Consider the following 72,089-nt stretch of genomic DNA (forward strand, 5'->3'; position numbering starts at 1 on the left):
ACACTTGGGAGTGGTGATCGACACTTCGTCATGTCTTATGTCCCTGTCTCCAGATTGGATTCGCAGTCTCCAAGAACTGGTACAGCAGGTTCAATGGTCTCCCACCATTCCCGTGGTCCTGCTGTCGCAATTGCTGGGCAAGATGATTTCTTGTCTGGCAATTGTTCCCTGGGAAAGGCTGCATGCAAGAGAGTTGCAATGTTTCTCCTTCCATTGCAAAGTGCCAATGCCATCAACTCCAGGGCCCGTGTTTGCCCATCGGCGAAAGTACTCTGTTTCCTCAGTTGGTGGTGAATACCAGCAATGATGAAGTGCTCATTGTTCTGAGAACCCAAGTGCATGGTCCTCACGTCGGATGCCAGCCTCTTTGGGTGGGGAGCTCACCTCCGTAACAAGATAGTGCAGGGCAGGTGGTCCACCAGCGAGTTTGCCCACAACATCAACTGGCTGGAGTTGAGGGTGGTCCGCCTTGCTCTGCGCAAGTTCCAATCAGATCTGCAAGGGCACCATGTGCTTGTCCAGACGGACAATGTGGCGGTGAAAGCGCACATCAATCGCCAAGGTAACACCAGATCCAGCGCGTTGATGGCAGAGGTGGATGTACTCGGACAGTGGGCAGAGCATCATGTAAATTCCATAAGAGCAGAACACATATCGGGGATAAACAACGTTCGGGCGGATTGGTTAAGCAGGGCCACTCTGGACCAGTCGGAGTGACGCCTGCATCCGAACCTGTTCTGTCACCTGTGTCTCAGGTTCGGCACTCCTCTAGTCGATCTTTTCACCACCCTGGAGAATGCCCAACTTTCCCACTTTTACGCCAGGTATAGTTCACCTCAAGCGGAAGGGGTAGATGCGCTCAACTGCCCTTGGCCCAAGGGCCTGCTTCACGCATTCTCGCCCTTGCCTCTACTTCCTTGAGTCACCAGGAAGATTCTGCTGGAACAAGTGGAAGTGCTTCTGGTGGCCCCTTACTGGCCACGAAGAACTTAGTTTGCCGACTTCACCAACCTCTCAGTTAGTCAGCCTTGGAGAATTCCCCAGGAATTGGCCTCCCTCAGCCAGACAACACCTCAGCCATACAACACCTAAAGTGCCAGTGGCTCAATCTGACCGCCTAGCACTTGAGGAGGATTTCCTAGCTCAAGCCAACTTCTCGAGGCAGGTCATTCATACCATTCAGGCAGCCTGGCGGCCTTCCACCACGAGCATCTATGGGGCCACGTGGTCTGCCTTCTCCATCTGGTGCGGCTCACATCATCTAGAGCCACTTTCTGCGTCTTTCCCTCAAATATTGGATTTCCTCCAAGAGGGATTCGATAAAGGACTAGCTCCAAATACTTTACAATGCCAAGTCGCTGCACTGGCCACTGTGATATCTGTAGACTCTTCCCAACCGCTCAGGTGTCACCCCCAGTGTACGGGCCTTCCTTAAGGGTGCATTGAACCTGTGGTTGCAAGTGATCCATTGATACCCATCATGGGACCTCGCTGTTGTTCTCAGGGCTCTAACAGAACCACTCTTTGAACCTCTCCGCTCTTCTTCCATTAGGCACCTTTTCTTCAAGACGGCCTTCCTTGTCGCCATTACTTTGGCGAAGAGGGTGTCTGAACTGGCAGCCCTGTCAGTCAGGGAGGATTTGTGCCTCATCCATAGGGACAGGGTCGTTCTCTGGTTGGACCCTTCGTTTATCCCGAAGATCAATTCCAGTTTCACAGGGCCCAGGAGCTCGTTCTCCCAAACTTTTGCCCGAGGCCCTCACACTCTAGAGAACGCTGTTGGCATACCGTTGACATACGGAGAGCATTGAAGTGGTACATCAAGCATACATCCTCCTTACGACGCTCAGAGGCCTTATTTGTATCATTTCAACCAGTAACCATGGGCCGGAAGGTTTCATCTTCCACAATCAGTCGCTGGCTCAAGGTTTGTATCTCCCTGGCCTATGAACACCAGGGTAGGTCTACACCTCCCAGATTGACAGCACACTCAACCCGAAGCATAGTGACTACCGTGGCCTGAGCTACCCAGGCCTCGATTGAGGAGATCTGCAAAGCCTCGACCTGGGCAACGCCATCCTTATTTGTTAGGCACTACAAGCTGGACAAATACGCCTCTGCTGATGCTGCCTCCGGAAAACGTGTCTTGCAGAGCGTGGTTTCTGATGTGGATTGTGGACCTCATTGGAGGCACCTGCCCTAGTGATCTTTTGCTTGGGCATATCCCTTGCTTGGACACTCCAAGCAGTGCACCGGAGAATGACCATTGGCTTACCTGAAGGGTCGTTCTCGGTGCACTGCAGGAGTGTCCAACCTCACTTTGGGGTATTATTTTCAGGATGTCCTGCTTTTCCATGTTAGGATACTTTACTAGTCGGACATCCGTCTCAGATGGACCATGCCTTCATTGAAAAACAGGATGGAAGGAGCCAGAGGACGTGGCCAAAGATTTTCAAACCAGTCCTTGGGCAGTGGGACAGACTTTAACCCTTGCTTGGACACTCCTGCAGTGCACCGAGAAGCCAATGGTCATTCTGCTATATGGTGAGAATGAAAGTGGAATCTGACGTGAAGTCTTTCCCAAGGATTGAACTACATAAAACCAGCATGCACAACAATGGGATCAAAGCATAGAAATGGATGCAGTTTTCATCACACCATTCTCCCTATCATCTTGATTTTTTTTTAACCATACCGTGAAAATAGCCCTGATGAAAGCATTATAAATAATATTCAAACTCCAGGGAGGGTCTTAGGAAGCATGCTAATTGTTTTTAATCAAGATTTCTATTAAAATATTATTTGAATGATTTAGATTATTATATGTACTCTTTGCCCCTTATTCATCAGCAGAATAAATGGAGAACTTTCGAGAGGCCTGTTATATATCAACTGATATTTACTATTGTTGCTAGAGATGTAATTCATTTCTTCCAGACTGAGAACAAACTGATATATTATAAAGGCTAAATGCAGTGAACTGACTTCATCCCATCCATGGAGGAAGAAAATCTAGGCTCAGCTCTCCTGAATTCGGACCCCAATTCTGATTCAGTATACAACCTCAGACCTATCATACAACAGCAGGACAAACAGATGAGGAAATTGTTCAACTGGGACCAAGAAAGAATAGCCTGGGACAGTAGCAGACAGAGTGCCTAGAAATGCATCCCATGCTGTGCTTGTTACCAGAGGTCATTGTCCAGATCTTAAATCATGGTGGCACCTCCTAGGTTGCAGCCATTGATAGCCAGGTCGAAGTCCAGATGCTGGGCCATTTGGGAGACAGGGAAGAAGAAGAGGATATGCCTTTCTCCCCAGGACTACTTAAATATTAGCATAGGCTGCTTCCTTGTCAAGGGGTTTAACTCTCACTGCATGGCTTTTTGCTGAAGAGAAAAAGCAGGGACAAAGAATCCTAGTAAAAAATATACCCATATGCTCAAATACAATGCCCTGGGTAGGGAAACTCCTCCATCCTATCACAATTTGTGCTTTTTCTGTTATTTTCCATAACAGAATGGAGGGGACACTATTCCCTGATTTCAATAATTATTGACAGAAAGGGAAAACAAAATAGGGTCTGAGAGTAATGAGTATCCATGGATTAGTATTATGGTTGGGTTTGAAATAGGATTTAGAAATGTTTGTGGACATTATGTACATAAAAATTAAAAGCAATGTTCTGTCCTTTTAAATGAATTGTATGGAATTGTTAGTGATTTCAAATTATAACCCATATTTCTGGATGGACTTTCAACAGCTGACAACAGCCAGAATAACTGTTTTTGATATTTGATTGTCTTCAATTCTCTGTTTTTGGGTTGTGTCTATCACACATATCATCTTCTAGCCTGCCTTTCATTTTAATTACAGAAATTACTCCTATCTCTATTTTTTTGTATGCTTGAACTCTGTAGAGTGTTAGGATTTTGGAGATTTTCTTTTTAAACTTACTTTTGACTGGCTGAATGTCTTTTTTTTTTCTAAAGTGGGACCATAAGCTCACAAATTTTTATATTCCATTCCCTTCTGCCTCCTCATATGACCCCCCCCCCCGCCCCCAAAACCAGGAAAGCCATAGAGTTGTGTCCTGTCCCTGGTAGGGAGGGTAAGGAGGGGAAAACGTTTCCAGATACTTTTGAGGTCTACTAATACCATGGTACCTACAATAGATGACAGTATGATACAGCTCTATGTATGTGATATCCAAGAATTAGCAGATTTTTCTTATAAGTGGATAAGATGTAATTCTGGACTTTTTTTACCTCAAGAAACTGATAGCTATTGTCTGTTTGACCCCACATCAACAAATAGGTAGTGCTATATATGTAGATTTTTCTGCCATTCTTTTTAATTTTTTTCTGCATCAGCTTCAAATTAGAAGTTTTCAAAGAGTTCTTTTCATTTTTCTTTGTCCTGTGATTTTCCCCTATGATTTTTGCTATGCTGCAGTTATCCATGTTTGAGTGAATTACAACTTGACTAAAATAATTGAATTAAAGCCAAGAGCATTACTAACTAAATAAGTCATACATCTATATAAAAATGTATATACTATAGAGAAATGTGAATATGCTGCAGCTTTCCACATTAATAGCTTGTTTTCAATTACTATTAATTTGTATTAATTGTGGTCAAGAATGAAAAAATTAAGGCATGTATATATTGCTTCTATGCTTAAGTTATTATTTACTTCAAACTTTTCATTTGATTATTTTTGCTTCTGAGCTTTTCTCTCACCAGGATATTTGCCTATTGCTTATTTTATTCTACAATACTATTCTCAATCAGAGTCTGAAAATGTTTAATATTAATTGTAGTGGTGAAATTCAATTTTTTTACTACTGGTTCTGTGGGCGTGGCTTGGTGGGCATGGTGTAGCTTGGTGGGTGTGGCAGGGGAAGGATACTGCAAAATCTCCATTTGCATCCCATTCCAGGGGAGTGATATTGCAAAATCTCCATTCCCACCCCACTCTGGGGCCAGCCAGAGATGGCATTTGCCAGTTCTCCGAACTACTCATAATTTCTGCTACCGGTTCTCCAGAACTTGTCAGAATCTACTGGATTTTACCCCTGATAAATTGTATTAACTGATACTTGAATATACGTATGTGGGAGGTTAAAGAATCAAGAAGGCTGCTTCATCTATATGATGAAATCCCCTCTATTTTTAAACTTACATTGCATGTAACACATGCCAAAAAGGGCCGGGTTTTCAATCATGTATGTGCAGCCACCCCGTTGCATGTTTGATACTTTTACTCCCAATGTCTTTGGATAGAAGGATTTCAGTTTAATTCCTTGGATTCTTGGAACATTCCATATCACAGCATCTGAGCTGATTAATAACCAACATTTTTAAGTCTTTACAATCACAACAATATAAATAATAGCCAAGTTGGAGCAGTTGTGCAATCTTCATATCTTTCCTGTTTTCCTAGAATGCCATTAAAATCTTTTCCTGGGACGTCTGGACTTCATTTCATCTTCCTTGGTTTTCAAAAATAACAGTATCAGGTGACAGAAGAAAAGCTGTTAAGATTTATTAAAATTGCATTGCTCAACATTCACTGAACAAATGGTTAGCTAATGATTAATTCCTGTATAGCTACTTCCTGAACATTTGGGATAGAATGACAGCAGTTTATATATTGAAAATGGGATTCCATGTATATAAATTGATGAAATATAGTGGCTGATATATAGTGTTTTAAATCTGAATTAGCAATTTCAAAAGGCTGGAGATTGAGGTTAAAATGACCAGTTTTTCTTTCATTGTCATATCTAAATGCAGTCTAAATGCATTGGAAGGCCTATGTTTTATTAATGTTTTCCAAGGTCTAGAACAGGGGTGTCAAACTCGCGGCCAATGAACTGGATGCGTCACGTGCTGGCCACGCCCACCTCCAGTTTAGCAAAGGGGAGAAAAGTTGCGATATGACACGTGACGACAATGTGACATCGTGAATTTGACACCCATGGTCTACAGTCATTCAGAGTACCATTATAAACTGTGACAGGAGGGAAATGCCCTAAAATATCCAGGGGAGCACAGCTGTAAAGGAAAAAGTGCAAACACTTATTCTACCCCCAGCTGGACCATCTTAGCAGCTTTTCCTGTAGCCAGTGGTATAAAACTTAGGCGAAATCAAGAGCCATCCTGGAGTTTTGCATGGCATCCCAGGTCTATCCTCCATAAGATGGGGAAGGAGAAAACTAAGACCAGCCCAAATTCCAAGTTTGATTTAATATTTACTTTGAAAAAAAAGGAAGAAAAGGAAAAAAAGCAATAAAGTAATAAAAATGCTGTATGTATATAGGGTTCTGATATATTCTTTTATACTATACTTTCATGTCTGTATTTCATTGTCATTACTCATACATAATGTATGTCTGTAAGGAATTCATTCATAAGTCATGGGGAACTTCAGTTTTTCAATAAATGAAATAATAAAATTCAATAGTGAGTCAAACTGGATTGAATTTAGATTTGATTTAAACTAAATTTAAATAAATTAACATGACTGTTTATGTTTTTAATCAATAGGAGCTAGTTCTCACACTATCACTAAAACCCCACAAGAATAAATTGAACCATTGTAAAAACAAAGGACAGGCAGAAATGACCTAATTTAATGGAGATGAAATGCAATAGTCTGTCAGGTATTGACAAGAACATTTGAATCTTGTCTTGTAAATAGGTTTGGCTCTTGATTAATTACAGTTGCTAATATTTCGTGGTTGTCATTGTTGCTATACCTGCCTCATTTTCTTCAATAAATATTACTTAGATTCTTGGATTACTTAGTTCTTAGATTTTTTTTAATGTTTTGCATTATAAAACACAAATAATAGCCAAGTATAGTGTTATTTATACAACGGGAACTGGAAACTATTAACAATTAAAATAAATTAAATTAAATAAATTAAAAATAGAAAATGTATATTACTGCTAAATATGATTAATGAGCTGTAAATGGATAGAGTTGCTTTAACTCATAGAGTTGATGCTGAATATAACATGGATAAGAAGTTGCAGAGTACATTGAATTATTTTGTAATATGAAAAAATAGTTTAGAACTTTGAACTTAACGCTGAAGTCTTCACTCTATTGTTATTTATGAATATAAAAATGTGAGGTTTGGTAGGAAAAGAGAGCTGCTTGGAAAAACATGTATTTAATCCCTGACTTCACCATTCTCTATATTCTGACCGATTTGCAATGTTTTTTAACATGTATCCCCCCTTAAAAACATTATTGGATTTTCTTGTGAGTTTGTCTAAGTAGTTTCAAATCATATTCTGTCTGACAACTTCCTCCATGGATGCAAGCATTGAAGTGAATTGCCACACAAATTCTTGAATACAGCTCATCTGCCTGGAATCTTCACTGTACATCAGACTTGAATACGATTGAGTGGGCCCAGAGGTACTTCACGGGAATATTACTCCCTTCCTCTGCTCACAATAGAGTTCCCTATGCCACCAGGCTTGAAATTTTGGGCTTGGACAATCTAGAACTGAACAGCCTGTGATATGATCTAAGCACAGTACCCAAAATTGTCTGCTACAACGTCTTACCTGGCAACGACTTCTTCAGCTTCAACTTAAATAATACACCGGCAAACAATCGATACAAACTCAAGATAAACCGCTCCAAACTCGCAGAAAATATGACTTCAGCAACAGAATGGTCAATGCCTGGAATTCTCTACTTGACTCCATTGTTACATTCTCTAACCCTCACAGCTTCGACATTAAGCTGTCTACCATGGACCTCACCCCATTTCTAAGACGTCGGTAAAGGGGATGTGGATAAGCACACCAGCGTGCCTAATGTCCCCGTTCTACTGTTCCCATCTATTTGAATTCAGTTATTTCATTTATATTCATATTTATATTTATACCTGCAATCTTGTACATGTTTAACAAACTAATAAATACAAATACAAGTGGCTCTGGAGCCACACCCAAGTTTTCAGAAGGAGCCTGCAATGTATTGATAGTTGTGGCTACTGGCATGCTTTGTAGAGTGTGTGGCCATGTCACCATCATCAATGCTATATATCAGGATGATTGACAATGTGCCTCATGCTACATCACCTTTTTTTACTTGTCTGAAGTACTTGTAGGCACAATAGGCACAGCAACTGCTCCCTGCTTCCTCTTTCCTTCTTGTCTCTCTCTTGCAGTTAAAACAAACCCAGTTATTCTGGGTACTTTTTCATGTAATTGTGTGAAGCATGAATTCTGCCTGGAAGGTTGAAGCATATTCTTTGCCACAAAAAGGTGGATCATTCGGTAAATCAGCAATAAGATGCCAGGGTTTAACATTTACTCTTTCAATGATTGCCATCCTTTTCTATATCCGTAGTCACAATGATAAAGGAGACGCTAAGCTAGCTCTATCTAGGGATGGAAGCAGTTGTCTGAGATTTCTTTGAAAGTGGTATATTAACCTCATGAATTTTCCTAACAGGACTGTGATTTATCTTCAGCTATTTGACTCAACTAATTGAGTTCATACCATCCGGTGATTCATGCCACAGAAAGGGTTCCAGAGAGAATGGGCTCTCCAAAAGCAGCCTTTCCTTCCCTTTTCATGAATGGCCCCAACATTTTTCTTTCTTTCTTTATTAGTTGGAGAGCCATAATACTTTTAAAGCCAAGAAGCCTTTGAAAATGAACATTTAACCCGGAATCAAATCAATCACTGTCAAGGTTTGAATTTCAGTCCTGATGAGAGGACAGCAGCCCAGATTCTGTGGAGAATAATGCTTTTTCCCAGATGCTTCCCCCCCTGGGAGTGATCAAGATTTCTGTGAAATTCAAAAACTTTCATGAAATATCTCATTTTACCCTTTGGTATCTAAAAAAAGGATTCCATATGGTAGAAAGGTGATAGGAAGAGATGTACTCCATTTAGTCACATCTCATACCACCATGCAAATGTTCAGCTAAAACCTCTATTTTGTTTCCAGAGCTAGAGCTGTGAACACTCCTAAGATTAGGAGCATCTTCTTTGTCTATTAGATGGATTTATTTTCTTCTGTTCAATCATGGCTAATTCTTGGAGACTTCCTACAGAAGTCCCTGCAGTTTTCTTGGCAAGGTTTTTCAGATTTAGGCATGGGGCAAGTGATCGTATTCTTTGAAACCACCAGGAGTATATTAAAATGACATAAGACTAGATCCAGACTAACATATCCTCTTAGAATTCATTGAGATCAATACAACTTTAATAAGTCATATTTAACATTTCACATAGTTGAGAGATAAATGCAGTGGTCATATATCATGTTTGACAACAGTTTTGTAAAACATAATAATGTAAAACAGCACTTGCTTCTTTTGGTTTTTGGCAAAACTGTGCCCATAAAAAATATTAGTTTGCTTAACAACCATTTCAAAAACATAAAATACGACCTTTATGATCATAATGGGCATAATGACTCCATTATGGTCATATGTTAAGGACAACTTATATTCCTATGCATTTTATAAATGCTTTACAAATTTCAAAGTATGGCCATGAGGATACAACTGGTATTACGATCATAATATGTGACATGGATTTTGCATCAATTGCATTTTTTGTTCATGTGTTTCTAAACCTAATTCAAAATAATAGTTTTACCCTTTAAAATTCTACATTGGGAGTACAAACATGCAGCCTAGAACAAAAGGCATCAATTGGCGATGATGATGATGATGATATCCATTCAGTCTTGTCCAACTGGGCCAGGTCTCTCCAAATCTTCTGAACTTGCACTGCTTCTTTAAGTTTTTCTATGTTCTGGCTAGTTTCAGCTTTGATGATGTCCAGCTACTGTGTTCTTTTATGGCCTGGTTTCCTTTTACTTGGCATCAATAGAGGCCTTTAAGAATGAATCAGGTCAGAAATAGAGGATGGCCAGAATTTTGCATTTGGGGGATATTGTTTTAAAGAAAAGAAAATGATCTTAAACTTTTTTATTGCTTAATGCATACATTTCAATTATTTCAACTTGCGTGTACATTACCATCAGCTTGAGAAACACTGCTTTTATAACAGATAGTAAAATAAACTAGGCTGGTGGGTAAGGATGCTCTCTTGGTAACGGCTCCTTAGTTATGGACTTCAGTTTCAATTGAACCAGATGTGGCCCATCTCATAAGGCCTTTGAATTATGGAAGAGCCTTGCAAAATAATGTTTGTGTAATTGTTATGCTAAATGAATAGAAAAGCAAGAGGCAACTGCTGCTATGCTATAATTTCTCTCTTAGCTGGGCATGTCAAAAATAAATTCCTTCACAATATGATATTTCACTTCATAATAAAACATCACTATGGGAATTTAAGTGCAACACATCTGAAGTAGTTGATTTAAATTGCTTTTATCAGATTTGGGCTGGTCTGCGGTTCTCTTTATGCCAAAAGGCAGGAACAAATCAAAATAACAGCAGCAGCAAATGGAGGAGGGCAACAGCTGGAAAAGTGAGGGATGGTGATAGTCCTTCTTTCCCTGTATCTTTACAAAAGCATTCCCTCTATTAGTTGTGATGGAGAGAGCTGATTTCTAACTATATATCATAAGATTCAATTTTCTGCTTTAGATTCTATTTGCAAAGATGGGGATTGTGGTCCTTGTCTTTCACTTCAGGCAGTAGAAAATGTCTGGAGTTAGCCATGACTGCCTCTTTTGTTCTACTTCCTTTAGTTATACTGTCTCCTGCTCAATAGCATACTTCCTTTGGGAGCTGGGAAACGTGGATTGAATAGACATGGATAAGATTGTTTTGTGTGTTTATGAATTGTGGAGGGATGGTTGGTGTTACAGTGAGAAAGTCTGCACAAACCTATGTTCCCGCAAGAGGTTTATAGAGAGACAGTAATATTTGCCTGAGTCTGAATGATCACAGGGGATATTTGGCTGCAGACACTTGCAATAATCACTTAGCTTTCACAATAGTTTGTGTATCCCTATGGAGTTAGAAGGAAGAGGCCCCCTTGTCATTTGTGCAGCTCTCTGCTAGCCAAAGACTTATTACTGTCTCAAGCTGAACAATCAGTAGCACACTCCTGCCTATTGCCTATTACCTACTACCTACCACAATGCATATTCCTCCCAGGAAGGAATGAGACCCTCCTATTAATTTCAGTGAAATGTGGAAAGGGATGACACATAAGAAAATGAATTATAGAAGTGAATGTGCCAAATGACGCTTCTTTTTATGCTGGCCAAAACGCTTGCCCTATTTTTTTTAATATTGTTCTAATAAAACAGTTACATGGGGATAGATCCAACCAATCAACACTACTAAGTTTATTTTCCAGATTGCCTCTGGTCCCTGTTCTATAGAAAAAACAAATGTTGGAGGCTACTGCAAAGACTTGAAAATTGTTTACTTATTATAGGATTTTTACAATTGATTTATAATTTTCAGATTCCCTGCTTTCATAAAAAAAGCTCATAGACTTAATGGAAGCTAGAGAAAAAAACAAATTGTCACTGTTGTCTTCATTTTGACAGGCTTCCTCCTGTTTTTCAAAATCTTTACTAATGAATAAATAATGCTAGCAAAGATTGACATTTACACTGTCTGGAGAAGATCCTTTTTTTAAAAAAAAATCAAACCAAACTGGAAGTGATTGACCAATCCACATCACAGCCATGTATTTCTTAAAATCTTCAGACAGCCAAGTTTAGAAGACCACCTGATTCAAAAAGACCCAAAAATAATCTGTATGCATTAGGTAGCCTGAGTTCCTTATTGGGTAAAAGGTAAAGGTTCCCCTTGCATATATATGCTAGTCATTCCCGACTCTAGGGGGTAGTGCTCATCTCCGTTTCAAAACCGAAGAGCCAGCATTGTCCGAAGATGTCTCCGTGATCATGTGGCTGGCATGACTAAACACTGAAGGCACACGGAATACTGCTACCTTCCACCAAAGATGGTTCCTATTTTTCTACTTAGCTTTTTATATGCTTTCAAACTGCTAGAGCCGAGGTGGCGCAGTGGTTAAATACAGCACCTCAGGCTACTTCAGCTGACTGCAGTTCCGCAGTTCGGCTGTTCAAATCTCACCGGCTCAGGGTTGACTCAGCCCTCCATCCTTCCGAGGTGGGTAAAATGAGGACCCAGATTGTTGGGGGCAATATGCTGACTCTGTAAACCGCTTAGAGAGGGCTGAAAGCCCTATGAAGCCGTATATAAGTCTAACTGCTATTGCTATTGCTAGGTTGGCAGAAGCTGGGGCAAGTAACGGGAGCTCACACTGTTACGCGGCACTAGGGATTCAAACCACCAAACTGCCATCCTTTCTGATCGACAAGGTCAGCATTTTAGCCACTGAGCCATCTATGAGTGGATAAGGATAGCAAGGAACCCTATGAGTTCCTTATTAGTGAAATGTAAATATCAGAAATCAACAGTTACTTGTATTAGTTCAACTATACCTTTTTAAAAACTACTCTGCCTTTGTAAGGGTGTGGATCTGAAACCTGGAATCTTATTAATCAGACAAAATGGGGAGTTTCTCCCCATTTTACTATTTTTCTTGCCATGTTGTTTAGTGAATCACTATAAGTTGCTAAATTAGTAAAATGGTTGTTAAGTGAATTTAGCTTTCCCATTGACTTGGCTTGTCAGAAGACTGCAAAAGGGGATCACATGAGCCTTGGACATTGCCACCATCATAAATACATGCCAATTGCCAAGCATCCAAATTTCGATCATGTGACCATGGGGATGTTGCAATGGTTGTTAAATATAAAAAACGATCATAACTCACTTTTTTCAGTGCCGTTGTAACTTTGAATGATCACTAAATGAATGGTTGTAAGTCAATGACACCTGTAACGTGTAAAGACAAACACCAGTTAAAAAACTGGCAGCTGCATTTCACATGTTGTATAAACAAAGCTTATAGTAACAGGTGCCTTAGGTGCAATTCAAAAACAACTGGAGCATCACTTGAATATCACCTGTATTGATAAAATCACAATCAGTGAAGTGCAAAAGGAGTTTTACTTGGAACAGATTACATTCTGTGATAACACCAACAAAGAATAACACCCGCCTATCCCAGGCTCCTGCCTATCGCAGATTCAATATCTATACAAAAATGCCAAATCCTTCTAACACATTTGGCTCACTATATGATCAACAAGAACAACAACAATAATAGATAACTTTGTATATCTAGAAAACAAGGACTTGCTGCCTGTAGAACAGAAAGGGTGCTGCAAAAATTCAAGAGGAACCAAAGTCCAACTGATGATTGGTAAACTGATTTTGAAGAATTCAAAGAAAAGACTTAACATATTTGTTCATGGACTGGGTTGATTGTAAGAAAGCATTTAATTCTGTTCCACGCATCTGGGTTGAGAAATGCTTAGACAATTTTTGGAATTAGCAGCAATATCCTGAAATCCCTAAAGACATCCATGAAGCTATAGCAAACTAAGCTGATAGCCTGATGAGAAATCTTACACTGTCACTTCTATTTGTACTTTTGATGGCACAACTAACAAGCATTTTGAACAAAACAAACTGTGGCTGTGAACCATCTTAAAAAGGGTTGAACATTTCCTGTTTGTTCTACACGGATGGTTTAAAACGGTTTGGGAAAACAAAAGCTGAATTGAGCTCACTGCTGAGGAGTTTAGCAGAGACATTGAAATGCAATTTGGCATTGACAAATGTGCAACAATTGCTTTTCAGACAGGAAAAATTGTTGAAGATGATGGATTCGAATGTGATAATGAAGAGCTGATAAAAGCAGTAACACCAGAAGAGGAGTACAAGTACTTAGAAATTTTGGAAGCTTCTGACATGTTGTACAACCAAATCAAGGAAGGTACTTCAACAAAATACGTAAAGCGAGTCCGGAAAATCTTGAGATCAAAGCTGAATAGGAAATATCATAAAGGCAATTAACACTTGGGCAGTGCCTGTAACACAATACTCATCTGGAATAATTGATTGGACTCAGCCAGAATTTGATAACTTGGATCGAAACAAGACAAGAAAACTAATGACAATGCTCCATGCTCTGGACCCAAAAAGTGATGTTGATTGAGTTCAGAATTTGCAAACATTCTTGGTCTGATGCATTCAAAATCTTAGTCAAAAAATAATAGCTTCCTTTTTTTCTCCCTCCTGAATTTAAAATTTTTTAAAATTCTGTTCATGAAGAAATTAGTTAAGAGTTGATAGATTCTAGTGAAAACCTGAACAAAATAAAATGTTCATTCTTCACTAACCATGTTGTTTCTTGGAATCTTCACATTTCCTTCTATCACTTAAGTGCTAAATCTCAGGAGAAAAATGGTTGATGATCAGTGTTTTCTAATTGATGCATTTTAGATAGATAAAACATCTAGAAGGCTCCAAGATTCAGGGAGATAGGATGTGTGTCTAAATGCATTATGTGGTAGCAAACTGTCATCTCATTCACTGAAGCTACCAATCTACAATGAAAACACAGAAAAATTGGGACTTTTCAGTGTCCATATTTTTCACCAATGGTTTACCATTCATTCTATTTTCAAATAACTATCTTTCACAAGAAGTTTGATTCCTGAGTTTTATTGAATCAATAGGTGAAATGGGCTCAGTAGACTCCTTTCAGAACACCACAATTAGGAGAAGGCAATATTATTTGGTCTTTACATCCTTATAAATAGATGAATAGAGAGATATATAAAGGACAAGCAGGAAAGCTGGAGCTTTTCAAATGACCCCTTCTGTTGATTGAAGACCTCAGCAGGTATTCAGGGCTACTGACCAGTAATGCTAGATTATTACAGGCTTACCGATTTCATACAGATTAAGCAACATAGGAATAAAGGAACAGGCAAACATGAAGAAGAAACTTCCATCTGCAATTCATTTTTTAAAAGCCTCACTAGAAACTTTGAATGAAACATCAAAGTGACAAACGTAAATGATCAGACATTGTTGGTTCTGAGAGCTTCAAAGGAGCTCTGTGAGGCTTTTGCCATTTTCAGCATCTTTCACTAGAAAAGAGCTGATGCACTGTGAAAATTGATGTCTTTGTCCGGGAATCTTAACAAATATATGCACAACTGACCCCCCCACCCCAGCCCTGTTACTGCATTTGTTCTTTGACCTTGAAGAACACTTCCGAGTGTTAATCAGAAGGTCTTTTCAGCTGCAAGGAGATAGATTGAAATTGCATTTACCAGAACCACATATTATAATGCATCTCAGAGTAAAATGGACTTGCAGCCACTCTGAGGCTTTGACCACTATCTCTGTAAAAGAATTGGTAAAGGATCCTGTTGGTTTTCTGGAAATCCAACAAGGAAATAATATTCTGATAATAGAGAAACACTGAGAAAAGAGAAAAAAGGGTAATGAGTACAACTCTTCCAGGAAAAAAACAAACCAAAATTATAGCTCTATCCACACTTAACCTGGAAAAAAAGCCCTAGACATAGAGTTTGCTTTGTTTTCAAAAAGACTGTCCTCAGATTTGCATTGTACAGATATCCATGGTGGAATTCAAATAATTTAACAACCGGTTCTGCCCTAGTGACCATATGGGTAGGCATGGCTTGATGGTCATGTGACTGGGTGGGTGTGGCCAATTCAATGTCGCTCACGTCAATCGGCGCTTTTCCTTAGCTGTTACAATGTAATAAGGGTTAACCAGAGAGGCAGTTTCTGTTAACAGGGCAATAAAGATTAGGCTAGAAACAACACCAGAATGTTCCCTTCCTGCCTTCCTTACCTGTAAAGTGGGGAAAAAAACAGAATGAAACAGAATGAGATTTCTTGCATCAACCGGTTCTCTGAACTGCTTAGAAAGTTGACAACCAGTTCTGAATAGGTGCGAACTGGCTGAATCCCACCACTGACAGATATGTTGTAAGCTAACAAACTGTTCAGAGCAACTTCCAGGTTCATATTCACAGTACAGGTAGTCCTTGACTTACAACAGTTCATTTAGTAACCATTCAAAGTTACAATAGCACTGAAAAAAGTGATTTATGATTGTTTTTCACACTTATGAGCATTGTAGCATCCCAATGGTCAGATGCTTGGCAACTGACTTATATTTATGATGGTTGCAATGTCCTGAGTTCATCTGATCATCTTTTGTGACCTTCTGACAAGTAAAGTCAATGGGGAAGCCAGATTCACTTAACAATCATATCACTAACTTAACAACTTCAGTGAGTCACTTAACAACTCTGGCAAGAAAAGTTGTAAAATGGGGCAAAATTCACTTAACAAATGTCTCACTTAGCAACAGCCTTTTGGGGCTCAATTGTGGTCGTAAATCTATTACCTGTAGTTGATTCTATCCTCCTCTTTGCTGAGTATAGGGAAGAAATTCTTTTGGCTCATATCTGAATGTGAACCTATCCCATTTTCTATTTTTCAACCAATATTCAACTAAAGTGTAATTAATGTTTAAAACTTGCTGTTTTCTGAACACTGCAAAGCAATTGAGTAGTCTGACACAATTGGTAGGTTTGAGATGCGGGTAGGGTTCTTAAAAGCTGTGGCAAAATATTTGTCAGTGACAGTACTATTGTAAATTATTAATTGGGTAATGTCTAACTCTCAACAACTCTGAGTGACTCACAAATAAAAACAATAAAGACACACACACACACACACATTCAAGATATAAAAAGACAAAAATAAAAAAAAATGTGGCAAGGGAAATAATGAGATAAAAGTAAACACACCCAATCCCAAACTAGAATGGCTGGCTAGAGAGTTCTGGGAATTGAAGACCACACATCTTAAAGTTGGGAAGGTTGAGAACCACAGAGCTAGTGGATAATTACAAATCATCTTCAATTCTTCATTTGGAAACCATTAATCAGGTCAGGTCATTTCAGAATCTAAAAAATCAAATTCTGCACAATATCTGCAATTACCAGCCCCACAGCCATAAGAGCTCTTACCTAGCAACAAGTTATAGTCCAACTGAAAATGTTGTTAATACCCCTCCTACTCCTTGAAATTCCTTCCCTAGTTCCGGTTTCTTGTTACAACTGTTGGGAGAAACTGCTGCCATCTGGACTGGCCCTTATTCATCAGTCTGGACTCTGTATCATAAATGTTACATCTTCTAGAGAAAAGGAGGAAAGATGCCAGAGGTTAATGTTTTTGTAAAGAGTGAATTAGTAGATATGTTGTTAAATCTAACCACATACAATTAAGCTAACATTCAGTTATATTCACCCCTGCATGCCCAAGCAGCATGTTTGCCTTAGTGCAGGATACAAAATAATGCCTCCATTAATCTTCTCCAAAGAGGCAAAGACAGGAATTGTCTCTTTCCCAGTATCTCAGCAGAGTGAAAACTAATCTTCCCCATTAATAAGCCAACAGAGTGTAAACCAACCGACAAAACAAATGAGGAGCAATTGTGCAAAACAAAGTCAGATATGCCTGTAAGGAGGATGGGGAACAGGCAGCCAATTTTAATGCCTCTTTGGAGTCACTTTCTGCTATTAGTGATGTCTTGAAATGAAATTAAAAAGTTCCTCTAAATATAGTTTTGTCTTTCTTTTTGCTTGTATGTGCAGCATTCCAGACTGAAGTTGCTTTACTAGCAGGCTGTGTTTTTGTGACAAAAACAGGTGTCAAACTCGTGGCGTCATGTTACCATCACATGACATTTCGTGATGGTTTTCCCTTAGCTGATCTGGGGTGGGTGTGGCCTGTGCATGAGCCACAGGCCACTAGTTTGAGACCCCTGAATAGAGGAGGAAAACGATAGGTTGAATTGTGGACCAATATAATTGAAATTATCTGGATGGGTAGAATGTCTGTATAGATAATTTGGTTGCCAATAGTAAAGTATTCGGCATTCTTAGCATTGTCTTTTAATTATCTTTCTTTAGCCCACCCAGCTTGTCATAGTCACTAATATAGGCCTTCATGATCAACTTTAATATAATTCTGATCATAATATTGGGAATATTGGGAAACAAATGGGATGAATTTTATACTTAGCTTTCTTAAAAATATTTGACTATTCATTGTTGGAAGTAAGGTACTGATTGTTAACAACTTTTGGACTGATCTATCAGATCTTTTGATAAACTAACCACTAATCATAAATAAACCTGCCTGCCTTTTTAGATAATAGGCATTTTTTTAAATTAATTTGGCTGGCTACACCAGAAACTTTGGTGACTAAATTATAGAGTGTAAATGTCTCTAAAATAATAAATTTAAAAATACATTGCCAAGAGGAAGAAAAAGGATTCCAAGAAATTGCTAACATTTCTACTAATCTTTTAAGGAGACTCGGATAAACCTTCCAGTAAGCCTGTGCCTTCTGGAAATTAGAATATATTACTTTTTCCAACTGTATTTTTCTCCCCCCCCCAAAAAAAAAATCTTTATATATTACCAGTATTATCTGGTTTGAGGCCTGAATCTCACAGCATGAAAAGCTCACATTTTAAGGCATTCTCTCTTCACAAATTATTATTTTTTTAATATAGAAACTCGTTCAAGATAACCTAATATGTTCATTCTGAGGATGCTGGGGTTGACAGTCCAACCTTTCAAGGCAGGAAGAATGCAGAGAAAACGAAGGGCAGCATATGAGAAGATGGACAATGGTCCTGAGGCTGAGCGGAGTGGTTTCCATGGAGACCATATTTCTGAATGGCAGCTCGGGTTGTTTGGCTGTCTCACTTCATTTCCTTTTACCTCCTTGACATCTTTTGGGGACTATATTTTTCATCAGTGCCAACAAACAGAGCCTGGAGGCTCCTGTAACTGAATCTGCAAAATACAGCGTGTCAGAAGCAGTGCCTTTTCAAAGGCCAGACTGGGACTGATGGGAAAGAACAAGGTGTTCTGCTTAGGGGCATTGGTGTTCCAATGGGGGACATCAATCTATTATATTGATTAGAGCTTTAGTGCTGCCAAGCTGATGAAAGAGGAAGCATGAAGAAGAGAAGGGGAAATGCAGCTGGACAGATGGGCAAGGAGAAGGCTGTCTGATGGAGGAAAAGGAAAAAGGAGCTAAGGTTACAAATCATCATGTTTCTATGAAAATGGCAAAAGTCCCCAGTGCACGCAACACAAAATCAATTCTGTTTTGCTGATATAATCCAGTTTCAAGGTAATTTCTCCAGAAAATGATATAAGTTAGGGCTGGATAGATGGTGGGGGAAGCAACATTTTCTAAATGATAGATTATTATTCATAATAATCATCTTTGGACAGATGATTTATATAGTCTCAAATCTTGGAACAAAAGATTTACCCTCAGTCTTAAATGGAATTGCATTCAGATAACCAGTAGCAATCTTAACTTCTCTGGGGAATAAAATGTTGAGAAAGGCCTGAGTGAAAAATGTTTATGTTCTTAAAATCTAAATGGATTTAGCCTATTGGTCTAACAGATTATGTGTTGGATAAGAGCAGGAAAAGACAGATTATATCCATCTTTGGTTTTTGCATCCTGAGTAATCTGAGGCTGATTATCCTCTTTTAATCATAGGTAATATAAATTACCTTTATTGTATGGAAATTTTTTGCTGCTCTACTGAAAAATGATTTCAAGAGAGCATCTTAATCAAGCTTCTTAATTTAGAACTGGGGTACTAAATTAAATATACTTAATTTATACTTTGATGAACCAAGGGATTTTTTCCTCATTCCAAACTGGCTTTCATCAGACGTGTGAAAAAGTTGGATGGACTCTATAGTAACTTATTTCTACTCATGTTGAAAATGAACTTGAAACTCTGGGAATTTTTTGTTGGGAATCAGAAGGAATTGAAAGAATAGCAAAGGAATATTGAAATACTGCTGGCTGATGCCTTCTAGTTTTCCTGTTCAATTTCAGCATTTCTCCACTAAGATAGATAGATAGATAGATAGATAGATAGATAGATAGATAGATAGATGATAGGTAGAGATGGATGGATGGATGGATGGATGGATGACATCTTGCTACCTAGTATTGTGTCAACTTGCATGGGCCCCAAAAACAAATGTAGAAATTAAATACAAGGGAAAACTCCAAGAATAATCAACTGAGAAAAAAATAAAAGCTAATAGAAAATCTGGGTCTAATCTATTTATGAAAAAAATAAAATGTGATTTAGAGAATTTCCTCTTCTTCCAAACGCAATCTTAATCTCCTAAAAAAAAAGAATGAAAAGTGAGTGCCAGTTTGTTTTATGAACGTGAGGAAATCCCACTTCAAGAGGTTCAGACATTGCATGAATTAAAGGAAAGTGACTGTGATTTGTCCCTCCAGGTAATGCAAAGACAAATGAAGCCTGAAAAAGTCAATGTCAGAGGAGGACATTTATCTCAGGTATAGGCTTTTCAGAGATACTCCATTTTGTTTTTATCTTGAGGGAACTGTGTCTTTTCCTCCGAGTCTGCCTGGAAGGGAATAAAGGAAAATCAGGAACAGGGGTGGCTCTGCTCAATTGGATCAGCCAAGCTAACTACAGTGCAATTTCTTATTTATTTTATGGATTGAAAATTGGCTTACATGAACTTAGTCTGGAGGGTGGGCTGGGTTTGTGAATGATCCTGTTGCTGAGGGAGTACCTAAATCAATGATCATAATTGATATTAATCTCTAATGAAAATAGTTGTTTATTCCCTTTTATTCTGGTGGCTCTTGTGACATATGATAAAGATTTAAACATCTTAATAAACCAAGGTTTATCAATTTGGGAAGATATCTACATTTTAGCACATGCCTTCCCACTAGTTCGGGTAGTGATACAAAATAATTTCAATTTTTCTCCTCCCGGGTGAGTCAGTGACAAAGAGGATTTATCTGGTGCTGATGGAGTAAACCTAGTTGACTTTCCCTAGCTTTGGAGAAAATATAGTAGAACTCAAAAAGGAGAGTTTGAAGACCTCTCATAGGAAGTAATGGGACCCAGGTGTGACCATATGTGTTGGCATTCCATTATATTTTCTCTAGCTTTGGGCAAACTTCCATTCATTTTATCTGCTTTCATCAAATGATTTTTTTAAATAAAATTGTTTACTGCCTAGTGATTTCTTTAGAATTATACCCAACTGTCTAGATTTTTTTTAAAAGAAAAAGTAAGTTAACTGGCATAGGGCAATAGAAATGCTTTGCAATCTGAAAGGGGACTAGTTGGAGGATAAAGACCATCATTATCAATTTACCTTCTGATTAACATTTTTCTGCAACCTACTAGACTCCCCACAGCAATCCTTTTGTGGCTGGGCAGCTTTCTTATGACAACTATGTTGTGAGACTACATAACGTATTCTCAACATTCCAAATGTGCTGGCAACTAGATCAAAACATTTGGAGATTGATGCTCTCCTCCACAGTTCTGAAAAACTCAAGATTGTTCTGAAATGGATACTTTTCTGTCCACCCCAGTGAAACATTCAGTGAAATATTTCTCTGGTTTGTTCAGAATGGTCTAAATACTACTTCTCCGAAGAAGAGAAAACAATGACAAGTTAAAAAAAAAACACAACCTGCATCATTCAATCACAAATTTGCTAGTGATAAAGGGCAAAAAGATTGGTGCTAGGTAAGAGCACGGTAATTATTTTTGTAAAATCATATCCATTATTCTGTGTTTGTAGCTGAAGTCTGCAAGACTCTCTAGACTCCTTAGTGATAAATAGAAGAAAGATGAGGAGCTACAGGCAAGATTAGATTAAATTATCAACAGTAGAATAAGATGCTGTTGAGCCTGTAAAAGCTCATCTGAGTCACAAACAAGGTGAGGGCTTTTGAATGTCCTTATTACTAAGGAAGAGACCTTATGTTCCTGTCCCTATTATATAAGGAATATAACGTTTTATAGAGAATTGAAGATACAGTGGTTTTTTTTCATATAACTTTTTGTAATCTACATGCATGGGATTGCACATGTTTCTTTTCTAGCCTGTTAAAATGACCTGTCTATATTGTTATTCCAAATGCCATTGCTGCAGATGACTTGCAAGATTAGGCACTAAAGTTGTTAAGCTTTAGAAAACTGAATGTGTTTTAGTTTGTTTATGGACAGAAATGGGTAGCAAAGAGATTTTCAGGTGTACTCAGAGTAGCTGCAAAGCAATCAGGCCTGGGTGGAAGTCAAATTTGCCCTTACCAGAAATTGCCTAAAAGATGCAATGCAGGCTACACATGGTGGTTAGTTGGCTAGCTGCTTCTTCAACAGCTGATTTCTATCCCAGCAACTTGCTTATGAAAGTTATTGGCTCTCCACATGCTGCTCCAGTCTCACCTTTTGACACTTGATTTCTCACCTGTTTTTGAAGACAGGGCTATGGAAACTTGCTGAGTATATAAAATCAAACCCATGAAAGGGAGTAATGATTAACCTGACCCTGAGATTTCAGACTATGCAAACCCATGCTTCCCATCTTGGACAATTATTTCCCTTCCTTTAAACAGCTGTACTATAACATTTCTTTAGTTGTGAAGCACACTATTCCCATTTCCCTTCTTTCTCCCTCTTTTCCATCTATTGCTGTTTCAAATTAAGGATGGATAACATGAACTTCTATAGTTCTTTGTGACCTCTAGAGCAGGGGTCTCCAACTCCCAGTTTGTGGACCAGTATTGGGCTGCAGCCAGCCAAAAACTAAATCATGCAAACAAGCAAAGCCCATCCACAGGATGCAGGCAGTATGCAAAGACATACCCTTCTCTGGTTTGTAGGAAAACCTTTCTCCACGGAACCAGTCCCTAGTGCCCAAAAGGATGGGGGCCACTCTCTAGAGCCCTCTTCAATTATGATGCTCAAAACTCAGCAGCACAATTTCTGCCCTTTCTGAAATGGAAAATATGAAAAGGTACCGTAGGTCCTAGAATAAGCTTAACATATAAATCTTGGAAACTATCCAAATCACTAAGCAATAATCTAAAATCAAAAAAGAAAAAAAAATCAAAAAATTGGTCTGACCCATACGTATGTACTGGTATGTATGTATGTATGTATGTATGTATGTATGTATGTATGTATGTATGTATGTATTGCCAATTTATAACATTGTTTGAATGGTATAAATTGAGAATATATACCATTGTTTGAACATGCAAACCTCAGTTTATGAATCCTAATCAGGAAGGAAGCAATGCCTAGTTTTACATTTTCATCACTTAAATTACAACTAGAAGAATACAATGGAGTCTACCTCTGTAGTTCTATTGCTTGGATCCATTTCTTAGGTACAGGTTCTGCTTATATATAGACATGAATTATTAGGTTTTAAAATGGGGAAAACATACCACACTGATTTGTTGTAGCCATGTGCATCTGACAAGATTCTAAATAGCCATGCTGTTTGAAGTATTTTCTAACTGTCGGCTTGCACTTGCTTTTATAATTTGGGTATTCTTTGGCTGTCAAGGCCATGTTTTTAGTCCTGAGTTGCACCATTGGTTTGGGACATGAAGTTAGGGCAAGTTGGGCTCTGCAGCTTAATTATCAAATGGCCCTCACTTTCCTATGACACCGTCTAAAGTCTAACGGATATTGGGAAAATAAATATTCAGATCCATCCTGCCAGTGACAGCCACCCTTTATCAAGTGGACTCACTGGACTGGAAATGATATCTGAGAATTCACTAGCACCTATAGTAGCTGGAACTGGTTGTTGAGGTTTTGCAGGAACTGAGATGGTAGTCAGCAAGATAATTAAATATTTAGCATTTGAGTTAATTTGAAAATGGCTGCAAAGCACTCAGCCATCAGATGAAGGATATTAAGGTCCTCTGCTCCATCATTAGAAATGTCATAGAATTGTAATAAGGCAGTAAGATGATAAACTCTTATTATGAATACTTAATTGGGGGGGGGAGCGAATTGCAAGCTTATGTGCGTGCTAAAGGATGGTTTCCAAAGCCACCAGCACAAGAGTGGGAAGGACAAAATGCAGATTAAAGTAGCATAGCTTTCTTTTAAATAGCATTTTTGCTTTTTGAGAGGAATCTTTCTCTCTACTAAGTTCCACCGGGCCAAAATCATTCACACTTCTGTAACACCTAGATCAGGAGTGTCAAACCCTCATTGTCACGGCATCATCACATGACGTATCACAACTTTTCCCCCCTTCTCAAAACCGGGAGTGGCCAGTGCATGACGAATCTGGTCCATGGGCCATGAGTTTGACAACCCTGACTTAGACTGCATGGTACAAAATATATTTCAAAGGTTGCTTTTGAAAAGTATCCAGAGGATACAGTAGAGCAACATTTCTGAGGGCTAAATCGTTGGTCTTTCATCTTAAAGAGCAGCATTAGTTTTTTACCCACGGGCCCATTTGTGGTTGCCACCCTATTTGACAAGCAGGTGCAACCCATCTTACTTCAGCCATAAAGTATTGTAGAAAAGAATGGTTAAAAACACAGACTATATCTCAGCAGTGAAGTTTTGCTAGAAAATCTGTATACCTGAGAGTCAGGTAGAGACCATCCTGAGTTCTTCTTAATACTAGTGTATCTACTCTCAGCATTTAAGGAATACTTGTCCTTTTTAACTTACTTAATAAGTAATGGGTCTCTACAAAACAGAGGTAAGTAAATTATTTGTGGCCAGCAACTGTACTTCAAAGCCCTTCCAATAACATAGAACAGTGATGGATGTGATGCCAACCGGAAGTTCGGAAACTTTCCGAACTTCTGGTTGACCTGTTGAGCCTGTTTTTTGCCCTCTCTAGGCTTCGGAGGCTTTCTTGAAGCCTGGGAAAGGCAAAAATGGCCTTCCCCAGCCCCCCGGCACATGCATGCGCACTGGAGCTGAGGGCTGCCATGCTGGCAAATATGGCTCCATGTGCCACCTGTGGCAGGTGGGCCATAGGTTTGCCATCACTTACATAGAACATCTTGGTTCAAATTACAGCTTTCTGACACAATATACTAAAGAATTCTGCTTACTTTTGGAGGTAGGATTTTAGGATATTTTATATAAGAGAGCCTTTCTGAAGATTTAACCCTACTTTCATTCTCCAGAAATCAGCATATTCATCAGCATTACCCATTTACCCAATAGTTATTAGAAAAAAAGAAAAAATGGGTGATATTGGAGGCTATAAAAAAGGTCTTAGTTAAAACAATTCAAAGACAAGACATTGAAACTCTGACTCTCCAAAGTGCAATACCATCATCCCTAATTTGATTATGCTAGGTGGAATTGATGAAAGTAGCAATCAAGAAACACCTGGCAGATCAGGACTGAATTTTACATCTGTATGTCTATGTCATGCTATGCTCTGAAGAAATTTAAATGGATTTTAGTGATGACTCTAATTTAAAAAGAGGATGCAATAGCATGAAACACTGCAGCTGTAGTGAGTCAAGAGTTCCCCTTCCTAGTCCTTCAAAGCATATTCCCCTGTCAAAACAGAAGAAAGTGCTTGCTTTATGACTTCAATCTGAATAGTCCTTACTGAACTCCAAACTTAGAGAGCACCTGGAATCTGGATGATCAACAGACATCATAGGACTCAACTACATGTTTGCCTTGACCTTTTAACATTTCCCCAAATTTTCACAGTTCCTGCCCATGTCAGAAATGCCATTTTATGTTTTTCATAAAGGAAATTAAACTTGATTTAAGGACCAAGGACCAAAGGCCACTGACCCCAAATTCAAGATGATGGATGAACAACATTGTGTCTATCTCAATGAATCTTGTGGACTAGACACACTAGTAGTTGCTGGAGGTATTCCAGCAACAGAAGGTAAGCATGTGGATTGACACAGCTGCCCTAAGAAGGGAAAGTCACCTATGATTTAACAAAGCTTAGAATTAAGGTTCCAGGAAAAGGATTCCCATTCACAAATAGGAACCTGAACAATTTCCTATGTGCTCAAGAACTCAGAATAAGCCTGATCTTAACTATTTTGCAATGGCTTTATAGTAACACCTGGAAAATCAATTGACTCCAACCAAAACTCTTGTTTGTTCAGAACACAGGAAAAGTAAGCAGGACACAGTTGATATAAAATCACTGGTTTTAGAGCAGGTTTGTGGGTGGGTTAGGCTCTGCATTAATGGAACAGGAAAAAAATGGAAGGAGTTTTTCTAAGTAGGCCTGCATCTTGTATTTTTGTTAGCTCTTCTCCTTCATGTTTGCTCAAAATACATCTTTGATGGCTCCTTTGTTTCCTCTATTGAGACACAAAACAGATTTGCATTGTGCCATTTAATTCTTAGGTAGATCATTGATTCTGTATTTGGCAGGGCAGATGACTGGATAAGATTTACATATTTCCCAATTCTAGGATTTCCAGTGGCCTGGACTATACTACTTGAAAGTAGATTGTATGAGAACAGTTTTTTATTTAGTTTAGCTTCTTTTAGTAAATGAACTGGCAGAATTGCAGTAAGACATAGAATAACTACAGGCATTGGAGATTGAAGCTGAGTATATCTGGTCAATCTTGGTTGATCTCAGAAAAGCTAAGCAGGATCAGATTTGGCTACATTTTAGATGGGAAACTACTGAGAAATATGAGGGCTGACTGAGAGAAAATGAGCTGGAAGAAGGCAATAGCAAACTATTTCATCATTACAGCCAAGAAAAGAGCACAGGCATATTCCTGTAGGTAATTACCGGCTGCTGAATGACATTTGATCAAGGCTTTATTTGCATTACTTTGTGAAAAAGCTGCTGAATTAAAATATGAAGGATTGCCAAATATATGTTTGGTTTGGAGTTGAATCTTAACTTTACTCCAACAATATTCATCTTTTTAATTTTAAAGATCTTTTTATTATCTTAGGAAGTGGATGAGTTGTTTTATTCTTTTCCAAAGTTCAGCAAAGTCAGGAGCAAACCCTTCCTGGAATTCCTTTAAAAAAGAAAAAAAAATCATGGAAAGCTACAGTAAGTATCTCCTTTTTCCTTCATTCTTGTCTTATAAACTCTAAAGCAAGGTTGTCTGCATACCCCTCCATTTCTCTCTTCCCTTCCCTTCATAGTGTTTGAAGTTCATTTGCTTTGAACAATAGAAATCCTATTCTCTCAACAGCATAAGCAGATCAATCAGCTCGTAAAATCCTGGCTTGTGAGAAGAAATTCAGCCAGGCCTTTGCATGTGGAATTCATCAATATTTTAAAGACAAAAATATTGATAACGCAATCCACAAGCAGTTTGAGACCTATTTAGGCGCTTTCTTATTTTGAACCCAAGAAGCTTCATTTGTTCAAAACCTCTTCCTCAATGGATTAGATGCATCACTAAGCCTAGTTTGAATTTTTCCACAATATCTCCTATATGCAAAGATGCTTGCGTAGTACATTTTTCTCTAATTCAGTGTACTTTTGCTGTCTTTCTATCCTTTTGATGGATCACGTTTTATAAGCATTGTTGCTTTGGATTGTGTTGGCTCCTTGTAAAAAATGAAAGTTATGGCACGTTTGTTGCTCCTTTGGTCTGTCATTCTTCAGACTGAGTTATCCTGTTGAAAGGACACTGTGTATAAAAATAAAAAAAAAGCAAGGGAGGAAACCTTTAACCAAAAAAGGATTAACAAGTGAAATGGGAGGTGGCAGGGGGACATTAGCAGAAATTATAGGGTTGAGAATCAAGGGCTGTAATAGAAACCAGAGTGGATTCTTTGACATTAATAGAAGTCAGACATTCTGCAAGGTTTGGGGGTGGGGAGAGAAATGTTCTGCCCCATTTACCTCATTCAGAATTAAGAGGATCAGGATGACAATTGCTAACGCATTTTTTAAAAAATCTGCTTGTGCTGGAATGAAAGACTATACAGTTTCTGAACATGGGCGCAAGATAGAATTACTCACATCTTGCAAAATTGCATTAAAAGCATAAAATTCTCTCCCCCCCTCCCCCAAAGCAAGGTCTAGAGGAAATAGTGTTAAGCTGTTAAGGGGAAATCAGTAAAAAAAGAGAAATATTGATGTATTCCAACTTGCAAACCTGCTTCCAAAATGTATGGTTTGTCATCATAACATCAATAGTTGAAGTCCCTTCCTTCCTTCCTTCCTTCCTTCCTTCCTTCCTTCCTTCCTTCCTTCCTTCCTTTGAGCCTTGTAACTCTTCTCATAAGGTCAGTTCATGAAATAGGAAAAACAGATAACCTGGCAATGTCAAGCTGAATTATGGAGTAAAATGCACTTGGGTTTGTTACAGAATCTCCATGCTTTTGCTATTAATGTTTTAAATTGGTTTATGGCTGCACATATTGTCAGAATTCAGGGCAGGAAGGGCAATAAATCTCTTTTCTTCCAGAAACTCAATCCCATGGTTAGATAACAGCAGAAACCTCAAGGCCTTGATATTACCCAATAAATTGTTTTATTGCAGAGTAGAAGGCAGATCTTTCAGATATAGAATCCAGAAATCAAATTGTGTGATGTTGTCTGTGTGAGGTGGGGCTGGGGTGTTTGAAGTTCAGGATTTCATTCCTGTCTTTTTAGGTCAATACATTTCTCTCCAGTCTGTGGTCTAGAATGCACTTGATCAAATGTTTGGCCTAAGCACTACCGATTCCCACCTCACCAACATCAGTCCTTATACATTTAAAACAAAACAAAACCTGAACCACTTATTTACCATTAAAGCTCTCTACTGCATGCATCAATTCTGTTTCAGATCCAGCTAATTTCCAAAAATGGACTTGAATTAGGAATCAATGGATATGGATAAAAATAATTCAATAACCCAAAGCAGGACTGATGATGTTCAATTCCTTCTTTTGCATACTTATTTCATTTATGCTAATAGGATAGATATTTTGTAACCTGCAAACAAAACATGGAGCTTTCTTCAATAGTTAACTTTAGCAGAAGCCAGCCCTTTAGTAAAGCGAGTAACATCCTCCTCCAACGTTGGTGGAGACAGCGGTCATGCATGGGTTAACTCACTCAGTAACCAATAGAACTGAGTCTGCCAAAGTCATGTCATCACGCAGCCATAGCAGCTCCTGAGGAGGCTCTTCACCCTGAGGACAAGAGAAAAGAGCAAACGCTAGTCAAGAGTCACCAGGCCTCGGCTTGGGCCATTAGGGTGGGTACCTCTGCCTCCTTCTTTAGTCGCTCTGCCCTCTTATGGCTGAGGCAACTCCAGGCTAGGCTTCCGGCCAGGGATTCCAGGGCTCGCAGGGACATTAGCAAAATAAAAGCGGCCCTAGAATACACAGCAGATGTTTCCTTGGACGCAGCCAGGTTTGCAAGGCCATAGCATCCTCCATTTCCACCCGTCGTCTGCTTTGGCTGAACAGTGGCAGGCGGACGCCCAGGCCAAGTGGAGGCTTGCCTCCTCTCCCTATTCTTCATCTCTTCTCTTTGGAGCCCCATTGGACCCCCTATCGGTGGAGTCCAAGGATAAGCGGATGGTCTTGCAGCCGGCCACTAAGAAGCAGGCGGGCTGCAGTCAATCGTTTTATCGCAGACAGCCCTTTTAGGGTCAAGACGGGGGTCCCTCCAACTCCCATCCACAGCATCAGGCTCCTCCCAGACAGGGCCCATCTTTTACCAACAGATCAGGCAGAAACAGCCAGAGATTCCAGCCCAGAAAGTCATTCAGGGACAATACCAACCGATTCTACAAGAGGCAGAAGTGACTGCCTGGAGGATCTCCCCATAAGGGGTCGGCTGTCAACCTTCGCAGATCGTTGGGACGACATCACCAATGATGCGTGGGTCAAGTCCATGATTAGATTCGGCCTTCTCTTGGATTTGCGCTCCAGCCCTCTGAACCACTTTGTCCCTTGCCCCATTTCCAGGGATCCTCAAAAGAGGCTCCTAGTGGAACAGACCATTCATCACCTGCTCCTCATACGGGCCATTCAACCTGTGCCTCAAGGCCAGGTGGGATGGGGGTTCTACTCTTGTCTCTTTATCGTGCCCAAGTCTTAGGGGGGCTGGAGAGCGATCCTCGATCTCAAATTCTTGAATTGGTTCATCAGGTACAGGAAGTTCAAAATGCACACTCTTGTCAATTCTAGAGAGTGTGCGCAGACACGATCTCCTAACTTCAGTGAACCTCATGGAGGCTTACCTCCTTGTACCCATTCACAAGCAACACTGACAATTTCTCCGATTCATCTATGCGGGCCATCACTTCCAGTATCAAGCCATTCCCTTTGGGTTATCATCAGCCCCAAGGGTCTTCACCAAGATCCTATCAGTTGTAGCAGCTCACCTCCTTGCCAGACCCTTTCGGATCTTTTGTTACCTGGACGACATCCTCCTTTTGTCCAGGTCACACACCCTGCGGAATCTGCAAGACATCTTGCAGGTACTTCAGGAGGTGTGGTTCTCCATCAATCAGAAGAAAAGCCACCTGACCTCCACCTCTCATCTAGTTCATCGTCTCCGCCCAGGGGAAAGTCTTCCTGTCTCAGGAGAGACAGATCAGCCTCAGGGAATTAGCCTTAGAGGTACGAAGGAAGTGGCAGGCACCTCTTCTCCAGCTGTCTCAACAGGTTGTCAACAGGTTGACTCCAGAGGTCCTTCTCTCTCTGGATTGGTGGATCTCCCCAGCCATCTCTCAGGGGTCCCTTTTCAGGGAACCTCCTCGCCTCGTAGTCATGACGGACACGAGCTTGACGGGTTGGGGCACTCATCTGGAGGATCAGATAGCTCAGGCTCTCTGGTCGGACTCCGACCTTTTCCACAGTGTGAATTAGCTAGAGTTGAGGGCCATCAATCTAGCTCTCCTTCAGTTCCATTCTTCGGTTCACAGTACACGTGTTCATTCAGACGGACAACACAACAGCCAAGGCACATGGAGTCCGCCTTTTACCTAGGGATCTGGGCGAAAGCCAATCTTTTCTCTCTCCACGCCAAACACATCTCGGGCTCCAAAACTCCATACAACAATCGACCCTGCGGAGTGGACTCTCAACGATTGCATCTTCTGATAGCTGTTGACCAGGTATGGGACCCCAGTCCTAGATCTCTTCGCAACGGCATCCAACAAACAGCTGCCCAGGTACCTGTCTCGCTACACAACACCAGGCGCGGAAGGGATGGATGCCTTGAGGTGCAGGTGGCCCCGCAGTCTCCTGTATGCCTTCCCTCCCTTCCCCCGATTCAGAGGATCATTTGGAAAATGATAGAGGAGGAGGCCGAGCTCATTCTGCTCGACCCCCATTGGCCGTGCCTTCCGTGGTTCACGGATCTCATCAACCTCTGAGTGGGGCCAAAGTGGCATCTTCCCCTGATACCGTCCCTTCTTCATCAGGGTTCCATCCATCACCCCAACCAACTTGGCTGCGCCTAACCGCATGGAGGCTGAGCGGGAGGTCTTGAGGGAGGTTAACCTTTCTGAGACTAATCCAAACCATTCAGGCTTCCCGACGCCCAGCCACTAATAGAATCTACGAATCAATGTGGCAGACTTTCAGCACGTGGTGCCTCTCTAAAGTTATCTCCCCCTGGAGGCTTTGGTCCCTCAGGTTTTGGAGTTCCTGCAACAGGGACTAAACAAAGGACCTAACACTTGCGGAGGCAGGTTTCGGCTCTGTCCTCGGTTCTCTCACTTCACTGAAATGAGCCTCTCTCCTTGCACCCTCATGTATGATGCTTCATTAAGGGCATGTCTAACCTCTGCCCTCCTGTCATCCACTGCTTCCCCTCATGGGATCTCAACAGGGTCCTTGACTCTCTCACTGGACCACCCTTCTAGCCTCTCAGGTCAGCCTCCCTGCATCACCACATGGTGGCTATCACATCAGCACGACACGTCTCAGAATTGGCAGCTTCCATTCCTTCCGACCTATGTACCTTTCACTCAGATCATGTGGTCCTTCGGCTTGATCCCACCTTTGTCCCAAAGGCCAATTCAGCCTTTCATCAGTCCCTGGACCTCACCCTACCAAACTTTTGCCCAAATCCCTCTCACAGTCTCAAGCGCAAATGGCAGAAGTTAGACATCAGAAGGGCTCTTAAGATCCATATTGCCAAGACGCTTATCTTCAGACACACTGAGGCCCTCTTTGTCTCTTTCCATCCCACAAATAAGGGTCTAAAGGCTTCACCATCTATGGTTGGGCACTGGATCTGGTCTACAATAACTAGGGCTTATGTGGCAAACCACCTCTCCTCCATCCAACATCACGGCGCATTCCACACGCAGTGTGGCTACATCAACAGCGTGGACAAGGCAGGCCTCAGTGGAAGAGATCTGCAAGGCGGCCACCTGGGCGACCATTTTTTGGATTGGATTTACTTTATTTGTATGCCGCCCTTTTCCCTGCAAGGGACTCAGGGCGGCTCACAATTCAAAGGGGGGGGGGAGAAAAAACAAACAAGATTACAAAACGTAAGACCATACATAATTTTAAAAAACACAACAATCATACCATCGGAGTGGGGCTGCAAGTCTTTAGCCCCAGGCCTGTCAGAATAGCCAGGTTTTAAGGGCTATGCGGAAGGCCTGGAGGGTGGTGAGGGTACGAATCTCCACGGGGAGTTCGTTCCATAGGGTCGGAGCAGCCACAGAGAAGGCCCTCCTCCGGGTAGTCGCCAGTCGACACTGGGCGGCTGATGGAATTTGGAGGAGGCCTAGTCTGTGGGATCTTATTGGTCTAGTGGAGGTAATTGGCAGTAGGCGGTCTCTCAAGTGGAATATATTGCTTGGACCAATGCCCTATTCTAGCATAATAGGGTGAAGACTGGGTGAACAAACCCATGAAAGTAATAGATAAGAGTTAGTACACCCTGCGGCAACATAGTGGATGAGACAGGAGGCTCAAAAGAGACCCTCCATAGTTTCTTGGGCTGTAAAGTAGAAGTGGGAGGAGGTGGGGGTGGAAAAATTGTATTAAGATATTTACAGTATTAATATTGGTTGCAAGTGTAAACTAGATAGGAAACACAATCGGATGAGCTAATTCTACTTTATTGTAAAACTAACTGGCAGAATCTTGCAAGTATAGAATACTTTTCTCCTCTCCTCCATCTCCTTTACAGGCTGAGAAGGTAGGGATGGTCTCTGAATTTTTTGCCTTATCCATTCACTATCCAGCTGTAGCAGGAGTGGCTTCATGCCGCCATTACTACCGGTTCAGCTCCCCCACAAAAGGGGGGGGATTATATTTTTTCAATGAAGATTGTTCTGCACATGTGCAGAACAGAAAATCAAGATGGCGCCGCCAAGAATAGAACCAGTACCGTCACGTGTCCGCTGGAGTTACTACCTATTCGGCCGAACCGTATCGTACCAGTAGTAACTCACCTCTGAGTTGTAGATATGCTGTCTCTTATCTAATCATTCCCTTTATTGTGTCTCTTCACGCAGTCTCCCAAGGTCTTTCCCAAATACCATCAGATCAAAGCATAACCTGGGGATGAAACAAATCAACATTATGGAGATGGGAGCAAAACTGGAGCTGTCAAGACATTCCAGTGACACTATAAATAATTTTAAAAAGTATCTTAGACTTCAAGAAGATAAAACTATCTTTGGTAAAGAAGGATACATGGCTTGGCCACTGCAGAAGAAGGTGAAGAAACTCTATGAAAAATATCTTTGTCAGGCCAAAGCCTGCTGACATCAATATGTAGAAGGGCTAAGAATGATGGTTTATATTGCCATTTTGTTCAATGAAGTTCTGCTGAGGTAATATATCCATCATTTTCATTAGCTAGGGTAATTGTGAAGTTGAATGCCTAAATCAGGAAATCCTCCTTCACAAGACTTGTTGAAAGGAGATTGATTAACAAGCAATTTATTTCAGGGTTAAGTCAAATTCAGGATTTGTTTGTATTTATGTATATGCAATAGGGCAAGATTACAAAAAATAGATTGTAAATACACAAACAATTTAAAATGGATTTGCAGAAATCAATAGGAATCTTATCTAAATATACTAAAGTCAAATTATTTTGAAAAGAAATTGTAAATAATGTTTAAATTTGAATTACTGAACAATTCAAATTTTATGGATTAAATTGTCTCTGTTTTTAACATATCAATCAGAAATTGATCAATGAAATGTAAAACTGTTGGATATAAATTCTTAGATTTCTTTTTCTATAACCCTTGTGTCTAATTCCTACCTATTGATTTATTTCATGTTTACATTTTAACCATTTTAGCAGCAAATAAATGGTATAGCTCCAATCTGTTACAAATTTCTGAGGAAGTAAGCACCTCCAAAACCATTACATTTTACATTCCAAAAAACATGCACAAGCTTGTTCAATTACTACCAATATACTGAGAAGCAAGTCCTATGTTTTGGGGGTGGGAAGTGAGGGGTTGGGGTATTAGCAGCACAATTGCAATCCCAGTGGAATATGCATTAGCCAAAACAACTGATTGTCATTCCATCTTCATTTCAAATACAAATAAACGTTAAATATTGTCCAGTATACATATGGTGGGGGGAAAGCTTTTTGACCCAGGCAGGCATGTAAGTCTGATTGTTTCCTGAAAAACAGAGGCCTTGCCTGGCCTTTCAATGTGGGACAGGACTCAAGGGTATATTTTTCCTCCCCAGTACAAGATAAAAGTCATAGCCCTTTACTACAGTTTTCTCTTGCTGCTTCTAAAAACTTCCTCCCAGGAGAAGCACATCTGGCCTGCTCTGTTGCAAGCTTTACAAGATTTGCCAAGTCTTTCCTTTTCAAAAAGCCTTTGATTTGCTGGAATGAAATAAGGTCATTATTTGAAAGCTTTCGTGGACAAACTCTTCCTGATTGTCAGTTTCTTGGTTAAATAGATTGCATCCTTTTAATTGTGCAAGCTACCTTAATTGGTTTTCTTTTAATGAGAGGTGGAGCATAGGAGAGCTAGCTATACTTAAAAAAATAGTCATATTAGTCTATAAGGAAAAAAGTCCACACACAACTAGATAATGCTTTATAATAAAGGTAAATTTATTTAATAAAGTTCAATTTACAGGGTTATAACCATGTGTTTTTCTTTCTTACAATATTGTAGGAGCAGAGCGCAAACATTTTAAATAAAATTTCCTAATCAGAAAAGAGGCAACCAGACTGGTCAGTTACAGTACTAAAGTTTTTTTCATTGTATTCTACCAGATAGTTTTTTCAACATCTCAGTTTTGCATATAATTTTAGGATTGTAGAATTTTTAATCAGGATAGAGTTGCGATGCATCAGCATTGTAATTGTTGTTATTTAAATGTGTATTATATGTATATGCTCTCCAAGTTATCTGGTATTAACTTTCCTGACTTTCAATTTTATCACTGGAGGTATTCAAATTCAACTGCTCTGTTGAATACATTATCACGTTGGGGTGGGGGGAGTCTGTGGGCAGAATTAGAAACCTATAATATGAGCCTAAATTTAAAAAAAAGTTTTTGCACTCTGCAGGCCTCCCAAACCCTCTGTATGCCTCGTTTTTTGAAAAAAAAGAGTGGGGGCATGCGGAGCTTTGGGAGGCTTGTAGAGTGCTCCTGGAGGCTGGGGGAGGGGGGCAAAAACAAGCAAAAATGGCACATTTTTCAAGAAAACAGGCCATTGGGTGGGGGAAGGACATGCAGAGCTTTGGGAGGTTTCTAGAGTGTTCCTGGGGGCTGGGAGTGGGCGGCACAAGCAAGCAAAAACCGGCCCGTTTTTCGCAAAAATAGCCTGTTTTTTGCAAAAAAAGGGGGGGGGCATGCAGAACTTTTGGGAGGTTTGTAGAGTGTTCCTGGGGGCTGGGGGGGAGGCAAAAATGTTGTTTGCTCGTTTTTGTTTGCCCAGCCCCCAGGAGCACTTTGCAAGCCTCCCAAACCCTCTGCACGTCCATTTTTGCAAAGGGGATGGGGTTTCGGTAGGCCAAAAAAGCTGTATTCAATGTATAAGATGCACCCAGATTTTTACCCTCTTTTTGGGGCAAAAAAGGTGTGTCTTATACTCTGAAAAATAAGTAATTGTTCTTATCAGTTAAAGTTTTAGAAACAATATTTCGAAAAGAATTTGGAATGTATAAAGTTGACAGCACACTCAATTAAATATTTATTGATTCAATAATTTGGCCCAGATCCATTTGTAGTCTTCAGAACTCCTGAATTACTATAGGTTTTGAAGGCATTTTAGAAGATTCTAGGAAATCTATGGTATTTTGTATCAAAATTGCACTATGGTTGATGTTGATTACTTGTAAAACTTAGAATATGGTTGGAATATCCCACATTAACAAATAAAGGGCTAAGGATGTTAAAGAATTTTAAGAATATTTCTTCTGGCCTTAAGGAGAGAATAATTCAGGAATAAAAGAATTACCTCTCAAAGAATACATTTCTCAAGTGTGTTTGTTAGAAGATTGAATAAAGAATATGGGGCTTCGCTATGCTAGATCTAATCTTTCCTAACAGGAAATAATTAACGAAATGGTAACAGGAGGAAGTGAAAGTCATTTTGGAAAAAGTGACTGTGTTATCCTTCCATTCAGGATATCAAGGGGGGGAGGAATAGGGGAGATTCAGATTGCATACTGGATTTCATAAAACCAGATTTGATGAACTCAGATGGGAAATAAATTAGATCCAATGATGTGAAATCATAAAGGAGAAAAAAATAGAATTATGGGAAATGCAATTAAATGAAATAAGGTGATGTAGATTATTCTTATAACAAATAAGGTGGTATAGATTATTCTTAAAAGACCAGTATAACTATACAAAGAGGTTTCTAAAATGCTACATACAGAAAATGGGCAGGAATAGAAATGTATAGAAAAACCAAAACAGTGCAAGCAATAGTATTCCCTGTATATATGATAGAAGAAAATTTAGGCTTTGAAGATGCAGTATGGAAAGAATATTGATATTTTGAATGTTGGTGTTGAAGCTCCTGAAAATACAATGGATACCCAAGAAAACAAATGGATCATTGAATAAGTCAATCAAGAGTCCAGGTTTGAGCACAGATGTCCAGGCTCAAATTATCCTATTTTGTACATATTATGTGAAGACCTAGCTCCCTGGAGATGGGTTTAATGCTGAGGAAGGTGGAAGAAAAAGGACAGCCAATAGCAAAATAGATAAACTCAGTTGCAGATAGGTGTACTGAAAGAGACTTGAAAGTCCAGGTTAGAAATAAGTAATCATAGAAAAGGTCTTGGTTTGTGATTGCTAAGAGTTAATAATGACATGATGGCTCACAGTCAATTGATGTATTGCAAATGGAAAGAGTGTAAAAGAAGATACAAGATAATTTCCAGAGATTGCAGAGATTATTTCAGAAAGAGTGCAGCTCACAATAATCTCACAAAATGACCATAACAACAGCAGTAGCAACAAAGACTTCAAAAAGTGGGGAGACTATGTCAGAAACAAAGAGATCTGATTTTTTTCATAAGCTTTAGCTAGCCATCATCATGCCAAGATTGGAAGAAGGTGGCTGTAACAGACAAAGGTAAAAGTAAAAGTACAAACATAAATGAATCCAGGGCCAAATGAATTATGTCCTAGAATATTGAAAGGATTAGTGTAGTAATCACAGAATATTTAAGAACTCCTGGAGAACTGATGATGTCCTAGAAGACTATAAAGCAACAAATTAAGTTCCTATCTTCGCTCGACTAAACCGCGCTCGACGAAACTGCGTAGCTGACGTCATCAACAGGGCGACAACAGCGCGGAGACAGAAGCACGCTGTAAACGCTAAACCTAAAATTAACACCTAAACCTAAACCTAACCCCCCTAAACCTAACCCTAAACCTAACCGTAAACCTAACCCTTAACCTAACCCTAACCCTAACCCTTAACCTAACCCTAAACCTAACCCTAATCCATAACCTAACCCTAAACCTAACCCTAAAGCTAACCCTAAACCTAACCCTTACCTTAAGTTGAATTGGCTTGCTTTCAAAGTGCTATTTAAAGCGTCCTTCTTTCTCCGCACTGGCTGTCGCCCTGTTGATGACGTCAGCGACGCGGTTTAATCGGGCGTGGCTTAGTCGAGCGCGGTTTTGACGGGTCACGCCTATCTTCAAGCAAGAGAAAAAGGACCTGCGAAATTACATGCAGTCCATACTGGGCAAGCTGTTTGTGCAGATTATTAAACAGCATGTTTATCAGCATTTGAATAGGAATAAAAATCAACAAAAGCCAGCATGAATTTGTTACAAAGAAGCCATGCTAGGCTACCTTTATTCCAGTGGTGGGTTTCCATTTTTTTGCTCGTGCATGCACGCTCGCTTGAACAGAAGTGTCCAGGTGAATGGAGCCTCCCGCTGCCGCCACTACTGGTACGCTTGATCTGGGCTGAACTGGAAGCAACCCACCTGTGCTTTATTCACTCCAAATATTATTTTGGTTTGAACAAATATATTAGTACAAACGTACTAATATTAATAGGTTGGGGAAGTGCTTTGGACATAATGTCTGCTTAGACAGTAATATGATGCAATAGGGGTCTATTTTGGGCCCTATTCTTTTCAATATTTTCTTAATTATCTTGATGAAGGGGGTTGAGAGGATGATTAATAAATATGCAGAAGGTACAAAACCAAGATGCATGGCTAACACTAAACAGTCTTGAATAGTGTGCTGAAACAAATAGTGAACTTTGACAGGTATTGCAAAGTCTGAGAGAGAGAAAAAATGAAAGGCACTAATATAGGATTGGGGAGACAAGTAATGGAGTAATGCTGTATTATTAATTTCAGTAGTATCTGTGAAAAGATTTAAATATTCAAGCAGATCACAAGTTGAAAATAAACTAGCAAAATGATGCTGAAAAGACAAATGCTCTTTGAGAATGTGTTAACAGGAGCATGGAATCCAGAGATTGGAAAATAATTATCCCATCCTATCTTCTTTAGGCCCCACTTAGGACGGTTTGGACACTACAATTCCAAAAGAACATCAATAAACTGGAGGAAATCCAAAGGAAGGCTACCAGGATGTGAAGGACCTGAAAAGTAAGTCCGATGAGGAAACAATTGAAACAACTGGTATGTTTAATCCACACCACAGTAGACTGAGAAAACATAACAACTCCTTTCAAGTTATCTAAAATGGCTATTACACAAAAGAAAAAGTAGATTTCTCATTTATCAAGGTTATGGTTGTACCAAAGGTGCTTTTCCAAAAGACAACTTGACTTTGTTTTTCCAAGTTCAGTTTCCTTTCGAAAAAGTACCTTTGGGACAAAGAGTGGACTTGTTCTCTATTGCCCCAGAGGAGAAACCAGAACCAATGGGATGATACTATAAGAAAGTAGATTCAGGTAGCTATTATGAGGAATGACCAGATACTAAGAGCTTTCAACCACAGAAATAGGTTGTTTCATGAAGTCATATATTTCTCCTCACTGGTGGTCTTCTGAGAGAGATTGAATAGCTATCTGTTCAAAATTCTGTAGATTCTGCAATGAGCATGTAGTTTTCCTTCCTCCTCCCCTACTAGGGCATAAGAAAGCAAAGGTACATGGGAAGGACTCAGATGGACAAAAATGCTAAATCTAGGCTAAACATCTGATTGATTGTGTGACCAACCATAATGATGGCATAACCTGCTACAATTGAAGCACACAGCTTATACTTTCTAAATACTAAATATTATAATTGTGAGGATTGTACAGTATCATGCACATACTCTCCAACATCTGTATAATTCATTAATTTGAAGTAAGAGCTTGATTACAAAAATGGTTAAGCAACATTCATCTTTAAGATAGCTAAAATACCAATAGGATTTTAAGTTTCAATGGCAAATCTTCACCTTCAATTCCTTGTTGACTCCTGGCGACAGGTTGGACCAGTTCCTGTAGTTTTAGTGGAAAAACTTTCAAAAGTGGTTTGCCATTGCTTTCTTCCTAGGGCTGAGAGAGTGTGACTGGTTCAAAGCCACCAAGCTGATTTAACATTTAAGGCAAGAGTAGATTTTACAGTCTCCCAGTTTCTACCCTGATTTCTTAACCATTACCTCAAACTGGTTCTTTATTCTTTCATTCTGAAAAAAGAGCTAGTGTTGATCTTCTTGGATATGCAAAAAGCCTTTGACAATATGGATTGGGAATTTATGACACTACAATTAAAATGTATGGACTTTGGTGAAAACTTCATAAATACGAACCAAGCAATATATTCCAAAAAATGGTGAAAGTATTAATAAAAGGTGATAGAAAATTTTAACATAATCAAGGGCACAAAGATGTCCACTAACCCCTTTATTAATTATATTAACTTTGGAAGTCTTGCTCAGAAAAATCAGACAAGATCCAGAAATAAAAGGTTTGGAAATAAAAAAAGAAAAGTGCGAAGTACAAGCATTTGCATATAACGTAGTATTTATTTTAGAGGAACCCCTAGAAATGGGACCCGAACTAATAAAAAGAATATAAGAGTTTGGTGAGGTGGCAGGACTAAAAATAAACAAGGAAAAGACTAAGATGTTGACAAAGAATCTCACAAATAAGCAGAAAAATGAACTGACAAAAAATATGGACATGCAGATAACTAAAAATGTTAAATATTTAGGAATCTGGCTAACAGCAAGATATATAACCATAAAAGAAGACAACTACATTAAATTAATACAACAAATAAAGACAATTTGGAAAAATGGAGAAATTACAGTTGTCCTAAAGCTATCCTAAACGAACAACGAGACTTAAAATCAAGACAGGAACTAAAAAATCAAGGAATTGATTTGGACTGGTGGTTATATATCCAAATACAAACAAGATAAAAGAAAGATGTAGAAACATATGGATTCTACAAAGTACCCTTAGAATAAGATCCAATATTTCTGGGGACAGATGATAAATTAATAAAGAAAATATATAGTTATCTACTGAATTTTAAAATGGAAGAAGAGTATGTAAAAGAAACTATGATTGTATAGGCTAAACTTTTTGGATATACTATAGCATTGATGGCTAAACCTTTTGCCATCACATGCCAAAAGTGGGGGGAGTGCAAGGGAGTTGTGCATGGGTGTGCCCACACTCTTAATTCTGTGCATGCAACCCCCGCTTTCCCCCCACACTTTTTGCGCACAATAGGCCCGTTTTTCACTCTCCCCAGGCTCCAGAGGTTTTCTAGGAGCCTAGGGAGGGTGAAAACCGCCTTCTTCTCCGAGGCCCTCCGGAGGCTTTAGATGGCTTCCTTGAAGCCTCCAGAGGGTGAAAAAGAGCCCTATGGGTAACCCAGAAGTCCATTCCAAAACTTCTGGGTTACCCATAGGGGCGCTTTTCGCCTTCCAGAGGCTTCAGGGAAGCCTCCTGAAGGCGAAAAACAGCCCAACAGGTAAACTGGAAGTTTGGGAATGGACTTCCATGTTCCCTGAAGCCTCTGAAGGGCAGAAAATGGCCAAAAATGAAGTCTGAAGTCAGTTGGCCAACATGCCAGCGTATGTAAGCTGGAGCTGACAGGGCAACACCTCATGTGCCCTAACAAATGGCTATGCATGCCACTACGTGTGCCACAGGTTCGCCATCATGTTACTATAGAATTAGATAATTGGCAACATCTATGAAAGAAACTACAAACTAATTATGTCAACAACATATAAAGAAAATCTTTACAAAATGTTCTACAAATGGTATTTGCCATCAGCAAGAATAGCAAAGATGTTCTAAAACATATTGCCAGAGTGCTGGAAATGTAAACAGATACCGGGTTCCTATTACCATATGTGGTGGACTTGTCCAATGGTGAAATAATATTGGTTAAAGATAAAAAAGTGGTTAGAAGAAATGACAACATAACAAATAGATCTAAAACCAGAATTGTTTTTACTTGTTATATTACTGGGAAAATACAATAAAAGAATTACCTATTTAATATTACATGTGATAACGGCAGCAAGAATTATGTATGCAAAAAATTGGAAAATGGAAATATACCTATAGATGAAAATGTAATAAAGAAAATATTATACTGTGCCGAAATGGATAGGTTAATGATGAAAATTAAGGATAAAGAGGAAACAGAGTACTATTTAACTTGGGACCAACTTTATAAATGGTTGGAAGATAGAAACAAAAGTTAGTAATTTATAATTAAGGATAATAATATCATAAGTAACATTTGATTATATATTAAATTGTATAGGGTAATTACAAGGGAAGATTATATTGTAAGTATTATGAGAATAATGGTTATAATTATGGTGTGTATAAAATTATGTGTATTCAAAAGAGAGTTGCAAAAATGGAAACATGTATAACAAAGAAAAATGCCTAATAAAAATATTTTTTTAAAAACTTGCTCTTTAAAGCTCTTATAAGTAATACAAATACATTAAAATATTAAAATTGAATATGATCACAAAGTCATACGTTCTCAGAATTATCATAGAACACACTTAGTTCTTCTGCTATTACTCCTCTCAAAGATGGCAGAAAAAATAATGAAATTCATTTAATTTCATGTAAGAAGGGAGTATAATGCAAGCACTGGATTGGCACTGAGCATAGGTACAAAGTTTTTTTATGAACCAAAACAGTAATGAACAACTTTTTTCTGTCTGAGAACACTTTTCTAAATGGGAGAGTGCTGTGACATCACCAAAAAGGGTGATGAACATTTCTGGTTGAAAAACCTTTTTACGTTTTGGCCAGTTTTAATGACTCAGGGGATTTGAAAGAGGGACCAGATCATTTCACTATCTAGTAATATTGCATTTCTGCTTCCACTCATATTCTAGTTTATTTTTTTAATTTCAACTTAAAATTATTGAAATTTAACTTTTTCATCCAAATTTTGGTGATTCATTTAATATCTATCCTTAAAGTGCTGGAACTCTGTGTAATTCACAGGTTACATATTCCTGAGATAAAGCAAAAGCAGGAAGATATAGATGCAAACATCTGAATTTTGCTTACACTAGCATGGTTCCTTGGATGATACTATAGCTGATCATCTAAGTCAGTGGTCCCCAACCTTTTTATCGCCGCGGACCAGTCAGCCTTTGATAATTTTACCGTGGCCCGCTGAGGGCGCGCAGGAGTGGGGGGGCGTTGTTCGCGCGCGCTGTAAAATGTAAAATTTTATTGAATATTAACTAGGTTGCTTCTTTTAAGCTATTTTAATGTTTTAAAAAGTAAAATCTGATTTGACAACATTCTCAAGAGTAGTACATGAAAATTTGGCATAAACCTGCGTTATTCTTAGGTGAACATTCTGAGTAAGTTCTAAATAGCCGAATTTCTCTATTTCCTTTTGAGCCTGTATCCGCAAGACTCCATGCAACACATTCAAGGAACTCATATCCCTCCATGAAGTATGGAGCATTCCCAGAGTTTACAGAATACGCATCTTGACACCATATTTGACTCTTCACAAGGAGTAGAATACACAGCTATAAAACGGGAAGAAGCAGACTCGGTCGGGGGGCGGCAACGGGCGCTTCACCAGGCGGGTCGAAGGAGCCGCAGTCGGCTTGGCATTCGGGGCTGGGCGGGAGGCCTGGCGCACCGAAGCCTTCGCCTCTCGGAAGTGTCAGCGAACCGCCTGGCGACACGGGAGGTCGGCCGCCTGCCCCCTCCCCTCCATGGGAAGCACGAGGCTCCGCGTCGTTTCAGCCCGAGCGGCCGCCAGGCCACGTGCGCGCCTTCGCTTCGGCGACAAAATGACAGCCCTGGAGAGTTACTGTGGTGCCAGGCTGGGCGAAGGGAGCCGCCGGCGGCGGGCGGGCGCCCTCCCCTCCCTCCCGCAGCGGAGCCTCCCTCGGCCTCTCGGAACGGCGAAGCTCCCCAAGTTCCCCCGAAACGGCCGCGCTGCGCCCCTCCCCCCCGCAACCTTAGTTTCTCCTTGGGAGGAAAATGCAGCGCCGCCGCCCCCTCCTTCCCCCCCTCGTCATTCCACGGGGCAGGCGGGCCGGGCGAGTCCGCGGACAAAGTTTCGCCTCCCAGGCAGCCTCCGCCAGCAGCATCCCAAGTTCGGGCCGAGGCCGCCACCGCCGCCCCCTCCCTCCCGGGGCGAGCAGAGCAAGAGGGCGGGGGGGGAGATCAGCTATCATGGCCCCCGGCCGCTGCGCGGCCCGGTGCCAGGTACTCCACGGCCCGGCACCGGTCCGCGGACCGGGGGTTGGGGACCACTGATCTAAGTGATGGCAGGCTACATATAGGACAATGTTAAGTATAAAATACATTTGTGTTTTCAGTTGAAATGATTTCTTATATTGAACAATGATCAAAACACCAGCCTGGACATCTCTGGGATAAGTAGCAATTCTATAGAATTGCCAGAATTCTACAAATAATACCTCTAGTATGATTAGTTAAAAAAAAAACCCTCTCATTATACAGTAAGAAGCCAAAATGCCAATTAGTTTAGCCATGAAATGGGCACTGTGGAAAATTAACAATTGCCAACAATTCAGCATCGCTAGGCCCAATCAGAAATGTGTCATATGTCATTAAAATGACTGAAACATTATTTGAAAATATTTTAAATTGTTGACAAAGGGAATTTTGTTGTTACTGTTGGTTTTGTTGATGGTTTTGTGTACCATCTTGTTAGAGAAAATTGATCTTTTTCTTAAGACTTGTCGTTATCAGCCTGAACTGCTATCATGTGATTATTGTTACTGTTACTGAAGATATTGTTTTAATCTGATCAAATCTCTAGCATAGCTTTGTGCGTTTTGATCAAAGTGTATATTTACTCTCTGCTTCTCAAACAGAGATCTGGTTACTGAACAATCTCATGGAACTCTTCCTTCAAACCCAAACAGCCAGTTCTTCTACTCAAGCTCGTCATTCTGTCAGCTGGAAATAAATCTTGCTTTCACAAGTCCAGTGAGCAGTTCCAGATTGTCAGTAAGGCTATAAACATGGTAGATGTTCATCCAAATATTTGTGCATCTGTTCAGTCAGTTCTGCTATTTCATGCTCAGGTGTGTTGAACAACCCATTTCTGCTGTTAGTTTCAATTAGTATAATTTAAACCATCTACTCATTCCTCCCACTCTCCCATAGCTTAGACCCAGAAGATACCAGTTCTAGCTTTGATAGATAAATTGGGTAGCTATGTCGGTTGATGATTTATACTGCCTCACTTCCTCAGCTATAAAAAGCAGTCGAGTGGTGACAAGCTTTGAAGCACACAGAGGCAATTCCCGAATAGCATGCCTCCAAAGCAATACATTACAACAGCCCTATTTGTAATTTTGAGAACATATATTTTAACAAAATAGTTCACAAAATAGAATATCAGAGTTGACAGTTCATAAAATGGCTGCCATTATGGATATGCCCAGTCAGAAAATATCTATTTATCAAAATGTAAAGTGGGCAGCTGAAAAGAAAATGATGTCAAGGGATTGGTATATAAAGTAGAGGTAAACCTGACCTTCAACCAGTAAATGAACTTAAAGTTTTCTATTTTTCCTTTTGGGTACAATTTTCATAGAACGCACTCTTATAAGGTTCAAAGACAAGCGCTTTTTCTGTGGAATTTGAGCCCAGGGAAAGAATGGAAAAATGTTAACATGGAAGAGAGTCTACTAATATTTTCATTTCTCCCATAGAAATATATAGAAAAAGGCACTGAAAAACAGTATGCTGCTTAACGTTTTCATGCAAGTGGTACAAGTGTGTTTAAGAAGAAAATTAATATAGTAATAGCACTTAAACGTATATCACTTCATAGTGCTTTACAGCAGAGGTTCCCAAACTTTTTCAGTCCACTGCCCCTTTGGTGCTACAAACTGATCCACAGTACCCCCCACCCAGTGGTGGAATTCAATTTTTTTTACTACCGGTTCTGTGGACGTGGCTTGATGAGTGTGGCTGGGGAGGGTCATCTGACTGGGTGGTTTGCACGATGGAAGGAAGATAGTAACAGTAAAATTCAAAACGGTTACAATTAATTGCACATTTATTCAAAATCCAAAATAAAAAACCTTTTTAGTTAATGTTAATTCAACAAAATTGTTGAACATAATCCAGTGATACCAGGTTTTCAAAGTCTGATAGTCATTAATCAAAAACCTTAGTAACTAGTAACTTAGTAAACTCAGTAAAACTTAGTAACTACTTCACTGTTCAGTAAATTCTTAATGTGATGGATGGGCTTGATGAAGTATTACCAGTTTCCCAATGTCTGGTTTTAAGTCACTTAGCAGGAGTCTTGAATCACCACATTCAGTAATCTGGAGTCGATTTCTTTGCTTGGAAAGAAGTTGGATGACGACACTGAAGCCACGTTCCATCAAATATGATGTTGGAAATGCAACAAGGAGCTTCTTAATCACTCTCCATAGTGCAGGATAGTGATCAGAATTTACTTTCTGTAACCAAAACTCTTGATACGATTTCTTAAACTTTGGCTTCAGCTCAATGTCATTTTGCAGCTCTGTGAGATGTTCCTCCACTACCCCATCTTCCTCAGGATCTGAAAATGGATTTATCACCCAATCTGGAATTTCCATCAAAAGAAGATCCTGATATCAGACATAACTTTATGCACCATGTCCAAATGGTCACACAAAACTTGAAGATCATCATCTTGTATCCCACCTTTCTCTTCTAGCTCAGACAAGCTCGGAAATTGGTATAGCTAGCGATGGCCTATATTGCGCTTGAATAGAGTTAACTGAAATAAACATAGAGATGACAGATTTGGCCTTAATAAGATTGACCTCATTTCCTTGCAACTGCAAATTCACTTCATTGAACTTTGTAAATAGTTCTGATAAATAAGCAATGTCATGCCTGATCTCTTTGAGTTCACCACTGAGCAAAGCATTCTTGTCTTTAAAAAACTCCACAACCGTGTCAAAAAGATTGTAAACGTGTCTCACACACTTGCCTTTTGATAGCGAACGAACTTCTGTATGAAGCAGCAAAGGATCAAGATTCTAGGAAGGGAAGGAACAGCATAGCAGCAGCCAGAGACCTCAATTACTCAATCAGAATAGAGCTGGAAGAGACCTTGAGGTCTTCTAGTCCAACCCCTGCTCAACCAGGAGCAATCCTATACAATTTCAGACAAGTGGCTGTCTGGTCTCTTCCTGAAGGCCTCCAGTGATGGAGCACCACCCACAACCTCTGGAAGCAACTTCTGTTCCACTGATTAATTGCCCTCACTATTAGGAAGTTTCTCCTTAGTTCTAGGTTGCTTCTCTCCTTGATTAGTTTCCACCCATTGTTTCTTATCCCTCTTCTCTGTGGCAGCCCCTCAAATAATGGAAGATTGCTATCAGGTATGTCCCCCCCCCCAATCCTTTTCTCTAGACTAGCCATTCCCAATTCTTGCAACTGTTTTTTTTATGTTTTAGTCTCCAGACCTTTAAACATCTTAGTTGCTCTTATATGCACTTCTTCCAAAATCTTCCAAGGTGCATAGAACACTGTTACCTTCCCACCACAGGTTGGTCCCTATTTTTCTATTTGAATTGTTTATGTGCTTTCAAGCTGCTAGGTTGGCAGAAGCTGGGACAAGTAACAAGAGCTCACTCCGTTACACGGCGCTAGGGATTTGAATCGCCGAACTGCCGATCTTTCGATTGACGAGCTCAGCATCTTGATTTAGTAAATGTTCAAAATTACAACAGTACTGAAAAAAGTGACTTATGACTGTTTTTCACACTTAAAGCCATTGCACCATCCCTGGGGCACGTGATCAAAATTGGGATGATTGTCAACTGGCTCATTTTACAAAGGTTTGAGGGTCATGTGATCCCCTTTTGTGGCTTCTGACAAGCGAAGACAATGGGGAAGCCAGATTCGCTTAACAACCATGTGACTCACTTAACAACTGCAGAGATTCACTGTAACTGTGGCACAAAAGGTTGTAAAATTCACTTAACAAATGTTTCACTCAACAACAAAAATTTTGGCCTCGGTTGTGACCGTAAATGCTGGCTGCCTCCCAGTGAGCCTGGGGGAGAGGGGGGCATCAGATGGGTTTTAGAAATACATCCCTAGCATTTTTCTCCAGTCCCCGGGGAGTGTGTGGGGGGGAACACCTGGCATTCCTCCAGGTGCTCAGAACCAGCTTTTCCCTGTGAAGATCGCTGCCCCAGCAGCATGTCGCCCCCAGATGCTTGGAGCAGTCACCCATCTAGGCCCCCATCGTCCCTGGGCTAAGTCCTAGCCTGCAGGAAGCAGCAGCGTCTCCCATGCATCTTCACCTGACTCCTCCCCCCCTTAGATGGGAAACTTCAGCAGGTGGGATTGGCAGGCGGCACTCGTCGCCTAGGAGACAGGAGGGGTGTGGGGAGCTTCGCGACCCTCTGCATCATCTGCGTGTTCCGACCAGGACTCCGCAGGGTGCGGAGAATTTGGGGCCAGAGATGTGTGTCCTAAGTTGGCCTTGGACCGCATCCCCCCCATCCCGGTCCCTGCGCCAAGGCTTGTCCGGGTCCCCAAAGGGCGTCTGGCGCAGCTGCTGCCTCACCCACCGCTGGCCAGGAGAGGTGGCGGGAGATGGAGACGGGGCTGTGTGATCCTCCACTTGTTATGGAGCGAATGAAGAGAAAGACAAATCAGTCGAGGAAGCAGGACGGCTGACACGGGGCAGCATCTGTGGGACAGAAGAACTGCGTGGCCCATCCAGCCCGGCACCTGCCGCTTCAGGCAAGCCGTCGGGAAAGGGAGGGACGAGGCTTGGGGGCATTGTCCACTTCTTGGGGATAAGAGCCATGGTCTCGGGCAGCTGTCGGCCTCCTACATACAAACTCATGACAGACTTGGAAGGGACTTTATAGTTTATCTAGTGATCTAGTCCCTTGCCTCTTAGCACCCTCCCCAAGTCATCCCACCCCCCAGGGGGCGGTACCACCCACTTTGAGAACCACTGCTTTACAGCCTTCTCTAAGTGGTTTACAGAGTCATCATATTGCCCCCAACAATCTGGGTTCTTATTTTACTGACCCGGAAGAATGGAAGGCTGAGTCAACCTAGAGCCGGTCAGAATCGAAGGAATTGAACTGCTGGCAGTATGAGCAGAGTTAGCCTGTAATACTGCATTCTAACTAAACAATAGTCAGAACAAGTGTGGGTGTCTCAAACAGGCAGACAGTTATCTTTGCAATAACCTTGATTCACAATTGCAACAATATAACTAACATGGTGCCTTGACTCAACACTAACAGTGATGGAATTAACTGCCTCCGTCTGACAGTTCCCCTTTTATAGCCTGCTGTCAGACAGTTGGCCAATCAGGAGCCGGCTCCATCCAAACGGCAGGAACGAACCTGGCTGGCTTCGGTATGCAGCACTAACCACTGCGACACCACGGCTCTATATCAGGGCAACTTGCATTTTAAAAGCTAGTGCCCATACATGTCAAATAGGATGATTTGTATGTTTGAAAAGAACTGTTCTTGGACAATGAACATGCATAGTTACGCAAAATGATGCCAAGAAAGTCGTATTTCTTAGGCATTAAAAACAGGTCATGAAATTTTCTCCATTGTTTTAATCTATAGAAAAAATGGTGGGTTGGAGTAGTGCTCTATAGGTATAAAGCCCTATATACCAGTAGTAGACCTTTTACAAGCTCATGGATCCTTATTAGTGATAAAAATGCTATGGGAATTCCCAAATGGAGCTGACTAACCGATCCAGTTAACCCTGAAGAGGTTGAATTTAACTCCAAACTCATGTTTCTTTTGAGGCCAATGCAACTACAGTAACTCCTTCATGCAGCTACTTATCAAAGACTAATTGTCCCTTTTGACATCTGTCATTGAGAAAAAGTTCCAGAGGGATCCTGCTTCTCTGAATAGTCATAAGTACCTGGAATGAATAAGATATTCACTGGGATATTGATTAATCAGGACACTGATGAGCTATGCACCAGCATAAAAGCAGTTCTTTGAATTGCTCCATTATAGAAATGCTTTACTTAAAATGGGCAGACTTTAATCCAGTCCTTCTTCCATACTTACGGAAGATATTGACTCAGTAACATCAAATATTCTGTGCGTGTTTCTGCTGAAACATGTTTAATTCATATATTTTTGCATAGAGAAATCCCAGAATCCTATGTAATGACAGTCATATTCCTATGGCTGACATGGATGTTGCATGAGTTAATAAAAACATTTCACCATGAGATATTCATACCTTTTATACTGCAGCTGAGAATTTGCTTTTCTTCCTTGCCATGCTTTAATACAGCAGAGCCCACATTTATGTACCTTGCTACTCCAACTTCTGAAAAATCTTGTCTTCTCTTGGTTTTATTTATGTGGAGGTATTTATAACAGTCCCCTAAGGGTAGCCATCTTTGTCAAAGTAAAGTAATTGCTTGTGGGTTTTTTTTTAGCAAAATCAATAGAAAGTTTAGATAGGTGCAAATAGACTCATACAATATTTAACTTGGCCTGTTGCTGGTGGATGAAGCATTGCACTGATGCACAGTGCCATACTCTGGAAGAAGGAGATAACACAGTTCCAAATAGGTCTGGGACAGGGATTGGCATTACAGCAAGAGTACCTTTCTTGGCCAACTGAAAAGTTACAAAATTGCAGGCAAGCTTTCAAGTTCTTCAGAATGTCACTCTATAAATAATTCAAAAGTGGGAGAAGACACAAACCATGTTGGCATCCCTATATGTGAACCAACTGATAACTAAAATTGATTCCAGAATACATGATTCTATTTGCAACCCTTGTGGTCCTAAACCCAGTAGCTGCATGTTGATAGCTGAAATATGTGATCAATGCTAGTCCTTTTCTAGAGGAAATTTATTTAAACTATTTTTCATATTAACTGTCCTTTAGAGACCTTGGATTCAGAATATAGGAGTGGTTGGTATATATATTTGCTGATGGTCAGTGATTTAAATTAAAAAAACAGGTCCAGAAGAAGAATCACCTTTAGTATAAAAGAAAGCTAAATAATAAATAATATTGTCCCCAACTATTCAAAGAGGGGCTATCTGAAAAGATTAGAAGCCCATTGGGATGAGTCATAGATTATGTATGTACACCAAATGAGAAGTAAAACAGTGGTGCCAACATCTAAAATTTAGGACATAAAGAAACTGAAGTATAATATGAGGCAAACCATACAGAGAGAGGAGGGAAAAGTCAGTTATACCCTAGATCAGGGATCTCAAATTCAAGGCCCGGGGGTTAGGGCGGATCTGGCCGCACTAGAAACCGTATAGGACTGGCCCGCAGTACCTCTGCCAGCGAAAATGAAGTTTGGATGGGCCACGGGCAGCTCTCTGTTTTTCTGCAGAGGTTTGCAGGAGGCCATTGCTGCTGAAAACAGAACTCAGGAGCCTGTTTTTGCTGGCAGAGCACTCAGACCACCCCAGACACACATCCCGACATGAGTGTCATTGTACTTGCCACAACCACCCTGGCCACACCCATCCTGGTCCCCCCCCTGAAGTGAAACACAACCCTGATGTGGCCCTCAATGAAATCGAGTTTGACACCCCTGCCCTATATACTTAAAAAGAAATAAATGCCCCTGAAATGTCAAAATGGGGAAAAATGACTACAGTCTCTTTTTGTTGTTGTTGTTGTTGTTTATTCTTTATCACCAAACAAAAGAAAAAGAAAACAAACTGACAGGCATCCAACACCACCAACAAAAAAACTATGTACACAAAAAATAAGTCAGTGCATTATTGACAACCTACATTGTGTTCAATGTTAGTTATTAATGACGTGTTAGTTGTCAATAGATCACTAATGGTCTATTCAATGAAATCCACAAAAAGTATAATGGGATATTCAGAGTTGATCCCCTTGACCAGCTGGCCTTAGCTTGACTACAAACCACTGATTATTTCTTGAGAGTAGAAACATATGGCATTATCCTCTACTTGCCCCCGACCCACAAGGCAGGAACCTCCATACAACTTCTCCTGTTAGGCTTCAAAAGGATTGTTTCCTGACTTACACCAGCTCAGACAGAGCCGTCCAGTTTGCCTGATGCACATTATTTCATTGTAGGGAACCACTCTGGATCCAATCAGCTACCATGTACTTTGGGAGGAATCCTCCCTCACTGATGGCTGGCCAGGGGTTTGGTGATTTGTTTTTTTTGTTTTTTGGTTCCAGGATGAAAAAAAACTTGTCACTACATTAGGAAATATTAGACTTGCTTTAGTTTCTTACAAATTCAGTAATGAAACAATGAAAAGTGGTGTCTGCCTATTAAACACACACACACACACACACACACACACACACACACTTCATTGATCAAACAATGGACAAAAGATACTATTCATCTTACCTCACCAACCCACCTTTAGATGAAATTGACAAAAGTTATGCCACTTTTCTTTTCTGCCCCAACTGGCTAAAACCAGCCTTGCCTTTTCCTTTCTCCCAGTCTAGGAAAAGTAAAGAAGCAAAAATATCAGAATATCAACAGGGTCAAAGTGGAGGAAAAGATTGAAATCTGGGAAGGGATTTTTTTTTTAAAGACAGCTTTGTTTCCAGCCAGTTCACATTCAGGTGCATCTGCTGTGCAGACAGATGCTGAGCCCACACGCTTCCATCTGCTATATTAATATGGGACAGACTGTTGCCCTGCCATTTATTTCTGAACTGTGCGTCAGTGTTTGTGGCTGTTAATTGACTTAGTCCAAAGAAAAGGTGAAAGGTAGAACTTTAGAAGATGAAGCAAAAAGATCGAGAAAATAGACTGTACTGTATATTTAACAAAAAAAACAGCGTATCTCATTTATTTGGCTTTAGAAATGGCTTGCCACTATTGTGCTGCACTGAAAATTGTCGAAAGATATCACTTTTTTCTTTCTTTCTCTTTACAACCCCCCCCCCTTTGCTTCTTGGTTTTCTATTTTTTTTATCTTATAAAATTTAATATTAAAAAATGAAGTTCAGCTATGGGGCAACAATAAAAGCAGAGGGAGAAGCATGAGCAAATGCCAGTATTATCAGCCACTCCCCAACTACACATTTATGGAGTGTGACTTCAGTCTTTGGCCATGCTTATCAGAAATGTTGGATGATGCAGTTTGAGCACCTCTGGGCCAAATGCCAGGCTGGAAAAGGCTTAGCAGGTAGATTTTTGGCACCAAGTTAAAAACAGGTGAAAAGGGGGAATTCCAAGCTTGGAAAAACTGAGGTGCCAACTTATCAGGTTCCCATTATGGAATGCGAGGTGCCATCTGCCAACATGATGCTTGAGAGCTGCCAAAGTTAACATATTAACTTTGCATTCTTTGTAAAGGGTGTTTTTTCATTGGAGGAAAGTAAATGACAGGAAATACTTAGTCGAGTACCTTTGCTCATCAGAAGCCTAAAAGATTTAGTATTCCAATGCATCTCTAAACTCCCAAATTAATGAGGAAAAATTGTCAAATAATTACAGAGCATGAAGAAAAAGCATGCACCTATATTAAAGCATCAAAGTTGTTGGAAAGAATTAATTTTCCCATGATTATATTAGTTGCACCTTAAAGATACAGATGTTAGAAACAATTGTGGTTATTCACCCTTCAGCAATATAGATAGAAGTGCACCATATACATGATCAAATTCATAAATTATCCTATCTAATTTGTGTGTGTGTGTGTGTGTGTGTGTGTGTGTGTGTGTGTGTGTTTTAGACCAAGCTTTAGTGATGGGTCTAAAGATGATACAAGGGAATGATCTTTTTGAGCCTGGTCCACAGCCACACCAATTTCTTGTAGAATTGATTCACATAGCAAGAAGGAAAATTCAGGCAAACAGATTGTAATCTAAGCATCTGGATTCCATGTTTCAAAAAAACATGTTTTGTGGAATGAACCATGAATAGCAGGCTTCTCTATTGGACTCGTGAAGTGACTATTATGCCTATATGATAAGGCAGTGGTGCCTCATTCCATACTTAACTGCATTTTTTGAAATTTAGCAGACTGGGTTTTCAAAAATGTATCTTTGAATGACACCTTGGTCAAAATACAAATGTATCTTTTCTTCCTTCATTGTAATCAATTCAGATATATTACTGTTTACTAGACAAGTATCTTGGGATGAGGTTTATTTGGTATTTCAGTTTTTAATGGATAATAACAACAACCTGAGTCTATTGAGTCTGTAAATGTTTGCATTGTGTTGCATTGTAAACAGGTGTTTGCACTTGTTATCTGTTGCTTTCATTTTTGTATTGATTCTTTTAACTAGATTTTTCAATTTGTACACACACACACACACACACGGAGGGAGGGAGGGAGAGGGAAGGAGAGATATATTATGTATTTAATATGGACAGGTATATAACTTTATTAAATAAGTAGATTGTTATTTTTTATGACTTGCAGAATTCAGCTATTAGACAAATCTTTTTACTATCCTATTTTGAGTTCAGTTGTGTAGATATCCTGCTTTTAACTTTGATCAGTTATATAGTTTGTGTTTTTTAATCTTTTACTGTAAAACTTTTGCATGTCTAATGTTTACATCAATTACTATAGATTGTTTCTCAGCATTTTTTGCAAAGATCAAGTATGGTGTCTGTCTGTGTGTATGTGATTTTTATCCAGGCTTTGGTTATGTGGATAAATTGTTTTGTTTTTGTTAGTTGAGGCTGGACCCACAATAAATCCATGGTATGGATTTTTTAAAAAACCACTGACTATTCTTCCCAGAGCTCACACAAATTTTAAAAATAGTTGGCAATAGCATCGCAGCAGCAGATGCTCCCTATGGCTGCCAAATCCTCCTTCCTAATTGGGGGCAATAAGCAGCCCACTTGCCTGGCACAGCTGTTCTTATATCAGGACTCAGGGAGAGAAGAGGAAGCCACTTTACTTCCCTGCCCACTTTTCGCTGCTTAAGAAGAAGGTGAAGTGAGCTCTTTTTCATTGTGAATCAAAAGACGGAAGCACATGATCAGTATGAAACAGTGATTTTATTTATTGTAGTCCTTGTTTAGTGACTGCCTCATTTGGTGACTGTTCACAGTTAGGATGAAAATATAACTTTAGGGCCAATCCTTGCATTTACGACCTCTCCAGGTTTGTAAAGCCCAGAAAAGCTAAAGTAAGATCATAAGCACAGTCACAGGTTCACTTAGTGACTGCTTCACTTAATGACTGAGTTGTCAGTCCCAGTGGTGGTTGCTAAATGAGGACTTTTGTTATTAGTTGTGAAGTCATGTCCAACCCATCGTGACCCCATGGACAATGTTCCTCCAGCAGGCCTTCCTGTCCTCTGCCATCTTCTAGAGTCCATTTAAGCTCACTCTGACTGCTTCGGTGACTCCATCCAGCCACCTCATTCTCTGTCGTCCCCTTCTTCTTTTGCCCTCAATCTTTCCCAGCATCAGGCTCTTCTCCAGGGAGTTCTTCTGTTTCATTAGGTGGCCAAAGTATTTTAGTTTCATCTTCAAGATCTGGCCTTCTAAAGAGCAGCCAGGGTTGATCTCCCCTAGGACCGACCAGTTTGATCTCCTTGCAGTCCAAGGGATTCGCAGGAGTCTTCTCCAGCATCATAGTTCAAAGGCCTCAATTCTTTGGTGTTCAGCCTTTCTTATGGTCCAACTTTCACAGCCAAACTGATAGGGAAAACCCAGTTGAGGACTGTCTCCACCCATTTACAGGAAATTCCAACCATTCATTCAGTGGCTAATTGAAAGTTACAGTGATGCTGAATTAAGGGACTTGTGACTGGTCCCCAGAGTTATGGCACCCCATGTTCACATGATCAAAATCTGGGCACTTGGCAGCTCCCCACACTTATAATTGCAGGGGCATTTCAACTCCTCCACCCACCTATCTCCTACATCTATGGCTTTTTGCCCCCCCTGCATTCTGTCTTAATAGACCTTTCTGTCTTCTTTCTGTTGCTGCTGACCAAGTATACCAGGTATGGCCTTTCATGAGGCACTTGCTGGCTGAACAAAACTGGTTATGCATTGGGGGTTTCTTTGTGAGACATGGTGAAGATGGCCTTATAATGGCTAGCAGCTGCATTAAGAAGAGCCAAGCTGGGCAAGCCTTGTCAGCAGTAGGAAGCAATGAAGTTCATCTGGGGTGGGGTGGGGAGAGCGCAGGGTGGCTGGGGCCTGAGAGTGAAGGGTGGCTGGAACTGGGCTCAGGCAGCTGCAGCTTCCCAGATCAACAAGAAACCGCTTTTTATTGTGCTGCTGGGATGGGCAGGGGCTGGGATTTGTGCTGCACCATAACTCAAGGATGTCTTGTAGCCCCAGTGCGCCAAAAAAGTGTCTTCACAATTCCCAGGGTTTTTGATGCATTCTTCAGCTTTTCAGGACATTGTAGTTCAGTAATGGCTAATCTTTTTCTAAAGGTGTGCCAAAACTGTGTGCGCAGACGGTATTGCGCATGCATGCCCACCCACTTGCACATGCACAAGCGACCCATGGGGGGGGGGGGGAATTTCACCCTCCCCAAGCTGTGGAGGTTTTCCTGAAGCCCAGGGAGGGTGAAAAACAGCCCAACCAGAAGTTCGAGAATGAACTTCTGTTTGGGCCGTTGGATATGGTTTTCACCCTCTCTAGGCTCCAGAGGCTTTCCTGAAGCTTGGGGAGGGTGAAAACATCCTCCCCTGGCCCTCTGGAAGGCCGAAAATCAGTTGGCCAGTGTGCTGGAGCAGAGGGTTGCCGAGGGCTGCCGTGCCGGCAAATATGGCTCCATGTGCCACCTGTGGCACACATTCCATAGTTTTGCCATCATGGGTGTATTCTGTGCAGGAGTGGGACAGCTAAAGACTTTGGAAGCTGCCCGGCGGGTCATGGGAATAACGCCGCCGGATCGCTAATCAGCATTGTTTATGGTCGAAACTTCCAGGGATGGCTGTAACTTTGTGCTGTGCCGCAAGTGTGGGGCTTCTTGAAGCCCAGAGCTGCATCAGACCAAGAAGCCCCTGAACTGCAGTGTGTTCTTTCCCTGGCCCCCGTGCATTGACACATGCATGCAAATAACCTGCACTCTATTTCCGCCACCTCCCTGAGCTCATGCCACACTGAAGCACCCACTTTGTGCATGGTATGCACTGGATTTGCCAGGACCTCTCCCCCACCCCATTCCTTACCTTATGTTTCTTGCTCAGCAACTCCTTACGAGAATTGGGACTGCTGTCACAAAGCAATGTAGTCACATGGCCTCATTCTTTATGACTGCATTGCTCATTAATGAAAATCCTGGCCCCAATTTTGGTTGTAAGTCAAATATTACTTGTAATATACTTGTATAATACTTCCCAGTATTATAATCCTGCAGCAGTTCCAGCTGTTCAAATATATATGTTTAAAAATGTATGCATCAATTTTGTTTTACCCCAATTCTTTACTTTTTGATGTGTGATTCCTGGGGTCGTGTTCAAAGGCTGATTGATGATAAAAGTGAAAGGAAAGGACACAAAAAAAATCATGCCTTGAGTTTATTGGATACATAAGATATAAATTAAAGAGTTAACACACCAGCATTCTGTTTGCTGTATATTACTGTAGCTATAAGGCACCAGTGGGCACTTCTGTCTGTTGGAAGGGGGGGCTATTTGTCATGATTCATTAAATACCACTGCCCTGTTGTCTTCTAAGGAGGAGGGAGCAGCCTTTTACCCTGCCTTTTTAATTAAAGTAGAGGCATTCTGATCTTTAAAACCAGAAGCATCTGGGGAGGAGGGAAAAGTTATCAACTGCAATCTCTATGAGACAGATGGAGATCTTGTGTCAAGCATGTAGATAATACTAAGGGCTAAAAAAAAAGTTGTGTGTAAACTTACGATAGGGAGCAGCGGTTTTCACTTACCTAGGCTGGCTACCAGCCGACTTTGCAGATGTGACCCATTTAATTCAGCGTTGTGCTTTCCCTTTTCTGTTTCATGTTGCTATAATTGTATGTGTCTGTATATTATATTTATATTTACAAACCATGTACTCCTGGGAAAAGCTGTCCTGCAAGCCATTGGCAAAATGCTGCTCTGACATTGAAATATCTGGAGATTCATAATCCCTGGAATGTGCTGTACAGAGAAGCCTCATGAGCTCAGAAGGGACTTACGCTTTTCACTGATTTTAAATTTAAAAATTCAGTGAAAAGTGTCGCTGAATCACAAACTTTTCAGTTTGCCGATACCCCTAGGTCAGTGAATGGCACTTTGCCCGGCTGGAAAGGGGGGTTACCAGGCAGCTGCTCATGGGTGTGGTCACCTCATGGCTGCTGTGTTGTTGATGCGACAGCGGAACACAGCTGTTTGACCCTGAGGCTGTGCCCGGCTCTTTGGGAGCAGTCTCCCGGCAACCCCCCTCTCCAGCTGGGCACAGCACCGCTGACTGATCTAAGTATCCCAAAGGCGCCAAGCAACGCAAGCGCCTTTGCTCTCCACCTCGTTCCCGTGGCTTGGCGTATTTGGGATACCGCTAGGTCGGCGAGTGGTGCTCTGCCTGGCCAGAGGGGGGGATTGTCCAGGGAGCTTATTTTGGAGGGGGCTTATATTTTTGCCCACCCAAAAATTGTGGCATGGCCTTAGTTTCAGGACATGTTGTATTTTTGGGGAAATATGGTATGCTACTGGGAAGAGCCAGAGAGAGAGAGAAAAGGCTCAGTGACACAAGCTCTGGCCTCAAGATGATCTGAATATTGATTGAAAATATTCCAGACTAATTTTAATTACAATAGAAACATTTTATTGTTTGCAGGTGGAGTTTTGCCTGTATTGTCCTTGTATTCCACGAAAAGCTGCTTTGCAATTGTTATAATACACTATAGTACTTAAACAACAGATAAAAGACAATAAAATAATATTCTTCACATTTACAAACCAAAAACAATAAAGGAAAAACCCACAGTTTTTCTAAGGGCTTACTTACTAACTCTTATTGAAACATTTGAAAATATCAAACAAAAACTGCAAGCCGGATAAAATAGATATACTTCCCCATTGATGATTGAAATAAAGCAGTAGAAGTTACTCATAGAGAAATCAGTTTTGTTATCTGAAAGTTGCTGGGCAGTGGTGAATTGCCAATTTTTTTACTACTGGTTCAGGTGCGCTCCTGCACATGTGACGCTTCTGCGCAGAAGCTTCCAGGCGGGTGGGCAGAGCCTCCCATTGCCACTACTACTGGTTTGCCTGATCCGGGCCGAACCGGGAGCAACCCACCTCTGTTGCTGGGGGAGAGAGGCAATTTGGAGCAGGGAAAATACAATATTAAATTTGTCATTTTGCTCAGAATAGCTTCCAACAATTAGACTCACAAGTCGCCATGCATTGAGATCCAGAGGCACTCCCCAGTGCCTAAAAATGGGAAACATAAATGGCCTACAAGTAGCATATAAAAAGCAACATATAGATACATATGCATAACTGATTATTATAATTTTACAGTCAAAAATAATTATGAATGCAAAGATTGGCTTTAATCAACAGAAAGGTATGAAACTCTCCTCAGTATTTGGGGGGGCAGCAAATATATATATCTAGAATCATAGCTCAGGGCTGATCTTCCTCTCATTCTGTATATATTGGGCTACACTAATAGACAGGTGTGATTGAACCAGTGGTGGGTTGCAGGTGGTACGCCCTGGTACGGGCATACCGGATCCTGCCCAGAGCATCAGGTACCGTTCCGGTATGGTGCTCTGGAGGGCCCACCCATCTGCCCATGGTCCTTACATGTGCTTTAAGCTTTTGGCGCTTCTGCGCACTTGTATGGCGCGTATGGCGCCTGTGTGATGCTCCGCCGAACAGCTAGAGCGTCGCGGAGGCTTGCAGAAGCGTCATTTGATGCTACAATGCACGTGGTTTACTCTGGGGCTGTTCCAACCGTACCGGTTGGAACGGAATCCGGAACCCACCACTGGATTGAACTATAATCTTGATATCCTATTCATTATTCATTAATTCTTATTTATTTTATTTATACCCTCTTTTTCCTATGATACCAGAAAGAAGCCAACCACACATTACTGCTAGAAAGGTAGTGTAGGAATGTCCAGGCCTCACAAATTGTCACCATCAGTTTTCAAAATCAAATCTAACGCAAGAGGTGACATCCAGGGGGAAAAAAACACATTTAACTTCCTTATGAATTATTTTTATTGCATGGTTTTTCAAAATTCTTGATGAGTTCTTCCCATGGGATGAGTTTTGTCCTTTTGATTTTTATTTTTATAAAAGCCATGGGATGTAGATTTGGCTGAGGGCATAAGGACTGCAGCATTTTTTAAACCCAGGAAGCTCTGTCAGAAGACATGAATCTCACCATTGACCACTAAACCTGCATTTCTAATCAAATGCCATCTTGTCCACAATTATTGATTCCATGGGAATCATTGGCTCCTATTTTCTTTTCTTTAAAAAACATGCAATGAAGGGTAGGGTTGGTTTTTTGTTTTTTTTAACCAAGAAGGCTTTGATTCTGAAGGGGCTAACCCTAGCTTTCAAAGATTTCAAATATTAGTTGAAACTGTTTAGCAGATAGGAAATCTCAAGGATAGAAGATGATGGCAGGCAAGTAGAAAAGAATTAAGACTATCCCTCCTTGATGTTTATTTGCTTCCATTTCTCTTACTCCTAAATGCATTTCACAAATGAATATGAATATTTTAATAAATGCTTTTAGCACTTAGAAATTGGTTGCTAAATTTCCAGTCTACCCCATATTCTGGGATTCATACATTGCAGAAATATAGCTTCAATGTGGAATGAAGAAAAGGGTGGGATTAGTTCAGTAATGGATTTCCCTTGTCTCCACTGCCTGGAAAACCCCATTTGGACAGATAGAGAAGGATCGTGCATTTTTGTAGAACTAAATACAGACTCACAAGATTCTTTTCTGGCCCCTATTCAGACAAATGATGTAAGCTAACAGCCTCCAAGCCATATCCCAACAAGGCACTGCCATGTGGGCTACACATGTATTTGTAGCTCATGAGTGTTTATGGCTGCTGCTGCCTCTTTAAGAGCCTTTTAGTTGTTACTTTATTCTATTGAAATCCATATTAGATGTCCTGATACTGATAGGGCATGAGGGAGCCAGTGATGCCTGCATTCAACACCCACTAGGGAGAATCAGTGAGGGGGGGGTTATCATGGCTTGTCTAGAGAATACCAAATTGAGATAGTTGACCAGGAATATATTCTGGTAACATTTAATTTATCCTGGTTGACAAACCATAAGGACTATGTTCACACAACACAGCAAATTACAAAGTTTTTGGCTTATTTTGAGCTTAGTATGTTATACGAACTCAACTGGTGGATAGAGAGAATGATCTAAGCTGACAAATTCAGTTTGCTGGATGCCACATTCACTGGGGAAGCTGGCTGTGATTCTTGTCTCCGGCAACAACTTTCTTTAATGTGCTCTACTTTTAAACTCTAAGCACAACAGCAGCTTTGTTACTGAGGCAGAATGAGAATTAGACTGTTGGGGCAATAATTTCATTCAAGGTCTTGTGGATTGCACTTTACCATAGTAATCTAGATTCTTTGCCTCCATAGAATGGAATGACTAGGGCAACTTTCCCCAAACCCACCAGACATGTTCAGTAGCATGGCTTTAATCCACCTAGCTTGGAGTTCTGAAAGTTGCAATTCCCAATACCTCTGGAGTATATCACACTGGGAAATGGCAGCACTAAGGGACCTGAGAAGAACAGTGAGCTGGTTGCCATTGTCATTATCTACCCCTGACATTGGAGGCTTATGCTGTTTAATGGCAGAACTGGTTCCATCATCCCTACTCAGAATGCCATGATAGTTTTTAAGAAGGGGCCCAGATAAAGCATTAGCTCCACCTGGGCCCAGGCAGAGAGAAAAGCTGCTTCAGGAGGTGAGTAGAGCAAGAGAATATCAAGTAGAGAAAAGGCTGCAAAAGCAGGCATCGATGAGCCGAAGACTGCTGCATCCTTTTCTACAGATGGTGAGAAATCTTTGGCCAACTTGCCTGATTTGGAAAAAGCAGTTGGGAGGGGAGAATAGCAGTGATGCTAAGCCCAAAACCAAAAAGAAACATCTCACAGGGAAGAGGGAAACGTTCACCATTCCTATGCCAGAAAGTTGAGATGGAGGAATTGGGGGGTGGAGTTTGATTGAATATGTTTTCCTTAAGAAATACAAACAGAAAGGACAACAAAGGGGACTTGCTAGGCAGAGATTGGGAGGATATTTCTGCAGTCCACAGAAAGCGATTAGGAATTGTGGGCCTAGTTGCTAAATGTAGTAGCCAAATGGCTGCCACCTGTCCTGAAAACTAAGAAACAATGGTAGAAGAAGCCCTTGAACTGTTAAGGCAAGCTCTACAACTGCAGTCAGCTTCTGAGAGGGGCAAGAAGGAAGCAGAAGAAGCTTGCTGAGGGTCTCTGAGAAAAAGGAATAACTTCAAAGAAAAACAACCCCAAATTCAGAGAGCAAATCCTTTGAAGGAAAATAAGCCAGGGGGAAAAGATCTCACGGAGAGTTTAAAAAAAAGACACTACAAAAATGTATGTTGTATTTGGAATAATACATGACCTTAGGCTAAAACCTGGCCCAAGAATACATCAAAACCCACAACTTTAACTCTTTAACACAGTTTCTAGTAGAAAGTAGGAATGGTGCTCATAGGAGTCAATTGCCAGGAGGTAGAAGGCCTTTTGGGGGAAAGCTATCAGAAATGTCCACAGAATATTTAGTGTCTTTGGGATAACCAGCCCCACTGATTGAAGCCTGGATCCTCACCTCAGGACACAAGCATTGTGAAGTGGCTGCATATGAAGTAATGACAGACACTGACTTGCCAATCTGTAATAATATTACATTGCGACTCCATGGGAAGGAAAAGGTAGCATGAATCACAACCAGGATTCAAGGAAAGCTTACAAAAGCGAAGGGAAGAAAGTGAGGCAGAAAAAAAAATGTTCTACAATTTTGTCTTCCCACCCAAATTCCATTCTTCCTGGGAAACAACCACATAAAGGGAAAACTGTTAGTTGGGCTGGTAAAGCCCGCTGGCTTTAGCCTTAGAGTACAAATGGGTGCAAGGTATTTTTAAAAACAATCCTATAGCAAGGCAGCAGTGACAAAGCAGAGTAGGTGATTAAATAATTATGTTTTGTTAACCAAAAAACACCAAGAGGAAATCTTATTTTAAGTTGTAGGGGACCCAGAGAGGGTAGAAAACGTGGGGTAGGTAAGTTTCCCAAACGTTTGGAGCAGACTTACTGAAACTTGTCCATGCACATGCTTTATCAGGCATAGGAACAAAAAAAAAAAATCCTAATGAAGTCTTAAAACAGAATCTTTTGGCTAGAAAGAACCAAGGAGAAATAACCAGTGGAAGTCCACTGTCAATCCTCTCCAGAAGAGAAACAGGACAGAGCAGCCATGTCAAGGATAAAACTGACAACGGTTCCATTTTCAGGAATTGTTATAGTGAATCCTTGCCAAAGTTAGCTAAAAAAAAAATCAGTACAGTTTGCTTGCATGTTATTATGCCAGCAGACACCCCGAGGCAATATCTTTGTACACAATAATATCTAACATAATTGGGCAAACGTGAAGTACTATTTTTTTAAAAAATATTTCTTCTTAACTCCCTTTTCAATTTGCTTGAAAGATTGCATGCATGCTTGAATTAATGTGGCCCTAATAAGGGTATGCTCACATGGTGTATCAACTTTGAGGGTTTTTTCCTCATAGACCGGTACTGTAAAGCCAACATTGCTTTTTCTGCTCATTTTTTAACACCCCCCACATCCCCTCTAAATTAGCAACAAAATTAGAAGCCAGACTAAAATTGTGGAAGATAATATTATTTAGGAAGTAAATAAAATCTGTTACAGATTTCTAACATAGTTAGAAGGAGGATTCTTAAAAAAATTAACCCTGTACCTTATAAAATGTTGACAGATCAGAATAATAATCAGCGGTGACACTGTTTAAATCTTTCCACATATTTATAACAACAAGAGATATGACTTTAAGTACAACAAAGCACCTTGCACTCCATGTAGGTATGGAAGTGACATTTTCTTTCTATATTGGGTCATGTCTATGGTGCAATGATTCAATAATACAAACATTGATTTATGTCCCACACTGAGCTCAGTACTGAGAGCAAGTTTTGAATTTACATACCCATTTCTGATTTCATTTGATGCATCTTCTTCATTATTATTTGTAGAGCAACATGAAAATACTGCTTTCCGAATTACGTGTTTATTTAATTGGTCAAAAAATTCTTAGATATCCATCCATCCATCCATCCATTCAAAAAAGCCATGGCATACTTAGCTAATTTTACAGTTTAATTAAAAGCTGCTGTACTTCTACCATACAAACGGAGATTAAACAATATGCTCCAATTCTGAGAAACTGTTTCACTTAAAACCCAGAAAGGCCTTCTGTAGCTGCCAATCAGAGCAGACAGCTCAACCAAAGCAATGACACCCACCCCCAATCTATTTAGGAGAATAGTTCTTATATTTGAGAGAATATGAAGCAATTATGTGATTTGTTTCTGCGCAAAAGTCCTGTTGCACAGAAAATCCTAACTTTGGCCAGAAGATATTGAAACTGCCCATGGCTATTCCATCATCTCATGAATGAATTTATGGTAAGAAGAACTATATAAATATGGATGTTCAGCCTGTGTATTGACTCCTGGAAAAAGTTTTTTTTTCCTTTCCCTTCCTTTTTCTTCCCTTCTTTATCAAAGTGAAGGTTGAAAGACTATATTGCTTTGCTGGCAACAAAGCCTAAGTGTAATGAAGGTTATAAAAAGTGATTTTACGATCAGCATCTGAAAAAACATGTCCTTACCTTTCACACTATTGCAGTTGGTTGGAACCATTCATTACGGGGAGGATATTGGCAAGCTGGAGAAAGTTAAAAGGAAAGATTATCAAAGAAAAACCAGAGAGGGCAAAGAAAGGACAACCCAGTGCTGTGAAGACAACTACAAATAAAAGATTCTAGGAAAGGAAGTACAACACAATTATATCTTATGATGTACTCAAGTTTGAATAATGTTTCTGATTCAATTTTGAACAAGCCTTTTGCTCTTTTGTTGCTCATGTCCCTCTAAAATCCAGTCCCAAATGCCAATTTCAAATCTTTTTATTCATCCTGGCCAGATGCTCACATCAAGACACAAACAAATAAAATTTGCTTCTTCAAAAATCACACTGATGTACTGCCCAATCTGCAGGGAGAGAGGAGGTCTCCTCAGCATGTGAAGACTTTCTCTGATGTGGCTGACAGTAATAAGGCATTGAAGATATTTTAAACAAGCAACTAAGCCATCGTGCAATTATAAGACTCATAGGATGGGACAGTCAGCATCTCCCAATTTAATCTTCTGCCCAGGATGGTGTAAAGGATAAAATAGGAATAAACTATTTTTCGAGGAAAAGAAAAGGTTGAGCAAAATGTAATGAATAAAATAAATATATGAGTCAGTTCAAGAACTATTTCTAAAAGAGTTTATAACTAAGATGGCTCCTGCTTTTAGACCAGGAGTGTCAAACTTGCAGCGTCACATGACGTATCAGGACTCCCCCCATCTTTGCTAAACTCGGCGTGGGTGAGGGCGTGGCAGCGTGTGACGCATCTGGCCTGTGGGCTGCGACTTTGACAGCCCTGTTCTAGAACATCCTGCAGAAAATTCCCAATGCTGTCTTCTATCACTAGGCCCACTAAAACAATTTCCAGGGCAAGTGATCTTCAAGGGATTTTTATTGTCAAGAAAGAGGAAAAGACTTGATAGATTCCCAATCCTACCCCAACTATGGAAATAACATGATTTTGACTGAACTTGGAGATGAGGAGGACATAATTTACAAAACATCTTGGAGTGGTCCTTAAGTTCAACAGAGGCACCAGATGTTTGCACTGAGCATACCACATTTTTAAAGTGAAAGGATTAGGGGTTTTGAGCATCTAGTGCTCAAATTAGAGCCATCTGAACCTATGGATGCCACCGGAACCCCACCTCCCCATAATTCATCCTTTAAGTACCAAATATATATATATATCTCAAACTCCTCCCTGCAGATTTACATTCTTCAAATAGTGATAGGTGCACCCCTGGAACAAGTCAGAAGCGCAGCAATCCATCTCCTCTTTAAAAAAAAAAAAAAAAAGGTCTGGGCTCCATTCTGAATATCTGATTCAGAGAGAGCACTTATCAAGGAAGCAGAAAGGATCCTGGCTAAACCTTTAACATGGCATTCATTATTAAAGCCACAATTGAAGCCGTAAAATGTCTGATGAGCAACTAGAGGGGTCTGTTCAAACTAACTCATGCTGTTGCTGCACTATATCCAGAGCTGATTTATTGAGCAGAGAAAGAGTTGTGGCATTCTGAAATGCTGGTTCTTAACCAAGTAAGCAATTTAGTTACTCTTAAGTCAGGCAAGTTGGGGATGAGAGGGCAATGGCATGAAACAAAAAGCAAGACCGGCCAGATACAGGAAGGTCTGAGTCTGCACACAAAGATAGCCAATTTTGTTGAGTCAGACAATTGGATCCTTGTTACAATTGATCTAATAGAGGATGTGGAAAGCAGTTGTCTGAGATGAGGGAAGTGAAATGCATTGCAATATGTTGGGAGAAAGGGGGGAGGGAGGGAGGGAGGGAGGGAGGGAGGGAGGGAGGGAGGGAGGGAGGAAGGAAGGAAGGAAGGAAGGAAGGAAGGAAGGAAGACAGACTTAAAGTAAAGCTGCTCTCCCTATGAAATAGTATAAATATTCAAATTTATAGATCTGTGACAACAAGCCATAGATTCCAAGAGATTTTCCAGGAAGAAAGTCCACTTTGATTCCCCATATGCATGATTTAAATTATAAATGAACTCCACTTACTAGCAGTTTTAGTTTAGCTGCAGCACATAAGCAGGGCTTTCCTTGCTTATATCTTGTCATGATTACCTTTATTATTTTCTTTGATATGATGTAGGGTGCATATTTTGTCAGTGTATACGTGCATACGCGCACACTCGTAAGTGTATATATGAAGTGTATATATGAAGATATATATCGTCTGATAATCTATTCAATGAGCACATGTGTTCAACCCATATGTTGAAAAAAATGGAAATTTTTATAGGCTGTACAAAAAGTGAAGTGTGTCTTAAACATCAGATTTGATTGTATTCCGTTTTGCCCTGCAGTGTCAATCTCATTTTGTTTCTTGTCAAAATATCTAGCCAGATATCAGCCTAGCCCAACGTGACTACTCCAGATAGATTTCAGCTAGCATGGCCAATCCATCTGGAGGCCAAGAGTTTTGCAAGGCTGGGGCATAACATTAAAAATAATGGCTCTGTATAATTTGTGGCCATCTGGATGACTTATGAAGGGTACACATCCCCCTCTACATTGATTCGTGGTTAGTTGGCCAGCTTACCTTCTTCTGGGTTAGATTTATTCTAATCCCTCTCTGCTTGTATTTCTCTCTTCAGCCCAGTGGAATCTGATTAGAAAAAAGATAAAAGAAATGCAAGATTGCATGCTGGCATTGTTGGGTGCTTCCAAAGAGAGAGCACCATTCCCAAAATCCATGGCCAAATTTTATGTTTAAATAGATTTTGCAGGGGAAGAAAGGAAAAGAAGGAAGGAAGGAAGGAAGAAAGAGAAAGAAAGAAAGAGAAAGAAAGAGAGAAAGAAAGAAAGAAAAACTCAGCAAGAACCCAAAAGTTGCCCTTGGACCCCACCTCTGTATTTTCATTCACTGGTGGAGTCCCTGGAAGTTATTTAAAATAATTTCTTCACCTCTGAGGATTTTAGTACCTTTCCTCAACATCTTTTCTCAACTTTCAGGAGAATTTTTTTTTTTAAAAGTTTTATGGGTGAGAAAGATGTAATGGACCAAGTGATTTTCTTTGATATGCTCTTCCCGGGGCCCTGAAAGAAGGAGGGGTTGTCATGTCTCGGTTATTTGTGCGCTTCTTAAACCACCAACCAGTGGGAGGAGAACATCGATCGCTTTAATACTAATTTAAAAAAAGGGGGCCGAGCTTACCAGTTACAGAAAGCAGGTGCTGTCCAACTCCCTCAGTTACTAGCGCTGCCTCCGTCGCCACCGACGCTCTTCTCCTCTCCCTCCCGCGCCCATCCCGAGACGCCTCTTGGGGAGGGAATGCTTAAGAAGCCTCCTGCCTCCCCTCATCTCCCGACCGGCATCTTCCTTTCCTGCACCCTGTTTTACCTCAGACGGCCATGCAGAAGACGACGATCTTGCTATGGGGCTTGCTGCTGCTTTCCGGGGTGAGTGGATGGTGTCAGTAAGGAACCGGCCGGGGACCGACGGAGCGAGACACGCTGGGAGGCATGAGGGAACGGGTGGGAGAGTGGAGAGCGACGCGTCCCCACTCTTCCGCGTCAGGCATCGCTCCATCCCAGAGGGCAAAATTGGGATGGGGGCAAGTTCGCGGCTTTTTTCTTTTATCCGGAGTGGGTGGGCGAGGAAAACTTGGACCGGTGAGTATCAGGGGGTTGTCTAAGATGATTTGGGATGGAAGAGGGTATTTAGGGAGCAGAAAAGGAGGGCCGCGGCGGTCACGGCTGTCCACAGGGTGGCAAGTGAACCCCGCGAGCTTCGCCGCTCCAGCGTGGGAAGGTTGGGATGCGCTCGCGTACGTCACGTGTGAACCTTCGCGAGAGCAGTAGGTATCGGTCGAGGCATCAGCCTGGCAAGGGGAGAAGGGCTGGTTGGAGTGAACTTTTGATGTGCTCCACTCCGATATAATGATGGTGACAGGGCAATGATGGTGGTGTAATACTGAATAACAAATACAAACTCTGCAGACTGTAGACCTAGTGGGGAATTCTTAGAGCTATATAAGGGACAGCGCCGGAACCCTCGTTCTCGCTCTCTCCGCCTACCACGCCTTACTTCTGATGGTTGGGATTCCCCCAGAACAGAAATCCATCCCGCGGAGGAAGGCGTGAAGAAAGGAATCTGGGGACGGCGATTAGAGTCTTGAGTGCGGGACGGGATGTGGCAAAAGGCTTCTCCGGTCCGGAAAGCGGGTGTGGCGCTTCTGCGAGTGGGTTCCCGGAGAAGGACTCTTCTTCCCATCCAGCTCCTTTCTTTGTGGCGGCTCAGCGGAAGGGGGGGGGGGGTGGAAGCGCGCCGGCTGGAAGCGAAAGAGCTGGTTTGGGCAAGGATTTCACTTTCCTTCTTCCGAATTCTCAGAAGAGTAAAGAGATGGGGGATAATAAAGGAGGAATATTTTCAGGAGGAGGAAAATTTTCACATGGCTTCAGAAATGATTGGTTGCTTACTCTCCGTGCAGAGTAAGCATTTTAGCACTTTAGCATATCCTATTGCAGAAGAACGGGGTGCGGGTGGATGAAGGGGCGGGTGGATGAAGGGGCGGGTATCCAGATCAACACAAAGTAATTCAGCAGCAAAACTTCAGAAGGCTACCAAATTCTCACTGACTTTTCCTCCCAGAAAGCATGAGTAGGGAGAAGAGGGTCATCTTAGTTTCAAATCCCTTCTGGGAAGGAAATTAGGCTGAAAGACAAAGATTCGTTGAAGGATGTTCGCTCTTTTTAAGTGCTAATATAACCTGCGGGGACACATTTTTATATTGAAAATGAGCTCCTTGAAAGGGATTTAACACTTGTCCTTCACAATTATTTTTTAATGGCTAACTTTCTCTCTCCCTAGATATTTATTCTTGGCAATAAATATTTCCGCCCAAGAAATAACAGCTTTGATTCTATGGATATGTAATTTGATACTATAGCTCTGAAAGATGGGCTAGAAAAGGCACCAAGCCCTTTTGACTTTGCAGCAGAAGACTCATTTGAGGCGGCTGCAAAGAGAACCACTTAGCCTGCAAAGAGGGCATAAAGAAGGTTCTCATTTATCCTTTAATCATTTGCTCAAGGGAAAGTCCTTTGAGTGAAAGCCTTCTAATAACTATGATTTACAGATGTGATTTATATATCATGTTGAGAGATCAATACACCCCCAAACACTTTGCAGGTTTAGTGGAAAAATAATTCGGAATTCTACCCCAAAGAACCTTGTTTGACAACAGGGAGAGAGAAGGTGGAAAGGTTTCATGGCATGGACATTTGGAACAAGTGATACCTGTAATGGAATCTAGGGAGTTGTGTTTAATTGAAAGCATAGCTGGGCAAGGATTATGCATGGCTCTACCGAAAAAGAGATGGGCAATGAGGCACTCAGAGAGGACAAGTCATGTCCTCAAGATCATGAGTTTGCCCTCAAATACAGCAGACATCTACCACATTTGCTGTAAGGCTTGTGTTGATACAATGCTTTTAATGTGCCATTCATAAAACACATCAAAGCAGAAATGTTATGGGTTTGTCAAGCATGCTTATGTGCAAAACTACTCCAGGTTTAAACTGACTATGCTTTACCTGATTTGCAAGAGCTTGGCCTTAAGCTCTCATGGCCTACAGAGTGTCCAAGCACAACTTGTCTGAAGTTAGGGAAAGGGAAAAGTGTTATGAGCATAGTAAACCCTGTGTTTAAACCACAGTATATGAAAAGTGGATGGCAAGAGAGGTGGAGAGCCTCAGGCATATAAGCGAGGAAAGGAGGGTGTGGTTTCTCAGCCCTAGCAACCCAGTTTTTTAAAATGACTCTGCATCTCTTCTACCTGTTTCCTCAGGCAATTCCCAACAGAGGAGTATGCTTCTTTCAGTGCTGAGCATAATCTTTGAAGGTGTCCTTCTGTCTGTTTGTAAATGTGAATGGGGTTGGGGGGGAAATGGGGGAAGAGCTCTTCCATAACTGGTATGTGGAGTCACAAGACTCCAGAATCACTGCCATGCTGTCATGCTGTTTGGTTTTCTTTAGTCAGCAGAAGACTTTCTTCCTTCCCTGCCTCCCTCCTTCCTTCCCTCCCTCTCTCCTTCCTTCCCTCTTCTCTCCTTCCTTCTCTCCTTCCTTCCCCTTCCTTCTCTCCCTCCCTCCTTCCTTCTCCTTTTTTCCTCCTTTCCTTCCTTCCCTCTCTCCTCTTCCTTTCTTCTTCCTCCTTCCTTCCTTCTCTCCTTCCTTCCCTCTCCTCTTCCTTCCTTCTTTCCCTCCCTCCTTCTTTCCCTCCCTCCTTCCTTCCTTCTCTTCCTTCCTTCCTTTTCTCCCTCCCACCCTTCCTCCCTTCCTCCTGCTCTGCTTCCTTCTTTCTCCCTTCCTCCTTCCTTCCTTTTCTCCCTCCATCCTCCCCTCCTTTCCTTCTCTCCTTCCTTCCTTCCTTCCATATGAAAGGGCCAAAAGTACCTGTAATTCTTATTTGTGGAGCAGGTAATCTTCTTTATAAGTAGAAGAAAATAAAATATGCCTTATTTGGAGGGGCAATGGAAATGAAAGAGAAGACTCAAAGGGGGTAAATTGGAAAGTAGCCCCCCACCCCAATAATGAGTATATTCTTACTTCTGGCAGGGCTTCTGTATAGCAGAGTCAATAAAATGTGTGTCCGGTTAGGGATGGTCCTGCAATTAGAAGGATAGTCGGCTGCCTGAAGTAGATGCCGAAGGGCAAGGAGTGGTGGTAAAGGTTTGAAGGCACAGCTGTGTGTGCTGCAATCATTGCCCCCAACTTGGTAAACCAGCTGGGTGCTTTTAGGTGCCATGGAAGATGCTGTCCCATTGCCAACCTCAAATAAGATTTGATTGCGAAACCAATTGGTTCTTGATGTGGAAAGGGGGAGTGCTCTATAGGCTTGCAATGATGCCCAGAAGATTGAGAAAAGAGAGAGAGAGAGTCAAAGAAAGAGGGTTAGAAAATAAAAAGCAAATGTTCTAAGACTGAAAACACTCCAAGCATCAAACATACAGACCAAGCAATTCAATTAAAACGTTCCAAAACATGTTTATTCCTAAGTTTGATGAAGCGAAGAGAAGGAGGAAATCTGATGTGCATAGTTTCCAGAAAACGCCTTCTGCCAGAGGGTCTTGGGTCTTATTGTGTTGCTAAAAAGAGAAACAGAAAAACTGGATAGTGATTATTAGGTCATCTGGCTTTTCAAAGGGGCAAGGAGGCCTCAGTGTTATTCAGGCCACTGCTTGAGAGTTACTGTGCATTGTTCTCTGAACAGAAACTGGGTGGGGCACAGGGTGTAGAATATATAAGGTTCCAATTGGAGAGATGTTATAACCTGGTGAAGATGAAGAACAAGGTGGGAAAGAAATTGGTTACTGTAATGGAATAGGTATTTAGCTCAGACACCCATGAAGCTGTGAAAAAAGGCCATACATAATTCAGTAGTACAGGTCATGTTTTGCATTTAAAAGATCTCAGATTTAATGCCTGGCTTGTATGATGAGTTAGCAGAGGATATGAAATCTTCTGGTCTGAGATCCTGCAGGGCCAA

At 40.8% G+C, this 72,089-nt stretch overlaps 1 long non-coding RNA gene across 1 annotated transcript; it reads right to left on the reverse strand.

The window, feature by feature from the left end:
* Window positions 1-9,223: 9,223 nt before the first annotated feature.
* On the reverse strand, window positions 9,224-50,093 carry LOC116522979. Its single transcript, XR_004257018.1, has 5 exons — window positions 49,934-50,093; window positions 33,182-33,287; window positions 28,864-28,940; window positions 16,938-17,104; window positions 9,224-9,884 (listed from the first exon to the last, which is right to left on the reverse strand). It is a non-coding gene; the product is annotated as an uncharacterized LOC116522979 (long non-coding RNA).
* Window positions 50,094-72,089: the final 21,996 nt, after the last annotated feature.

Source organism: Thamnophis elegans, chromosome Z (assembly GCF_009769535.1).
Source record: "Thamnophis elegans isolate rThaEle1 chromosome Z, rThaEle1.pri, whole genome shotgun sequence".
In the NCBI taxonomy this organism is placed as follows: domain Eukaryota; kingdom Metazoa; phylum Chordata; class Lepidosauria; order Squamata; family Colubridae; genus Thamnophis; species Thamnophis elegans.